Source organism: Chiloscyllium plagiosum, unplaced genomic scaffold (genome assembly GCF_037043375.1).
Source record: "Chiloscyllium plagiosum isolate Xiang-an unplaced genomic scaffold, Cpla_swu_hap1 HiC_scaffold_5, whole genome shotgun sequence".
In the NCBI taxonomy this organism is placed as follows: domain Eukaryota; kingdom Metazoa; phylum Chordata; class Chondrichthyes; order Orectolobiformes; family Hemiscylliidae; genus Chiloscyllium; species Chiloscyllium plagiosum.
The window spans coordinates 129901750-129973838 of record NW_028270143.1 but is presented as its reverse complement, the minus strand read 5'-3'; the positions used below and the strand labels follow the sequence as shown (position 1 = coordinate 129973838).

Sequence of the window (72089 nt, the reverse complement as noted above, 5' to 3'; positions counted from 1 at the left end):
CCCGGGGCCTGATGGTCTACATCCCAGGGTACTGAAGGAGGTGGCTCGAGAAATCGTGGATGCGTTGGTGATTATTTTCCAGAGTTCGATAGATTCGGGATCAGTTCCTGCGGATTGGAGGGTGGCTAATGTTGTACCACTTTTTAAGAAAGGTGGGAGAGAGAAAGCAGGAAATTATAGACCAGTTAGTCTGACCTCAGTGGTGGGAAAGATGCTGGAGTCTATTATAAAGGGTGAAATTAGGACACATCTGGATAGTAGTAACAGGATAGGTCAGAGTCAGCATGGATTTATGAAGGGGAAATCATGCTTGACTAATCTTCTGTAATTTTTTGAGGATGTAACTCTGAAGATGGATGTGGAAGATCCAGTAGATGTAGTGTACCTGGACTTTCAGAAAGTCCCACATAGGAGGTTAGTGAGCAAAATTAGGGCACATGGTATTGGGGGCAAAGTACTAACTTGGATTGAAAGTTGGTTGGCTGATAGGAAACAAAGAGTAGTGATAAACGGCTCCATTTCGGAATCTCAGGTAGTGACCAGTGGAGTACCGCAGGGATCAGTACTGGGACCGCAGCTTTTCACAATATATGTTAATGATATAGAAGATGGTATTAGTAATAACATTAGCAAATTTGCTGATGATACTAAGCTGGGTGGCAGCGTGAAATGTGATGAGGATGTTAGGAGATTACAGGGTGACCTGGACAAGTTAGGTGAGTGGTCAGATGCATGGCAGATGCAGTTTAATGTGGATAAATGTATGGTTATCCACTTTGGTGGCAAGAACAGGAAGGCAGATTACTACCTAAATGGAATCACTTTAGGTAAAGGGGCAGTACAGAAAGATCTGGGTGTTCTTGTACACCAGTCAATGAAGGTAAGCATGCAGGTACAGCAGGTAGTGAATAAGGCTAATAGCATGCTGGCCTTCATAACAAGAGAGATTGAGTATAGAAGCAAAGAGGTTCTTCTGCAGCTGTACAGGGCCCTGGTGAGACCACACCTGGAGTACTGTGTGTAGTTCTGGTCTCCAAATTTGAGGAAAGACATTCTGGTTATTGAGGGAGTGCAGCGTAGGTTCACGAGGTCAATTCCTGGAATGGCGGGATTACCTTACACTGAAAGACTGGAGCGACTGGGCTTGTATACCCTTGAGTTTAGAAGACTGAGAGGGGATCTGATTGAGACATATAAGATTATTAAAGGATTGGACACTCAGGAGGCACAAAACATGTTTTCGCTGATGGGTGAGTGCCGAACCAGAGGACACAGCTTAAAAATACGGGGTAGACCATTTAGGACAGAGATGAGGAGAAACTTCTTCACCCAGAGAGTGGTGGCTGTGTGGAATGCTCTGCCCCAGAGGGCAGTGGAGGCCCAGTCTCTGAATTCATTTAAGGAAGAGTTGGATAGAGGTCTCAAGGATTGTGGAATCAAGGGTTATGGAGATAAGGCAGGAACAGGATACTGATGAAGGATGATCAGCCATGATCATATTGAATGGTGGTGCAGGCTCGAAGGACAGAATGGCCTACTCCTGCACCTATTATCTATTGTCGATTGTCACTAGCCGTCTCGTATCTTTTCTCTGGTTGTATTAGACGACCTGAATAGAGTAATGCTCATGCAACAGAAAGAGAACGACAAAACTGTCAGTGGCATCACAGCACTGGATAAAACCAAAGGTAAAATCAATGATAAAATCAGTGATAAAACCAATGATAAATCCATGCCAATATAACCTCTTAAACAAGTTAAAACCACTCCTCTGTTATTGAGCTTCCTCTCACAGATCGTTTCCAGGGGGAACCACGTGGAGGTTCGACCAACTTTGCAATCGATAAGATACGTAGAAACGATTGCAAAGGTGACTACACAGGCACCGTTGGGAGACCAACCAACCAACCAAATAAACTGTAGTCACATCCCCCCAAGAATCTCACAGGTAGTATCCTTCTCACCAGCAGCCAAGCTACATCTTGGTGCTTGTTGAAAAGTTCTAGCACAAATGACTTTCACAATCTGTTCAGGAAACACACCCAACAGGATCCACCCTCTCCGTTCCCCACAGCGTCTCAAGGATGCAATGTGCTGATCACTTCCTGATGGACTTGTGGTCAAAGGTGTTCTCCTTTACAAATTTTTCCATGAGGGACAGATGATATGGAACGGCCCAACTACTTGGAGCATTCCGCAGTAAGGAGGCCAGGTGGATCCTTTGTAACACTGGGGACAGGTAGAACCTCAGTATGTTTGGTGTTTGCGTACTGAAGGTCTATGCAAAGCTTGAGGCGGTAACACACAAAGGTAGCCATCAGGATGAGGGCAGCATTGGGTAACTCTTCCCCTCCTGATCCAGGGCTTTGTACACAGTGTCCCTGCAGATACAATCTATCTTTGACCTTCAGATGAAGTGGAATATAACTTGGGTGACTGCAGTGGCACAAGCTCAGGGAATAGGCCAGATCTGTACCACATACAGCCAACACCAAGAGTACCTCATACCTGATGATCAGGTTTTTAACCCACAAGGGAGAGGGAGCAATTTGGTAATTTTCTGCCTAATCTTCATAACATGCTTCTCCCAAGTTTATTGTAAATAGTTGTGGCCTTAGGAGAAGAATAAAGTGTAGGGAGAATATTGCTTAATTCATCTATATGCTAATCTTTTGTATTTCATGCACAAAAATACCCAGATACCTTTACGCTGCTCATCCTGGAGTCTCTCCCTTTGAATATCAGTCCGCCTTTTGTTGCTTCTAATCAAAGTTCATAACCTCACACTTTCCTCCATTAAACAATGATAACTCTCAGCCTCCAGCAGCGGCCTCCTGCAGTAGCATCCTGTGGCAGCCTATGGCCGTGGCAGGGCAACCTCCCAGCCTGGCGCAGCAGCTTCCCAGTGTAGTGTGGCAACCTCCCAGCCTGACTCAATGGCGTCCTGGCCTCCCACAGTGGCCTCCTGGTGTTGGTATGGAAGCCTCCTGTACTGGCGCAGTGGCCTCCTCCCAATGTGACGTGGCAACCTCATGGCCTGGCAGAGTGACTTTCCGATGTGGTGTGTCGCCAGCATGGTGTGGAGTCAGGCCTGGTGCAGATTAGAAGCTATGGGTCAGCATGGTCTGCTGTACTGAACTCTTTTCTGTATTGCTGGTCATTAATATAGATACTGAATAATTGAGATCCTAAGATTGATCCTAGTGGCACTCCACTAGTTAGTCCTTTCCAGTTTGAACAATATCCAAAATCCCAACATTCTGGTTTCTGCGTATTAATCAATCCTCAATCCGTCCACATCATCTACTGGTATCCTTTTGTCAACACTGCTTTTTATAGTTTCAAAACAAGACTACTTGTATGTCAAACAGCATAAGCTGCAAGTGATAGACAGACCTAAAAAATACCAAAACCAACAGATCAGATCTAAGCTCTGCAGTCCTGCACATCCAGTCATAAATGGTGTTGGACAGTTAGACAACTCACTGGAAAAAGAAGTGGTTTATGGTACAGTATAAGCAAGATTATAGGCTTGCAACATTCCAGCAATAGTATTGAAGTCTCATGTTCCAGAACTTGCTGCAGTCCTAACCAAGCTTTTCCATTGCAACAAGAACACTGACACCTACCCAGCAATGTGGAAAATTGCCCATTATCTCCTGATAACAAAACAAATCAACAGGACAAATCGAACTTAGCCAGTTACCCACCCATTGATTTACTCTCAATTATCAGTAAAATGATGGAGGGAATCAGCACATTGCTATTTAGCAATACCTACTCAGCAATAACCTCCTCAGTGACACTCAGTTTGAGTTCTTTTCCTTATTCATTCATGGGATGTGGGCCTTGATGGCTGGCCAAGATTTATTGCCCTTCCCTAGTTGCCCTTGGTCGTGAGCTGCCTCTTGAACCACTGCAGTTCATTTGCTGGAGGGATTTCCAGGATTTTGACCCAGCGACAGTGAAGAAAAGGCAACATATTTCCAAGCTAGGATGGCAAATGGCTTTGAGGGGGACTTGAAGGTAGTGGTATTTTCTGTCACTCAGCTCCTGCCTACATTACAGCCTTGGTTCTAACATGGACAAAAGAGCTTAATTCAGGGGTAAGGTAAGAGGGACAGCCCTTGACATCAAGGTTATATTCGATCAAATGTGGCATCGAGGAGCCCCAATAGAAATGGAATCAATGGGTATCGGGAGCAAACTTTCCAATGATTGGAGTTATTCCCAACACAAAATAAGATGGTTGTGGTTGTTGGATTTTAGTCATCACAGCTCCAGGACATCTCTGCAGAATTGCCTCTGGATAGTGTCCTGGGCCTAACCATCTTCAGCTGCTACATCAATCATCTTCCCTCCATCTTAAGGTCAGAAGTGAGAATATTTGCCAATGATTGCACAGTGCTCATTCACAACTCCTCAGATACTGAAGCAGTCCATGTTAAAAATGCAGCAAGACATGGATAATATCCAGGCTTGGATACATTTCCAACAATAGACAATTTAACCATTACTCCTTTACATTCATTTGATTTGATTAATTAGCTAGGTACAGTGAAGAGTTTTGTTTTGCATCCAGTACAGACAGATCATACCATACAAAGCGCATTAGGGTAATAGAATAGAGCTCGGAATGCATTGTAACAGCTGGAGAGAAGGTGCACAAATGGCGAGGTCAGCATTGAATTTGAAATTTAAAGGTGCATTCAGAAGTCTGGTAACAGCGGGGAAGAAGCTGTTCTTGAATCTAATGGTCTGTGTGTTTAAGTGTTTATATTTATAGCTGAGGGAAAAGGTTGGAGGAGATTATATCTGGGGTGGGAGAGGTCTTTGATTATGTTGGCTGCCTTTTCGTGGCAGCGAGAATGGCATTACTATCACTGAATGGTCCAGGACTACATGCCGAGGGAAGCACTAAAGTTTTGAAGCAGCTACCATCAAGGAACCAAGGAACACTGGGCAAGATCACCATCTACGGTTTTTCTGCCAAAGTATAATAAGGGCCCATTCAGTTATAGGACCTTCTATTTGCCTCAACATATGTAAATAGTGTCTTGCATGAGTAGGGATATTATTACCAATTATGAACATTCTGCAGGGTACAGCATGGATCAGCAACTGAACTGGATTGGACTGTTCATATGAATTCTGTGGCTACAAGATCAGTTTGAGGCTAGGAGTCCTGTGATGGGTAACTCAGCTCCTGACTCCCCAAAACCTGACCACCGTCTACAAGGCGCAAATCAGGAATGTGAAACAATATTCTCCACTTGCCTGAATTAGTGCAGATCCAACAACACTCAACAAGCTTGACTTCATTCAAGACAAAGGAGCCCATTTCATTGTCACCAAATTCACAAACACTCATCATCTTCTTAGAAATATATCACCAGTCTTCAGTGTGGCTGAGGCAAATTCCTGGAGCTCCCCTCCTGATTGCATTGTAGGTTTACCTACATCAAATGGGCTGCACCAATTCAAGAAGGCAGCTCTCCACACCTTCTCAAGAGGAATTAGAGTTGGATAGTAAATGCTGATCAATGCTGTGATACCTACATTCCATGAATTTTTTTTTAAAAAACACAGGATTTTCACTAAGGACTGATCAATAAATTATCTTCACCAGAGTACCAGCTAATTAAGTAATTGTTGACACTGTCAGCAATTTTTATGTTTTCTTCAGTATTCCAGTCATGTATTAAGTAATTTAGTGGATGGAGTTTTTAAAAATAGTGATGCTGAAAATGTTTGGACCTGGGGCAATACCTGAGGAACTTCTGCAGTGATGTCCTGGAGCTGAGATGGCTGACCCCCAACAATCACAATAACCTTTCTATTTGCTGGGTATGATCTAATCAATGGAGAGCATTCTTCTGATTCCCAAAGAACTCTAATTTACAGAAAACACTGACCAGGTTTCTGTACTTAATATGGACTGCAATTTATTACAGTTAAATCAATTCTGTCCACAGGCAAGCAAAAATATAAATTATTACCATATAACTCTGTTAGGTGAAAGTCTAAATCCCCGCTCACACATGCAGACAGCGACAGTCCAACAAACAAACGTTGATGCTCTGGAGCGAGGAATACAAAAACAACATTAATTAACAGCTTTAATGTAAAACATCCCAAGGAGCTTCATAGGAAGAATAGCATTCAAAATTGGTCCGAAAGCACCAAAGGGAAATATTACAGGGCGGCACAGTGGCTCAGTGGTTAGCATTGCTACCTCACTGCACCAGGGACCCAGATTCGATTCCAGCCTTGGACGACTGTCCGTGTGGAGTTTGCACATTCTCCCCATGTCTGCGTGGGTTTCCTCCGGGTGCTCCGGTTTCCTCCCACAATCCAAAGATGTGCGTGTCAGGTGAATTGGCCATTCTAAATTGCCCATAGTGTTAGGTGCATTGATCAGAGAGAAATGGGTCTGGGTGAGTTACTCTTCAGAGGGTTGGTGTGGGCTTGGTGGGTCGAAGGGCCTGTGTCCACACTCTAGGGAATCTAATCTAATTAGGTCTGATAATCAAAAACTTGGTTAAAATGTTTTCGGGGTATCTTTAGAGAAGAAGTAGACAGGTTGAAAAGATTATATGAGGAATTCCAGAGCTTAGGATCCAGGAACTGAAGGCACAACAGCCAATAGTGGTACAACAAAAATCGGGAAAGACCCAAAATTAGAGGAATGCAGGGATCTTAAAGGTTTATTGGGATGGAGGAGGTTCCAGAGTTAGGATGAGATTTGAAAGAGAAAAATGGTGAAGAACTTTGTGAGAAATTGGTCCAAAGACATCTGATCCTGTCATTTGAGTTTCTAGATGTTTTGTCTCAAATTACTTGTTTATTACAACCCAAATTGTTATTTCTGGAATAGATCCATCCAATTCATACTTGAATTGTCCAGTATTATCTACGATTACCCTGTTCCATAGATTCTATGAAGCATCATTTCAGCCAATTGGTTTTGAATTTAACCCTACCGCACAACTCACCTTCAAACACAAACTGAGTCCTCTGGTTCTATTGTTGCATTAAAATGGTTTATAAAAGCTTTCTCTTTCTTCTACATTATTTTCCCCTTTACAAATGAAGCTAAACACTTTCCCTTATGACCCTCCTTTCAGTATTCTTTATCATCTTTTGACGGATTATATTACTTAAGTACATTTATGGATTTATTTAGATTGAATTATTCTGTGGATACTAATGGCTGCAAATCTAACACGTTATTGCAAATGTACACCATCAGTGTGAAACATCTTACAGAATTTCCTGCTCATTATTTGCATTAAGAACAAACAACTTGTTGCTTGTCCCCTGTTTACTATGTGGTAGAGTGATTCCTCTGACAGAAGAGATAAGCAATGAGAGAATGGATAAAAGTAGAAAGAATGGAGCAGGAAAACAAAGAAAATGGAGAGGGAGAGAGAGAGAGAGAGAGAGACAAAGCAATGAGTGAAGGGAGACAAAGTTTAAAAGGAGGATTGTATTGATTGCAAGAGATTGTATTTCCTTCTTACTGGATATTCCCTTAGCTCTTCCGTTTTCAGGGCCAAACAGTCCAAAGTTTGAATAGATTGATCTTTTGGCAGACTAGTTAATTTCAAAATTGCCTGTCTCTCACCATTAACTGGCGTTACAGGATATAAAAGACTGTGGGACATTTACACCCTGTGCTGTCCTCTGTCACAATTAAACTGTGTTTTAATGGTCTTCTTGTAACTTTTTCAATTACAAAGGCATACTTATTTTTAATTATCCCTTTGTGATTATGTTCAGTGATCTAATGTGTTAATCTGCACCCTGTGTTACTTGTTGCACCCAAAAGGTTTCCTAACCTCACCTAAAGTTCTGAATACAAGCCAACACCCTTCGGCTTGTGACTGAGATATGATAGTCTTTCCCACATCTGGTAGAACAATGACAGACTTTGATCATTGCCAATACGGTTTTCTATATATATCGGTTTCCAAAACTCTGCCAGAAGATGGGTGAAGCTACAGAACACAGAGTGAATTCAAATCCAACTGAGATTGGTTAAAAGGGTATTTTCTCCCTCAGAGGATATTATAAGAGGATGAAGATACCTAGCACAAACTAGCAAATACAACAATGCAACTATGTGTAAATTATTAGGAAAGACATACAAAACCTAAGAGGAAAGCTTCTGAGTTTGGGATTAAAACGCATAATCAATACAATGTAGGAGAATAATTCTTGCAGAAGCAATTTATTGATTCATACACTCTTACAACACAAGGGGTTAATTATATCTATAATGGTAATGTAAAAGTTCCTTCCAATCAGTTTTAGTTGTAGATTAGATTAAATTACTTACAGTGTGGAAACAGGCCTTTCGGCCCAACAAGTCCACACCGACCCACTGAACTGCAACCCACCCAGACCCATTCCCCTACATTTTACCCCTTCATCTAACACTACGGGCAATTTAGCATGGCCAATTCACCTGACCTGCACATCTTTGGACTGTGGGAGGAAACCGGAGCACCCGAAGGAAACCCACGCAGACACGGGGAGAATGTGCAAACTCCACACAGAGGGTCGCCTGTGTATAAAGGGTGCTGAGGTGGAGGTGCTGAGAGCTTCAAGTTCCTAGGAATAAATATTACCAACAATCTATCCTGAGAGAAAGTGAGGACTGCAGATGCTGGAGAGTCAGAGTCGAAAAGTGTGGGTCTGGAATAGCACAGCAGGTCAGGCAGCATCCAAGTGGCAGGAGAGTCAACATTGTGGGCCTAAGCCCTTCATCAGGAATGAATCGGGCTTATGCCCGAAATGTCGACTCTCCTGCTCCTCGGATGCTGCCTGACTTGCTGTGCTTTTCCAGTGCCACATGTTTCAACTCTAACAACCCATCTTGGCCCACTCACAATGTGCTACAGTCAAGAAAGTACACCAACGTCTCTACTTCCTCAGAAGATTAAGGAAATGCAGCATGTCTACAATGACTCTTACCAATTTTTACAGACGTACCATTGAAGGCATCCTATCTGGATGCATCACAGTTTGATATGGCAACTGCTCTGCCCAAAACTGCAAGAAATGGCAGAGTTGTGAATATAGCCCAAAACAGCCTTTTTTCCATTGATTCCATCTATACTACCCACTGCGTTGGGAAGGCAGCTGATATATTCAAAAAACTCTCACTCCCCGGTTATACTCTCTTCCATCCTCTTCCAATGGGCAGAAGATACAAAAGTTTGGAAACATATACTAACAGATCCAAAAACAGCTTCTTGCCCTCTGTTAACAGACCTTTAAATGGACTTGTCATATATTAGAGTTAATCTTTCTTTGCATCTCTTTTGTAGCTGTGATACTATATTCTGTGTTCTGTTCTATTACTCTGATGTACTTATGTAAGATATGATTTGTCTGCATAGCATGCAAAACAATACTTTTCACTGTATATTGGTACATGTGACAATAATAAATCAAATCAAATCATCCTCTATCACCTCAGTGCATGTCCACCATGTACAAGGCAGAGGTCATGATGGTATACTTTGTACTTGCCTGGATGTGTGCAGCTCCAAATGAACTCAACGTAGCTTGCACTATCCATGCTAAAACAGATTGCTTGGTGCCAACTCATTTATTACCTTCAATATTCACTCCTTCACCGCTGACACAGTGGCAATGTTTAAATATCTTGGATCTATGCAAGGCCTATTTCCAACTACAAGAAGTTTATTAATGAACTTTTACAATATCCTTTAAAATATCTCGACCATGTCTTGTAGTTTCTGTCACAGAATCACTGAATTATTATAATATGGAGGGAAGCCATTCTGTCCATGGTGCCTGCACCTTTGTGTCTGTTTACTTTCCTCTGAGTCAACATTCATACTTAGCCAATCACAATTTGAGCAAAGATCATTTAGTAGGCTCAAATAATCAAATAGAGATGTTGCTGACCAGAGACCTTGGAGTGCAAGTTCGTAGTTCCTTAAAAGTGGCGGCTCAGACAGATAGGATAGTGAAGAAAGCTTTTGGTACGCTTGCCTTTATTGGTTAGTGCAATGACTATCGGAGTTGGGAAGTCATGCTGTGGCTGTACAGGACATTCTTTATGCCAGTTTTGGTATAGTGCATGCAATTCTGGTCTCCTTGCCAAAGGAAGGGTGTTGTGATACTTGAAAGGATTCAGAAAAGATTTACAAGGATGCTACCAGGACTGGAGGGTTTGAGCTACAGGGAGAGGCTGAAAAGGCTGGAGCTATTTTCCCTGAAGCTCGGAGGCTGAGGGGTGACCTTATAGAAGTTTATAAAATCATGAGGGGCACAAATAGGGTAAATAGACAAGGTCATTTCCCTAGGGAAGGGGAATCTAAAACTAGAGTGCATAGATTTAAGGACAGAGAGGAAGGATTTAAAAATGACCTAAGGGGCAACTTTTTCACGCAGAAAGTGGCCCATGTATGGAATGAGCTGCCAGAGGAAATGGTGGAGACTGGTACAATTACAACATTTAAAAGGTACCTGGATGGGTATGTGAATAGGAAGAGTTTCAAGGTATATGGGCCAAGTGCTGGCAAATGGGACTAGATTTTTATAGGTTATCTGGTTGCATTGGATGAATTGGACTGAAGGATCTGTTTCTATGCTGTAAAGCTTTATGACTCTAAGTCTTCTGAATAAAAGCTTATATTTCTTGGCACTTTAAAATAGTATGTCCCAAGCTGCTTCATTGCGGTGCTTTAAGACTTAATTAGTCACCAAGACACAGAAGGTGATATTCAGACAGATGTCCACAACTTTGCTCAAGGAAGTAGGGTTTTAAGTAGCATTTCAAAGGAAGAAAAGAAGACAGAGAGTCAAAGAGGTTTGCAGACAACACTAAGAGGTCGAGATGAGATAGTGGGGAAGGTTGTCAAAGGATACAGTAGGATATAAATCAGTTAGAAAGTTGGGCGGAGAGATGGCAGATGAAGTTTCATCTAGACAAGTGTGAGGTGATGCATTTTTGGAGGTCATTGCAAGAGGAAAGTATGCAGTAAATGGCAGGACCCTTTGGGAGCATTGAGAGATAGTAGAATCTTGAGGTACAAAGCCAAACCTCCTGGAGAGTAACTATACAAATGGATAAGATGGTAAAGAAGGTATACGGCATGCTTTCCTTCATTGATCAGGGCATTGAGTACAAAAGTTGGCAAGTCATTTTGCAGCTGTATAAAACTTTAGTTTAGTCACATTTGGAATATTGTGTGCAGTTCTGGTGATCACACTATAGGAAGGATATGGATGCTTTGGAGAGGGCGCAAAGGAGGTTCATCAGGATTTGAATGTCTTAGCTATAAGGAGAGGTTGGATAAACTTGAATTGCTTTTGCTAGAGCTTCGGAGGCTGAGGAGTGACCTGACAGAAGTATATAAAATTATGAGAGGCGCAAATAGTGTGGATCGCCCAAGTCTTTTTCCCAGGGTGGAAATGTCAAATATCAGGGGGCATAGGTTTAAGGTGTGACAGGGAAAGTTTAAAGATATGCGAGACAATTTATTTTTGGAATGTGCTGACAGTGGAGGCAGAAGCAGATATGATACTAATGTTTGAGACACATTTAGACAGATACACAAAGGGGCAGGGAATAGAAGGATATGGACCATGTGCAGGCAGATGGGATTAGTTTAGAATGGCATTATGGTTGGCAGGTTCTGTTCCTGTACCGTACTGTTCTATATTCCTGCAGCTGAAGGCACGGCTACCCATAGTAGAGCATTTGAAATCCTGGATGAACAACAGATCAGACTGATCTGATAGCTGTGTGATTGCGGAGCTGGAGCAGATTATAGCAATAGAAAAGAACTGTGTCATAGAGTGGTTTGAAACCAAAGTTGAGAATTATAAAATTAAGATGCTGCATGACTGTCAGCCAATGTAAATCAACAAATATAAGGGAGATGAATGAAAATATCTTTGTACTGTGGTACCAGAGTTCTAAGTGATCTTGAGTCTAGCAGGGTGGATTGTGGATGGCCTGGAGTGAATTTCAATAGTTAGGTCTGGGGGTATCAAAGGCATGAATGAGGGTTTCAGTAGCAACTGAACTGAAGCACAGGTCAAGCCAAGTGTTATTCTGAAAGTGGAAATGGACAATCTTAGAGAATGCTCAGTAATTGGTCACCTAAACTTGAGATCAAATATAACACCAATATTGTGAAAACTGTGATTTAGTTTCAGACAGTTGTCAAAGAGAGGACTGGTGTCAGTGGCTAGGGAATCGAGTTTGGATCAGAGACCAAAGACAATGGCTTCAGTCTTCTAATTTTTAATTAATGTGATAAAATATCCCAAGGCACTTCAGAGGAGTGTTAGAAAGCAAAATTTGACACTGTGCTATAAAAGATGATATTAGGGCAGTTGGCCAAATGATTGGTCAAAGGTATGGGTTTAAGAAAAAGTAGGAAAAAGAGGTAAAGTGTCTTAGGCAGGAAATTCTAGAGCTAGCACCTCAGTAATTAGTGTCATAGCCACTAGTAGTGGCAGGGCTGAAATCCTGGATGCTCAAGAGGTCAGAATTAGATGAGGAATACTGCTGAGGGATTTGGAAATGAAAATGATAATTTTAATATTGAAGTGTTGCTTTATTGTGTGTCAGTAAGCACAGAGATTATAAGTGAACAAGATTTGATATGAGTAAAGAAAAGAGCAGCATTTAACTCACCTCAAGCTTATAGAAGGTAACGTGGGAGGCCAGCCAAGAATGGTTGGAATTATCAAGTCCAGAGGCAAAATAGCATGAATGAGGGTTTTAGCAGTCAGTAAAGTCTTATGGGCCATGGGCTGCTGAGTCATTGGAGTGAGACAACTGACAGTGGTTTAACCTGAGGGTGATCATAGTTCAGGCAGTGAGAAAGGTTGAGAAGGTAGGACCTCCATGGCAATCTCAGTCAGTGCAGGAATTAACCAACGCTATTGGCATCACTCTGCATCACAAATCAACAATCCAGTCAACTGAGCCTTCACTGGATCTGAAATGTAAATTCTGCTTTCTGTCCACAGATGCTCCTCCAGTGGTTCCCAGCATCACAGATTCCATCTCCAGCCAATTCCATTCATTCCACATAATATCAAGAAATGGCTGGAGGTCCTGGACACTGCAAAGGCAATGGGCCCTAATAACATTCCAGCAATAGTACTGAAGACATGTTCTCTAGAACTTGCCACTCTCCTAGCCAAGCTCTTCCACTACAGTCACAATACTGGTATCTACCCGACAATGTGGAAAATTGCTCAGGTATGCCCTGTACACAGAATTGAATTGAATTGAATTTATTGTCACATGTACTGAGGCACAGTGAAAAGCTTTGTCTTGTGAGCAATACAGGCAGATCACATACTTAAATAGCATAGATAAGTAAATAATAGGTAAACAGCGGCAAAAACCAAAACACAGGCACAGGTGAATGCTAAGAGTTTGTGAGTCCATTCAGTATTCTAACAACAGTAGGGTAGAAACTGTTTCAAAACCGGCTGGTGCATGTGTTCACGCTTCTGTACCTTCTCCCCGATGGTAGAGGTTGTAGAAAAGCATTACCAGGGTGGAATGAATCTTTGAGAATGCTGGTGGCCTTTCCTTGACTGCGGGCCTTGTGGATGGATTCTATAGATGGGAGGTTGGCCTTTGTGATTGTCCGGGCTAAGTTTACCACTCTCTGGAACTGTCTCCGATCTTAAATGGCAGTTGCCACACATGCAGAGAGAATGCTCTGGATGGCGCACCTATAAAAGTTGGCAAGGGTATTCGCCATCATGTTAAATTTTCTAAACTGCCTGAGGAAGAAGAGACATTGTTGGGCCTTTGTAACCAGTGCATCTACATGAAGAGTCCAAGAAAGCTTGTTGTTAATGACCACTCCCAGGAGTTTGACACTCCACTCATTCCACCTCTGTACTGTTAATGTGTGTGTGTGGGGGGGGGGGGGCATGAGTAACATCCCAGTAAAAGTCAATAATGAGTTCCTTGCTTTTGCCGGCATTGAGAGATAGGTTGTTCTCAGTGCACCATTTTTCCAAGTCTTCCACATCCCATCTGTAGTCTGTTTCGTCATCATCTGAGATTCAAACGACATGATGGCGTCATCAGCAAACTTGTAAATGCCATTAATCTGGTATTTGGTGACACAATCATGGGTATACAGTGAGTACAGTAGGAGGCTAAGTATGCACCCTTGGGGGGCTCCAGCATTGAGCGTTAGTGAGGATGAAAGCAGAACAAATCCAACCCAGCCAATTACCGCCCAATCAGTGTACGCTCCATCATCAGTAAAGAAATGGAAGGGGTCATAAACAGCACCTGCTCAGCAACAACCTGCTCAGTGATGCCCGGTTGGGATTTTGCCAGGGTCACTTAGCTCTTGATCTCATTACAGCCTTGGTTCAAATATGGACAAAAGAGCAGAATGCCAGAGGTGAGGTGAGAGTGACAGCCCTTGACATCAAGGCTGCATTTGACTGAGTATGGCATCAAGGAGCCCTGGCAAAACTGGAATCAATGATTAACAGGGGGCAAACACTCCGCTGGTTAGAGTCATACCTGACACAAAGGAAGATGGTGGTGGTTGTGGATAGTCAGTTATCTCAGCTCCAGGACACCTCTGCAGGAGTCCCTCAGGGTGGTGTCCTAAGCCCAACAATCTTAGCTGCTTCATCAATGACCTTCCCTCTGTCACAAGGTCAGAAGGGGGAATGTTCACCAATGATTGCACGGTGTTCAGCACCATTCCTGACTGCTCAGATACTGAAGCAATCCATGCTCAAATGCAACATGATCTGGACAATATCCAGGCTTGGGCCGACATGGCAAGTAACATTTGTGCCACATAAATGCCAGACAATGACCACTGCAATAAGAGATACTCAAACCAGCACCCTTGATATTCAACGATATTACCATCACTGAATCTTCCACTGTCAACATCTTTGGGGTTACTATTAACCAGAAACTCAACTGGACTCACCACATAAACACAGTGACTACAAGAGCAGGTCAGAAACTAGGGATATTGCAGCAAGTAACTCACCTCATGACACCCCAAAGTCTATCCACCATCTGCAAGCACAAGTCAGGAGTGTAATGGAATACTCCCCACTTGCCTGAATGGGTGCAGCTCCAACAACACTTAAGAAGCTTGACATCATCCAGGTCAAACAACCCGCTTGATTGGCACCACATCTACAAACATTTAATCCCTCCACCACCAGCACTCAGTAGCAGCAGTGTGTACTATCTACAAGATGCACTGCAGAAATTCACCAAAGATCTTTAGACAGCACTTTCCAAACTCACAACCACGTCCATCTAGAAGGACAAGGACAGCAGGTACTTGGGAACACCACCACCTGCAAGTTCCCCTCCAAGCCACTCACAAAGAACATAGGCTATACAGCAGAGAACAGGCCCCTCGGCCCTCGATGTTGCCCCGACTTGTGAACTAATCTAAGTCCATAAACCTACACTATCCCGTCATCATCCATATGCTTATCCAAGGACCGTTTAAATGCCCCTAATGTGGCTGAGTTAACTAAAGTGGCAGGCAGGGCATTCCACACCCTTACCACTCTCTGAGTAAAGATTCTGCCTCTGACATCTGTCATAAACCTATCACCCCTCAATTTGCAGCTATGTCCCCTCATACAAGCAGATGTCACCATCCTAGGAAAAAGACTTTCACTGTCCACCCTATCTAATCCTCTGATCATCTTGTATGTCTCCATTAAATCCCTTCTTAGCCTTCTTCTCTCCAATGATAGCAGACCCAAGTCCCTCAGCCTTTCCACATAAGACCTTCACTCCAGACCAGGCAACAACCTGGTAAATCTCCTCTGCACCTTTTCCAGTGCTTCCACAGCCATCCTGTAATGGGGGTGACCACAACTGCACACAATACTCCAAGTGAGGCCGCACTAGCATTTTATACAGTTGCAGCATGACATCATGGCTCCGAAACTCAATCCCTCTACCAATAAAACCTAACACACTATATGCCTTTTTTAACAGCACTATCAACCTGGGTGGCAACTTTCAGGGATCTATGTACATGGGCATCAAGATCCCTCTGCACATCCACACTACTAAGAATCTTCCCATTGACTCAGTATTCTGCCTTCCTGTTATTCTTCCCAAAGTGAATCACCTCACATTTAGCTGCATTGAACTTCATTTGCCACCTTTCAGTCCAATTCTGCAGTTTTTCCAAGTCTCCCTGTAACATCTGTCTTTATGAAAGAAACAAACTTTGTAGTGAATGAAACCTTTGAAGAGCAGGTGTGCATGCTGGAATGGATAGAGATAGAGGAAGCTGATGTGCTGAAATTTTGGCAAACATTAAGATTGACAAGTCGCCAGGCCCGGACCAGATTTGTCCTCGGCTGCTTTGGGAAATGAGAAATGCAATTGCTTCACCACTTGCGAAGATCTTTGCATCCTCGCTCTCCACTGGAATCGTACATGAGGACTGGAGAGAGGCAAATGTAATTCCTCTCTTCAAGAAAGGAAATAGGGAATCCCCGGCAATTACAGACCAGTAAGTCTCACGTCTGTTGTCTGCAAGGTGTTAGAAAGGATTCTGAGGGATAGGATGTATGACCATCTGGAAGAGCATGGCTTGATTAAATGCAGTCAACACGGCTTTGTGAGGGGCAGGTCATGCCTCACAAACCTTATCGAGTTCTTTGAGGATGTGACTAGAAAGGTTGATGAGGGTCGAGCTATGGATGTGGTGTATATGGACTTCAGCAAGGCATTTGATAAGGTTCCCCATGGTAGGCTCATTCAGAAAGTCAGGAGGAATGGGATACAGGGGAACATAGCTGTCTGGATACAGAATTGGCTGGCCAACAGAAGACAGCGAGTGGTAGTAGAAGGAAAAAATTCTGCCTGGAAGTCTGTGGTGAGTGGTGTTCCACAGGGCTCTGTCCTTGGGCCTCTACTGTTTGTAATTTTTATTAATGACTTGGATGAGGGGATTGAAGAATGGGTCAGCAAGTTTGCAGACGACACAAAGGTTGGAGGTGTCATTGACAGTACAGAGGGCTGTTGTAGGCTGCAGCGGGACATTGACAGGATGCAGAGATGGGCTGAGAGGTGGCAGATGGAGTTCAACCTGGATAAATGCGAAGTGATGCATTTTGGAAGGTCGAATTTGAAAGCTGAGTACAGGATTAAGGGTAGGATTCTTGGCAGTGTGGAGGAACAGAGGGATCTTGGTGTGCAGGTACATAGATCCCTTAAAATGGGCACCCAAGTGGACAGGGTTGTTAAGAAAGCATATGGTGTTTTGGCTTTCATTAACAGGGGGATTGAGTTTAAGAGTCGTGAGATCTTGTTGCAGCTCTATAAAACTTTGATTAGACCGCACTTGGAATACTGCGTCCAGTTCTGGTCGCCCTATTATAGGAAAGATGTGGATGCTTTGGAGAGGGTTCAGAGGAGGTTTACCAGGATGCTGCCTGGACTGGAGGGCTTATCTTATGAAGAGAGGTTGACTGAGCTCAGACCTTTTTCATTGGAGAAAAGGAGGAGGAGAGGGGACCTAATTGAGATATACAAGATAATGAGAGGCATAGGTAGAGTCGATAGCCAGAGACTATTTCCCAGGGAAGAAATGACTAACACGAGGGGTCATAGTTTTAAGCTGATTGGAGGAAAGTATAGAGGGGATGTCCGAGGCAGGTTCTTTACACAGAGAGTTGTGAGAGCATGGAATGTGTTGCCAGCAGCAGTTGTGGAAGCAAGGTCATTGGGGACATTTAAGAGTCTACCGGACATGCATATGGCCACAGAAATTTGAGGGTGCATACATGAGGATCAGTGGTCGGCACAACATCGTGGGCTGAAGGGCCTGTTCTGTGCTTCCAAACTGTCTGCCAATCCACCAACTTTAGTGTCATCTGCAAACTTACTAACCCATTTACCTATGCCTGCGTCCAAATTGTTTATAGAAATGACAAACAACAATAGTCCCAAAACAGACCCTTGTGGCACCACACTAGTGACCAGACTCCAGGCTGAATATTTTCCATCAAGCACCACTCATTGCCTTCTTACAGAAAGCCAGTTTCTAATCCAAACTGCTAAATCACCTCCAATCCCATGCCTCCGCATTTTCTCCAATAGCCTACCATGTGGAATCTTATCAAAGGCTTTGCTGAAGTCCATGCACACCACGTCAACTGCCATACCCTCATCCACATGCTTGGTCACCTTCTCAAAAAACTCAATGAGGTTTGTGAGACAATGACCTGCTCTTGACGAAACTATGTTGACTATTTCCAATCAAATTGTTGCTTGCTAGATGATTGTAAATCCTATCTCTTATAATCCTTTCCAAAACTTTTCCTACAACAGACATAAGGGTCACTGGCCTATAATTACCTGGGTCATCTCTACTGCCCTTCTTGAACATGGGCACAACATTTGCAATCCTCCAGTGCTCGGATACTAAACCTGTAGACAATGGCGGTTCAAAGATCATGGCCAAAGTCTCCGCCATCTCCTCCCTAGCTTCCCAGAAAATTCTCAGAAGACTCCCATCCAGCCCAGGAAACTTACCTACCTTCACACTTTCTAGAATTGATAACACCTCTTCCTTACTAACCTCAATCCTTTCAAGTCTAATAGCCAGGATCTCAGTCTTCTCCTCTACAATATTCTCCTTTTCCTGAGTGAAAACAGATGAGAAATATTCGTTTAGCACCTCTCCGATCTCCACAGGCTCCATACACAACTTCCCACTTCTGTCTTTCACAGGCTCTATTCCTACCGTTGAGGAAGTTAAAATGTCAAGGGGGGAGGGTCAGTTCCATGCTTTGCTTCTCTTCCAGGGCACTTTGGGAACTTTCTGGTTAAAAATCTCACTACCAAAAAAAAACTTACTGCAACAGCAACTGAAAGCCTGTACTCTTTCAAACCACACATGTGGATTCCCCCATTCCAAGTAAGCCTAGACAAAACCTTTGTCCTTTCCAGCCAGGACTACTAGCCTTGGGCCCAACCCAGCTAGCTGCCTCCCTCTCCCATTGTCTCACTTCCCCTCCATATTAGCATAGGTATGTAAATTCCCCCCCCCCCCCCCCCGTTACCTCATCTCCATATTAGCATAGGAGAAAGTGAGGTCTGCAGATGCTGGAGATCAGAGCTGAAAATGTGTTGCTGGAACAGCGCAGCAGGTCAGGCCGCATCCAGGGAACAGGAGAATCGATGTTTCGGGCATAAGCCCGAAGAAGGGCTTATGCCCGAAACGTCGATTCTCCTATTCCGTGGATGCTGCCTGACCTGCTGCGCTGTTCCAGCAACACATTTTCAGCTCCATATTAGCATAGGTATGTGAGTTCCCCATTTGTGGCAGGCAAAACCTTTCTGCTTTACTTCCTTTCCATTAACACATAATCATGGAAGATATGATAATCGGTTTCTATTGTCCATTCACACATTATTACAGGACATCGACATTCATCAGGTTTTGTAAAATTATAATTGCCTGCTTTAACTTATGTGATGTCAATCATCCGTGTGACTAATAAGTCTTTGTTCAATTCCTATAAAATATACTGTCTCTGGGTGTAAGTAAGAGATTCGTGAAGAAGAGCTGCTACAAGTAGGAACTCGGCCACTTTAGTGATGCTTTGAATCTCTTGCTGGCTATCCGATAATAAAGCTACTGTTGTTGAACAGAAACTTGTGTCGTCCAGATTTGTCGAAAAAAGCAGACATCAACACCCTTGTCATCCTTCTTTTCCTCACATACCTATAGAAAGCTTTAGGGTTTTCCTTTATTCTACCTCCTAAAGACTGCTAATGTCCCTTCCTTGCTCTTCTTAACTCTCTCTTTAAATCCTTCCTAGCTAATTTGTAACTCTCCATCGCCTCATCTGAACTATCTTGTCTCAACATTACATAAGCCTCCCTCTTTTGCTTAACAAGAGATATAATTTCTTTAGTAAACCACAGTTCCCTTATCTTATCACTTCCTTCCTGCCTGACAGGGACCTATCTATCAAAGACACGCAGTATCTGTTCCTTAAACCAGCTCCACATTTTGATTGTCCTCATGCCCTGCATTTTGCTGCCCTATTCTATGCCTCCGAAGTCTTGCCTAATCGCATTATAATTGCCCTTCCCCCATCTATAACACATGATCTGGTACATTACCAAATACCAGATCTAGTGTGGCTTCCCCTCTTGTCAGCCCTTTGACATACTGTGCCAGGAAACCCTCCTGCACACATTGGACAAAAACTGATCCATCCAGCATAATAGTTGTAGCATTTTCAATCAATGTTGGGGAGGTTAAAGTCCCCCATAATGACCACCCTGTTATTTTCACTTCTGCCCAGAACCAATATACCAATCCTTTCCTCTAATCTATGGACCTTTGCGGAGGCCTATAAAAAAACTCCCAGCAGTGTGACCTCTCCTCTCCTGTTTCTAACCTCAACCCATACCACCTCAGTGGACAAGTCCTCGTCAAAATTTCTTTCAGCCACCATTATACTGTCTTTGACTAATAAAGCCACATTCCTCCTCTTTTACCACCTTCCCTGATCTTAATGAAAGATCTAAACCCTGGAACCTGCAACATCCATTCCTGACCTTGCTCTATCCACGTCTTAGAAATGGCCACAACATTGAAGTCCCAGGTAACTATCCATGCTGCAAGCTCACCTACCTTATTCCAGATACTCCTGGCTTGGAAATATATTGCCGTTCCTTCACAGTCATTGGGTCAAAACTGGACTGCAGCGATTCAAGAAGGCAGCTCACCACCACCTTCTTAAGGGCAAATAGGGACGGGTATCAATGCTGGCTAGCCAGCGATGCCCAAGTCCCACAAATTAATTTTTAAAAACAGCCAAATTTGCTACGTTTTTCCAGCACTCTGCGTTTTTTTCTGATCTCCAGTATCCACTTTTTAAAAAAAAACTAGACTAATTCCTAGAATGGGAGAAAGTGAGGACTGCAGATGCTGGAGATCCGAGTCAAGAAACGTGGTGCTGGAAAAGCACAGCAGGTCAGGCAGCATCCGAGGAGCAGGAGAGTCGACGTCTCGGGTATAAGTCCTTCATCAGGAATGGGTTTGATGAAGGACTTTTGCTCAAAACGTCAACTCTCCTACTCCTTGGATGCTGCCTTACCTGCTGTGCTTTTCCAGCGCCATACTTCTCAATTAATTCCTAGAATGAGTCATTTGCCTTATGGGGAAAGGCTAGACAATATAGGCTTTGTATCCTCTGGAGTTTAGAATGGTCAAAGTTGACTTAATTGAAACATACAAGATCCTGAGAGGAATTGATCAGGCCAATGTGAAAAAAAAAGAGGTCATCCATGTAGAATCAAAATAAGAATTCTTTTTCTGTCAGAGGGTTGAGAGGCTTTGGAATTCCTTTCCTCAAAAGGCAGTGAATGTAGCACCTTTTAAGGTAGAGGTAGATACCAACGTGATGGAAGATTATCATGAGTGTGCGCGGATATAGAGTTGATGCTAAAATCATTTTATTCAATAGCATTGCAGGCTTGAAGGGTCATGCTCGTTCCTTGTTTGAATGAATAGCTTCAACATCTCTTCCATTTACGCAATGTTTAAGGTCAGTACTACCAAGCAATTATCTTAGGATAGGAATGGAACCAGGAAAGAGCAGGTCCTCTTGTCCCATGTTGGAAGATAATGGAGATTTATTGGAGGAGGATGATTTTTGTTAACAATGTTAAAGGCTGCAGAGAGGCTGGGAATGACTAGAAAATACAGTTTATCACAGTAACATCACTAAAGATTTCACACACGTCTTAAAACAGCAACTTTTTTCCCCAAAGTATGTGGACATATGGACATGCATACAGAGGAAATATAGCACATAAAGATGCAGGAGGTAAAATGTTCAAGGACTTGAGAGAGGAAAGGGAAAGTGGAGAGGAATTTCTAAGAAGGTTGGTGACCCCTTCCTTGAGGAAGAGGGGGACAATATCTTAAGAGGACGAATTGCTAAAACTACTAGACAACATTGGAATCAAGTGTGAAGATTAAGTGATCAGTACTTAATAGAAAGAAGGTAGAGAGCAGAAGGTGAGTTTAAATGACAAAATGAGCCCAAAAATAACAAAGGTGAATGAAATAGAAATGAGAGAAAAGTGACCATAGTTCTATTAATTTTAAGGAGTTATGGAGAAGGACAAAACTGGTCCAAGGTTTAAGTTTTAAATTGGGGCATGGTGAAATTTGATGGAATTAGTCAGGAGCTTGCAGGGATTGATTGGAGTAGTTTGTTTGTAAGCAAAGGGACCTCCGTCAAGTGGGAGGCCTTTAAAAGTGTGGCAGCTAATGTTCAAGGTCTTGATGTTCCTGTGAGGGTGAAGGGCAAGGCTGGCACGACTATGGATGACAAGAGATATTGAGGCTTTGACCAGAAAGGAGAAGACTTGGCTCAGGTACAGGCAGCTGGGATCAAGGGAATCCCAGGAGGTATAAAAGGGATACAGGAATTTACTGAAGAAGGAACAGAGGGACCTTGGCGTTCAGGTGCACGGTTCCCTGAAAGTGGAGTCACAGGCAGACAGAACAGTAGAGAAGGCTTTTGGTACAATGGCCTTCATCAGTCAGGGTATTGAGTAAAGAAGTTGGGAAGTTATGTTGCAGTTGTACAGAATGTTGGCGAGGCTGCAACTTGGAGTATTGTGTTCAGTTTTGGTCACCTTGCTATTGGAAATACGTTATTAAACTGGAAAGAGTGCATAAGAAATTACAAAGAGGTTGCCAGGACTCAAAGGATTGAGTTATAGGGAGAAGTTGGACAAGCTAGTACTTTTTCGTTTAGAGTGTAAGAGACTGAGGGGGTGTCTTATAAAAGTGTATGAGATCATGAGAAGCATGAATAGGATGAATTCACTCAGTCTTTTTCCCAGGGTTGGAGAATTAAGGATTGGAGGGCATCAGTTAGAGGGGAAACAATAAAAGGGAACCTGAGGGGAAACTTTTTAACACAGAGGGTGCTACGAGCTGCCAGCGGAAGTGGTTGAGATGAGTACAGTAACAATATTTAAAAGGTGTTTGGACAAATACATGGATAGGAAAAGTTTAGTAGAATATGGACCAAGGGCAGGGAAATGGGTTTAGTGAGGATGGACATTTTGGTCGGTGTGGACCAGTTTGGGCCAAAGGACCTGCCTCTGTGCTGTCAGACTCGAAAAGTACTATTTTAAGACTAGGACAGGGTCTAATGGAAGGAAGAGATGTGACAGTAACAGCTGATCAGATTATATTAACCTTCGTTGCAAAGAATTTTTCACACCTATCGTTGAAAATGAAGCTGGAGGTTTGGAGAGGAGTTTAAGAAGATGGTTTGCAGTATGAAACCAAGCTATGGAATTTCTCCATTCCAGGATGAATCTGGAATAGAAAAGAGTTTTAGCAAATGAAGGATCTGACTGCTTTGTCATCCAGGGTAAAACAGAATAATCTAGGGAGCCTGATCTTCATTTTCCCAGTATCAAAATTAAACATTTAGGTGTCAGCTATGGGTAGCTCTCCTCTGAATTATGAGATTGTGGATTCAGGTTCCAGCCCAGAGGCCTGTACCTGTGCACTAAGGCATGAAGTGCAATGTCAATGTGCTTTTTTTTTCATCGGAGATTAAACCAAGGCAGATTCTAACCTCTTAGAGGGATGTAAAAAAAAAATCCATGGCACTATAAATGGAGTTCAGGTGATTTCTCTCTGATGTGATGACCAATAAAGTCATAGAGTTCCTTGGAGAAGGAGCACGCGGTGTCCACCAACACCCTGGAGTTGTTCAGGGAGAGGTGGGCGCCGCAGGGAGTGGAGTGTATTATTTCTCCCTCCAATTCTATTTTGATTTAGTCCCTACCCTCCACTTCACTGTTTTGATCACGCAGCAAAAAAAAAAATAAAGTCATAGAGTCATACAGCACAGTAACAGACCCTTTGGCTCACTAATAAAGTGTTTTAAGATACCTGATCCTCAAAAGGTGCTTGAGAATTGCAATTCCTTCTTGTTTGCCAAAGATGTTCAGAGAGAAATTATAAATTGGTAGCAATTCTCTCCCTTTGAGTTAATTTCCCATTACAGATTTTGAGGTTAAATGATAGATGGTTGGTGCATGTGATTGCACTGTATTGGAATTCAGTGCTCTTGATCACCATTGACTGTTGCTTTTCTACATTTGTATACTTTCATTGGTGAGAAAGTGAGGTCTGCAGATGCTGGAGATCAGAGCTGGAAATGTGTTGCTGGAAAAGCGCAGCAGGTCAGGCAGCATCCAGGGAACAGGAGAATCGACGTTTCGGGCATAAGCCTGAAGAAGGGCTTATGCCCGAAACGTCGATTCTCCTGTTCCCTGGATGCTGCCTGACCTGCTGCGCTTTTCCAGCAACACATTTCCAGCTACTTTCATTGGTGGTCTTTGAAATGTTCTGGAATCTACAGCGTTGAATGGAAAGGAGCAAAATACTTTGTAATACCAAAGAAGGGGGAAGTTTTTTAATGGATCAAACACAAAACATCAATTTAAATTGAACCACAGTAAACATTCCAAATGCAAAGAGTGTTATTTACTCTTGACAGATACTTTATTGTGTAATATTTTGTATGCCAAGCCAGTTTGAAATAAAATCTGTCAAGTCTTTAATTAAAATCACTAAAAAATAGCAGAGGATGAGTCATTAAATATTTCTTAATACACTAATGGCAAGAGTTGGGATAAAGGCAACAGAAGGGAATAAATCAGAGACCAAGGTAGAGAAAAATACAGTTTATCTCATTTAATTTTACATTTTAAAATTATGCAGCATCATACTCTGAGCAGAATACCTTCCATTTTTGCTCAAAGAGAATGGTCCCTCAAAGGTCCTTCCACTGATTCTATCCCTGCCTAGGCATACAATCTTTCATTTAATTTTACTTCCCTTCCATAGAAACAGAAGAACTAGCATTCTACGAATTGAACAAAGCAACCAATTCAAACCTTTTTTTGATAAATTAAAATTCCCAAGAACAATGCATCACTTTGGTTGCCACCCTTTTCTGAATATATGGACATGATGGGAAGAAATGATTGCATCTCTGGGGCTCTTGCTGACCTCCATTCTCACCTCTGAAATTATGACATAATACTGGGAGAAATCGCTCCGACCTCAGTAAATTCTAATGTTACCTAGGGATGGCAAATACTTGAGACAGATGCTTTGACTGACATCTGCACCGTAATCTCCCCATGGTACGAATAAATAGGTTGTAGGTCCTCCTTAATCTCCAGTCTATTGCTACCTTTTTATTTTATTTTGCCCTCCAACTGTCTGTAGGTGTCAATTACAGAAAGCACTTGGTGTTGCATGGGTCACCAGATTGAAACAGGTTGTAGATGCTGACCAGGGGGAACATGGTGAGCGCCCCCAACATAGAGCCCAGTTGCACCACTGCTCCACACCAGACGAGGGCACTGTGACCTTCATCACGCAGAATGATACCAATCATCACCTTCACGTATGACAGCGTTCCAACAAATAGGATCCATGACATGACCTGATGGGGAGAGAAAAAGTGATGCCAGTTGGACTTTCAGCTTAATATGATGTCAGCTGTGGCTCAGTGCAATCCCAAAGCAGAAGACTCCACATTCAAGCCCCACTCTACAGGTCAAGCATATAATCCAGGCCAAAACTCCCAGTATATTGATGGGGTTTTACACTTGCAAAATTGCCATTGCTCAGACCAGGTGTTAAACTGCCTTCCTAAGTGCTCTCATGATGACAAAACCTTGCAATTTTACAGCACCTTTAACATCTCAAAGCACTGCAAAAAGAGGGTAACCTCAGAATCAGATAGAATGGTTACAGCACAGGAGGAAGCCATTCAGCCCATTGTCTCTGTGCTGGCTTTCTGAAGAAAACAAAAAAATCAGAGCCATACCCCCACCTTCTTTACATAGCATTGTATTTTTATTTCCAGGTACCAATCTAATTCCTTGAGAGCCTCAAATGCCCCATTTTCAGGCAGTACCTTCAATCCAAACACTTGCTGCATATAAAAGTTTCTACACATGTCACTGTTGCTTTTTCACACCTTAGACCTTACCCTGCCAATTCTCAAATTCTTCAGTCAATTGGAAGTATCTCCCTATCTATACTGTCTAGGTTCCTCCTGATTTTGAAAACCTCTATTAAATCTGCTCCAAATCTTCTCTTCTCCTTGGAAAACAATCCCAACTTCCTCAATCTTTCTATGCAAGGTCCTCATTCCTGGAATGATTATGTGAGTCTTTCTACACTCTCTCCAATACCTTCACATCTTTACTGAAGTATGGCATTGCAGAACTGAACGTTACACTTCAGCAAAAGCTTCTCTTTCATACAAACTTAACATCACTTCCTTGCTCATGCACTCCATGCCCCTATTTTAAAAAAGCCTAGGATACTGTATGCTTAATTAACTTCTCTCTCACCTTCAGTGATTTATACTGATATACACTCAAGGCCTTCTGCTCCTGCACCCCCTGTAGAATCCCACCGGGTATTTTGTGTCATCTCTCTGCCCTTATCCCACCAAATTAATCACTTCACAAGCCTAAAGCAAAACTAAGTTTGACACCAAATCATGCAAGATGATATTAGGACATGTGATTAAAGTAGTAGGCTTTAAGGAGCATGATCCAAATGAAGACACTATGTGAAGAAGAGCAGATAAATTCTTGACATCTAAGACAATATTCATCTTCCAACACACTGACCAGTCAAATAACCTGGCTATTGTAGAAAAAAAATTCATTGTAACTTCTAGCTGTCTGCAAATTGGTTGTTTCTTGTGTTATAACCACCTAAAGTTAATTTTTGTATCATCCTCAAAACAGTTTAATCATGTTTATAATCAGTTCTAAACCATCAATGTTTACTTAGTGAACCTAGTACTGAACCCAGCAGAACCCTACTGAAGACAACGACTCAGTCACAAAACTCATTGAACATTATCCTTTGCTCTCTGCCAATGAGCCAATTTTGGATCCACCAGCCATTTTCCCATTAATGTCACGGAGCTCCACATTTCTTATCAGTCTGCCATGTGAGACCTTGTCAAAAGCCTTTCTAAAATCTATGTGGATTACAGCAAGCATCACAAAAATTGTTACCTCCTCAAAGTTTTGAATCAAGATACGACCTTTGCTTAAAAAACCAATGGCGACCTGTGTCTAATTAATCTAAGGCTTTCCAAATTGTACATTTCTATCTGGACTGAGTTCAACCCAAACCACCCACTTGGAAATATAAGTAACATAGAATAGCAGGGACAGGGGCTAACAGGAGTGTTGCTGGATTCTGGGTTTCAAGTACAATCTGAAGATCAAGGATACATCAAGTACTTGTGCAACTCCTGTGAATCTGATCCAAGTTGAGCTGTATAGATTGGAAATTCAGAAGAGAGATGCAAGGTGAGGAAAGTAGGAAGTTTCCTGGTGTGGCTCATATTTATTTCCATTGCTTCTAGTTTCCTCTACTATTTTTAACACTATTGCTTACCTCTCTCCTCGGTCCCTCTCTATCATTATGCCTCCTTTCAATTTTGTCTGACCCAGGTATGCTATGCTCCACAATTCCTACCCCAATGGTATAGTATTCCATGACATTCCTACACTCTTGCTGCTGTCCCAGATACAGCCAATTTCTGGATACTGTTCTGGATACTGTTCCTTCTGAGACTTTTTGGGAACTCCCAAAAGGCTCATTGAGGTACTCACAATAGTGGCCAGACTGGATGCAACTGCAATTCCGACCCTTCTGCTGAACCTCACACCCAGCTGGCCTACTAACAGTTAATCTCACCAATGTCACCAAGTTAATCTTCCCAAACTGCTAACCTTTTGAACTCTGCTACAAATCAGTTATCACTGCCACTGTCTACATCGCAATCCAAGATCTCCATTAATTTGTGCACATGGTCTTTACTTCAACATCATAGCCAGAGCAGAAACCTGTTTGAGGGATGATGATACCTTCCCACTAACTGAAGCTTTCCGCCTGGCTACGAGTTCCAGCAACCAGACTATCACAATAATGGTGGGGTTATCATCACCAAAACGTCTCTTAGATCAGTAGGCTTTGCATCGTCAGGAAGGAGAGATCAAATTAGGAGTGAGACACAGCCTGAGTGACTACAGAGGAACTCGATTATGCAAAGAACACGGGCAGGGCGTATTTCATTCAGTTAATCGAATTCCGGATAATCGAATGCCGGATAACATAGTTTAGCCAAGCATCGGGACATTGTGATCTTGCTGGATAATCTGATAATCGAAGTTCCTGTATATATACACTTTGGGGATTTTGGTGACAGCGTGGGAATTTGGTGCAGAGGGATAGAGGTGGTTTCTGCTGGCTTTTACAGTTTAAGTTTAAACAGGATCAGTTAAAGCCCAGGACTGGGGACTCAGCACAAAAGGAGGAGTGAAATCACAGGAAAACAGTCATTTCATTGGTTGGTGATAACTGCTAATCTGACTAGTATAGGTAATTTCATGTTCAGAGTTAAATAGGACAAATATTAACAGAGTTATAGACAAAATAAAAAGACCAGTAGGAAATTTTTTTTAAAAATTAGTTATATAAAGTAGAGTTGCAGGGTAAGGCCAGTATTGTACCTGCATGATGTGGGAGCTGTTGAACCCCATTGTGGTTCCTCGTGACCACATCTGCAGCAAGTGCAGACCTCTTGAGGAACTCCAGCTCACAGTTGATGAGCTGGAGTTAGAGCTTCGAACATTGCAACACGTCATGGTCTGGGAGAATTACCTGGGTGCTGTGTTTCGGGAGGTAGGCACACTGCCTAAATTAACCACCTCGAATTCAGTGGTCAGGGTCAGGAGGGTGTGAGCACGAGCGAGGCAGGTAGAGGGATACCGACAGAGCGTCAGTCCATGAATATGTATGACAGGTTTTAGATTCTTGCTCCCTGTATGGATGACAGCAGGAGCTGTAGAGAGGATGAGGAAACTAATCATAGCACCATAGTACTGTGGACCATTCAAGAGGAGAGAGAATAACGAAATATAGCTGTAATCGGGAATGAACCATGAGCTAACTGGCAGAGGTTCAACAGATAAAAGAGTTAGTGCTTTGCTCAAAGATTGGTGTGAGAGAAATGGGTTCGGATTTATGGGACACTGGCATCAGTATTGGGAAAGGACCGAGCTGTTCCAATGGGACAGAGTCCACCTGGTGGGACCAGTATCCTGGTGAATATGGGGAGAAGGCAGGAGAATGAGGTTGAGAAACATATCAGCCGTGATCAAATGGTAGAGCAGACTCAATGGGCTGAATGGCCTCATTCTGCTCCTGTATCTTCTGGTCTTATAGATCTGTCCCTATTTTGACTCCTCTACTTCCTCTCATTAATAATAAAGTATTTCTCTCCAAGACATTGTCACTCTTTTCTTCCCTCAGTTTCCACACCGAATGACCTCCTGTGCTCGATGATTTCTTGCACAGCTGCATTCCTTTAGGTATCTAATCACGGTCAGAGTCATTCCTGCAATGGCTGCTGTTCTGACCCTTGAGCAGAAGGTGCAGGAAGAAACATGGTATGGTCATTGCCATTATTGTACCCCATTGGTGGGAACTTTGCTTAGCCAGTGTCAGAGGGTCTTGAGAGCAGGGAGAGTGGCCATATCAAAACACAAGCTTTTACCATCAAGCAGCAAACATCAAGATGAACTTAACAATAAACATCAAGAAGAGTTGAAAAGTGTGGCACTGGAAAAGCACAGCAGATCAGGCAGCATCCGAGGAGCAGAAGGATCGACGTTTCGGGCAGAAGCCCTTCATCAGAATGCCTATACCCAAAACCTCAATCCTCCTGCTCCTTGGATGCTGCCTGACCTGCTGTGCTTTTCCAGTGCTACACTTTTCAATTCTGATCTCCAGCATCTGCAGTCCTCACTTTCTCCAAACTCAGGAAGAGGTACCAAGAAGTAGTTCAGTGATCCTTGGGTCTTGCCTACTTTAGGTCACTGAACTCAAAATGTTAATTCTATTTCTCTCTCCACAGATGCTGCCTGACCTGCTGAGCTTCTCCAACAATTCCTGTTATTATTTCAGATTTCCAGCATCCGCAATTCTTTGTTTTATTATAATAAGAAGTCACATCACTGGATTGAGGCAATATGGAATGTTCAGAAATTATTAATTGGCATGAATGGCAACTGAAGTATTAATGGAGTTTAAATGGAGCAAAGCAAAGAAGTATTTATTTTCAGTCAAAATGCAAAACTTCAGAGCCCCGAGAGCTGAGGAATACCATGTAGAAACTTAAAGCCAAGCGCAAAATGGAGCTGAAAGGTTTTCAAATTAAGCAAGACTGGTGAAGTCTGAAATACAAAGACTGCCAAAGTAAATATTAGGAGTCACATGGCACCATCACACCTCAGAGACTGCAAATGAGCTTTCTTGAGGAAAACAAATGTTGGTAGTGGTGTGACAAGGTAAATGTCGAGATTCCAAAGTGACTGCCCTTCTATAAAAGGAATGCCATTTGTTGTTCAGTGCTTTGGAACACCGTGTGGTGGGGGAAGGGTGCTATAGAAATGCTGGATGTGTTTTGAGGCTGATTTCAGGAGTTTCAGAACTTCAAACGTAATGTAAAACATAACTCACTATGAGGATACTGCCGGCCCGTGTCTGAACCAGCCAGGGACATGGGCTGAGGACTGCCATAACCATGATATAGGATCCCATTGCAGTACCTGTTAGTGTCAGAAATCCCATCAATCGCAGCGATCTGGAATGGAAAATGCAAAACAATAACATCACCCAGTGAGACAGAGATGGCATTCTAAGAGAGGCGTTGGCCTTGTGATATTTTTAATAGGCTATTCATCCAGAAAACCTGCCATAGAGTCGTAGAAATGTACAGCACGGAAACAGACCCTTCGGTCCAACTCATCCATACTGACCAGATATTCCAACCTAATCCCATTTGCCAGCACTTGGCCCATATCCCTCTAAACCCATCCAAATACCTTTTAAATGTTGCAATTATACCAGCCTCCACCACTTCCTTTGGCAACTCATTCCATACATGGACAATTCTATGTGAAAATGTTGCCCCCAAGGTCCCTTTTAGATCTTTCCCCTCTCAACCTAAATCTATGCCCTCTAGTTCTGGACTCCCCCACCGCAGGGAAAAGACTTTGTCTATTTATTCTGTCCATGCCCCTCATGACTTTATAAACCTCTATCTATAAGGCCACCCCTCAGTCTCCGACGCTCCAGGGAAAACAGTCCCAGCCTATTCAGCCTTTCCCTATAGCTCAAATCCTCCAACCCCAGCAACATGGGGAATGTGAGGACTGCAAATGCTGGAGATCAGAGTTGAAAAGTGTGGTGCTGGAAAAGCACAGCCAGTCAGGCAGTATCCAAGGAGCAGAAGAGTTAATGTTTTGAGCATGAGCTGTTCTTCAGGATTCATTCGAGTGCATGTGACAATAAAGGCTATTCTATTCATTGGTCATACCCCAGCTGGACTAAGTGCATTCAGCCTAGGCACTACTACTCAGGCAGCATCTAAGATTCAACGTTTCGAACGTGAGCTCTTCAACAACGTTAGTTCATGGTCAAACATTGACTCTCCTACTCCTCGGATGCTGCCTGACCAGCTGTGCTTTTCCAGTACCACACTTTTCAACTCAAATCCTGTCAAGGCAAATGGTGAAATTTAAATCAATTTCTTTAAAATCTGGAATTAAGAGTCTAATGAAACTGTTGTGGATTGTTTGAAAAACCTTTCTGGTTCACTAATGTCTTTTAGGGAAGGAAGCTGCTGTCCTTATCTGGTCTGGCCTACATGTGACTCCAGACCCAAGGCAATATGGCTGACTCTTAAAACATCCTCTGGGCAATTACAGATGGGCAATAAATGCTGGCCAAGCCAGCATCACCCACATCCTGGGAAAACTGGATGGCAGCCCATTGTATGCCAATCTGTACTGGGCCAGTTAGCTCCAAGATCCTACTCTGCTGAGGATATGCAGGTCCTGGGCCTCCTCCACCGCCGCTCCCTCACCACCCAATGCCTCGAGGAAGAACACCTCATCTTCCACCTCGGAACACTTCAACCCCAGGGCATCAATGTGGACTTCACCAGTTTCCTCATTTCCCCTCCCCCCACCTTACCTCAGTTCCAACCTTCCAGCTCAGCACTGTCCTCATGACCTGTCCTACCTGCCAATCTCCCTTCCCACCTATCCGCTCTACCCTCCCCTCTGACCTATCATCTCCATCCCCACCCCCATTCACCTATTGTACTCTTTACTACCTTCTCCCCAGCCCCACCCCACCCCCATTTATCTCTCCACCCTGGAGGCTCCCTGCCTCTATTCCTGATGAAGGGCTTTTGCCTGAAACATTGATTTTCCTATTCCTCGGATGCTGCCTGACTTGCTGTGCTTTTCCAGCACCACCTGATCTAAACTCTAAGATTTATCTGTCCTTTCTGTCAGGAGCAATCTTGACATGCCACTTCCTACATTTTGGGGCTTCCAAATGTTTTGCAGAGAACAGTTTTGTCTAGAACAACCTATTTTCACTGAATGAGTCCAAGGACTCTGGAGTCAGCTGAACTATTCTCCAGCCCACCCAATCTTTAGGCTGGAGAGAGGAAACAAAGCAGAAGGAATGGGGGTATTCAGTGATACAGAGATATACAGTCATATGGTGGAATAGAGCGAGCACGCACCGAGTACTGCATCAGAGTGGAGCAAGCCAGCCAATTCCCGGAGTGAGTCCTGGATGGAGGCCCGCATGTGGAGGCAGTGTGGCCTCATACTCTAGGGCCAGCAAGCACAGACGAAGACTTAAGTATTTACCGTCACTTTTATTAACGTTTGGGACAACTGTTCCATGCTACTCGACTTTTTAAAAATGCTGTAATTATACTTATAAGTATCTGTACCTAAGTACCCAGTAGCTAAGATGGCACTGAAAGTTGACATTATGAACCTTTCATTTGAGTGCACGTGACAATAAGGGCTATTCTATTCCTTGGTAAGACCCCAGCTGGACGAATTGCATTCAGCTCATGCACTACAACTCTGGTAGTTTTGGAATGGATGCAGGGCAAATTCTTTTTAAAAAAGATATATTTGGTCATGCCTGGGCATCACTGGCTGTGTTGCACATTAGGGTGATAATAAGGGTTCAAAAACTAAATCAGGAGAACAGGTTGAGGGGTGATATGATGAAAGTAGTTAAAATGTTTAGGATTCAACAAAGTCAACATTGAGGAATTATTTCTTCTGATCAGGAAATCTCAAAGAAGTCAAGAACACGGAGAAGATGCCACAATCAGATCAACTCATGAGTAGAATCAAGAAGCCAAATTATTTAGCCCTGCTCCTCATCATACATTCACTTGTTCATATGGAAACGTAACAAAAAAAAGGCACTCTGATTTGGTTCCAGATCATTTTATTTCTATACCCGACTATTGGCTAGTTTGATGTTGAACCTCAGCCCTTTTCTGAAGAGTGGTGACCCCCAGGTTAAACTACCATCAGTCATTTCCCTCTGTAATGACAGGGCACTTCCATTCCTATGGTCTGGCAGGACTATGGTGACTTTACCTTTACTGACTAAAGCCTACTATCATATGTCTGCACATACCAGCTCCATGGATGTAGGCAAACAAAGTCATATGTGATGTCAAAATGACCTGCAGTGCCACTTTACTACCACAAGATGGAGACCATGAGCTTTGATTCTTTACAGAGCCTGGTTACTGCCCCCACATGGAGGAGGAATAGTATTGTCATATAGACAAAGTCAGAAGTCACGCGTCACCAGGTTATAGCCCAATAGGTTTATTTGAAATCACAAGCTTTTGGAGTATAGCCCCTTTGTCAGGTGACCCACCTTAACCCTATACACCAAAAGCTTGTGATTTCAAATAATTTGTTGGACTATAACATGGCATCGTGAGACTTCTGACTTTGTCCACCCCAGTCCAACACCAACATCTTCACATATTATCATAGTGGGCAATATATAACCAAACCTGTATTAGCACAGCAATGTTAATACAACAGCTATATGAAAGAATGGTTCAGGTAAGTCCCCAAGATGAGGCAGGGGAAGGGATGGGAGGGAGCTATGATTAAGAATTTTAAATCGGTGAAAATATTGCTTTTTTATATCAGTGGGTTTCAGGGCCAGCGAATGTTCCTCAGGATTTCTCATTAACATTTTTAAAACAGGCATTTGCAGTGCAATTAAGAGCCTGACTTAAATACAACAGTTGCCAATTATGTTGGCTAAGCTTGAGATCTTGCAGTGAAAGGCAATTCCAACAGCTGGCTCTACAAGTGAAATGCCTTTTACTGTACTCAGCAGGAGTGACCAGATGTGAACAGCCCATGGGTTTAAAACAAAATATTCCTCTCCTCAATTCTTGTTCTTCAGTCACCATAGAAGATGGTTCTTATAACATTCTGAATTAATAATTAATTAATTAATGTCTGAATAGTCAATATGATCTTTTGCTTTGACAACATGAGAAGGGTCAGTGATGGGTTTTTCAGATCATTTCTTTCTTTTGGGTCTGAAATTTCTTTTCTGGAATTTTTATGCCTGCCCCAAATGACTTCATGGGTTCATACAGGGTGGCAGCGGGGATAGGAGGGGAAGGAAGTGTTAGGGAAAGAGTGTCTGTCAGCAGGTTGATTCTATGACTAGGCATTTTCTGAGTCACACAGCATGGAAACAGATCCTTTGGTCCAACTCACCAATGCTGACCAGATCTCCTATAAAAATTTAGTCTCATCTGTCAGCATTTGGCCCACATCCCTGTAAGTTTTTCCAATTCATGTATATCTACACTCCAGTGGAAAAAGTCCCAACCTATCCAAGCTTTCTTTATAACTTAAACCTTCCACACCTGACGACATCCTAGTAAATCTCTTCTGAGTCCTCTCTAGTTTAATAATATCCTTCCTATAGCAAGCTACTCCTGGTGTCGTGGTGGTGAAACCGTATCAATGGACCACACGGGGCTTTCCTGCCCATCAGCTTTGAACATTTGCAGCACAGATATCATGCACTAAAATGGGATTTTGGGAAATTGATCAATAAATCTGGTCCTTTGTGAGCTGACAACAGGAACAGCCACAAAATAATGCCATAAGACTCAGCGGTTGGAGTCTGCCTGGTCAAGGTGTGACTCTGTACCTACAAACAGTGTTGGACTCTTAACCAGGAATTGGTGTAGCTTGTATTTCAATACAGGTGTTAACAGGAACAACAGCTTACCGGTTTGTGTAGAACATGGCAATGAAACAGGCCAGTGGATTGGCCATGGCACCAAGGGCAGCGGACAAGTGATAGGCCAAATTCCCATATGGTAGGCATGAGTAAGACTGGACAGAAGGAAGGACAGCATTGGTCAGTGCATTTACCCATCCTAGGATTAGGAAGATCAGGACCATCTCTGAGCGGGAGTACTTCCCAGTCCCAAAAATGGCTTTCACCCTGGCTTCATGTTGACTGTCTGAAGGACTGATCATGGGTCTCTGTTCTGTCACCTCTATTTTGTTCAATTCTGCCCCTCCGTTGGCAGCCTCTGTCTGTTTAACATATTTACTGGTTGTTCGCTGTTGACGGGACTGTGGGAGGTAGTTGAGAAGAATAAATGCCACCAAGCATAGCGCCATCACACCGCTGAGGAAAAAGAAGAAAATCTCTGGCGGGAAGTTGGCTGGCTGGTATCGAGCTACAATACTGTAATTGTTGCTGCCATCACCAGTCAAGTTTGATGACACGTTGCCAGTTGTGCTTTTGGTGGTGTTGACACAACTAACAACTCCGACACCTTGGCCTAATGCGACAAGGCCCGGGACCAGCCCACTGAGGCCCTCTCCGATGAAATAACTGGTCAGGTACTTGGGCTGCAGGCGGGTCATGAAGGGCAGGAAGGTCACTGAAGATGTACAGTCCACCAACGAGAGGAAAAACGCCAAGACCAGGAGTGCCGTGCTGTGCACTGCACCAGCCAATATGCTGGTCACTTTCCAGAAGAAAGGCAATAGAAAGGAAGCTGCAATGCCTAAGCAGACAATGGCATAGATCACAGCAGACTCATTCAGCTTTCTGGGTGAAAACCTGTGCATCAATGTGACAAACAAAGGCCCCACATTAGCAAACTGGATGATGATGGTGAGGTACGATGGGAGGTACCAGCCCTCGGGTATTTCTGGCACAATAAGAGGTAGTTCTACCCAGAGGCCGTTGATCGCTATCCAGGACCCCATTCCAAAGACAGCAGCCAATATATGGACAATCGATGCCATGGTAATGGCTGGATTCATCGATTACTCAAAAGATCTCCAACAGTGTCCACTCAGTTGCCAAAGCTCTCCTTCAAAAACAAAAGAGAAACAAAGTCAGTAAAACATCGAGTTGCTGAGGAGTTCCAACAGTAAACAAATGAAAATTGGACTATTTACGATTGCGAGCTCTAAGAATTTTCTATTCTGGGTGTCCAGTAACAACAAGCATTCCCTGGGTCAGGCAGAACACAAGCAAACAGGGAGACAGGTTCCTTCCACTCTGTTACAAAAAAATGTTTTAACTCTTTTTTTTCCCCCCAATCCTACCCACCCCAGAACAACTGCAGAGACTGCCCCTGTTTTCTGAGTTTAACAATGGTTTAAAAATTGCAGGACGCTTCGTGATGAGTTCACGTACTATTACTCTAAAAGAAATAATAATTTGTTAAATGAAAGAGATGTGCTGTGAGTTCTGAACCTCTACAAATTGCTGAACCATTCATACTGTTAGCTTTGACAAAAAGAAAAATATTACCATTATAGGGCTGGTAGATCACACCAAAGTTCCCAATGATAATGAGGTTTATAGTCCCTAGCACAAAACTCAACCTTTGAGATGCAGAGAGGGAAAATAAACACTCCAGCTCCAGCTGGTGGCAACTCTTTCCCAATTGAGTGCACACAGATTAAACCAGAAAATATGACCCATCACAGAGCCCCTACCTACCTCCCTCCCTCCAGTAGGGGGTCACTTGATAACAATAAAACCAGGATTCTTCTATTCTGTCCAAGATGCGGAGGTCGACAACAATATTATGCCTGAAATCACACAACCTCTGCAGAGACCAGGCGTTGAAGTCATGAACTTATAACAACTGAGACAGATAGATAAGAAATGCAAAATAGGAGCCACAGTAGAATGTTGAGGTCCTCTACATTGACATGCATCACAACTGATGTTTGACTTTGACTCCACACTTTCCCATCCGATTCCCATATCCTTGGATTTCCTTAGAATCAAAGAAATCTATTTATCTCAACCTTGAGTACACTCGATGACCAAGCATCCACAAGCCTCTGGAGAATCTGCAAAGATTCACAATTCTCTGAGAACATAGATTTCCCTTCATCTTCGTTTTAAATGACTAACTCCTTACTTGGAGATTGTGACCCCAAGTCTTTGACTCTTCAATCAGGGGAAACAGACCCTGATGAACAATCTATGAATGTTATGGAGCTCAATGAGACCAACTCTCAGTTACAAATCTCCAGAGAATAGAAGCTTATTTAAATTCATTCTCTCATTACGGGACACCTATCTTCCCAAGAATCAATGCAGTGAGCCCTGGCCGCACTCCTTCCTTAATGAGAAGACCTGCCATCCCCTTCCCAAGATGCATTATCTGAACAAAATGCTACATCGCAGAAACATACAAAATCTCTACTGAGATGACAAACTAGGACATAATGAAATGGGGACATTACAACAGTTTATAATGCATAGGCATGCAATAATGCACGCTCATGGGCAAATCAGTGGCACTGACACAGGCAAAGCTGCAATTAATTAATAGAATTTATAGGGATTTGGCCGACTTTTCATTCCCTCTACATTTACTCCCCCCCACATAACACTAACCCTTAAACATTGGTCAGGTTGAAAAAAAAATCTCTTCTTCCCTACATGAACAGTGTTGGCTGATTTTAGCTCTGTCACTTAAACAAAAGAATTACTACAGTTTCACTAAAAACACAATTTCTACATCTCGAATAAATATATAACAATCTTTAGTTTTATTTCTTTATCACTACTTATTGTGCCATTACCTTCCTTATCATTCCTCTCTATTTAAATTTTAAATGCTAAAAGACTTTTCAATCTTCTCAAATACTCTATTTGTCCCTATCAATTTTTGAAGCTTTATATTTCCATTAATCTGCCTCTCCTTTACATTTCTAATGATCAAATCATAGAATTTTATAAAAGAGATGTTTGGTTCATCAAGCTGACTCTGAAACAGTAATTGATGAAACGCGTTGCCTCTTTCTCCCTACAGCTCTTCAAATACTCCTTTATAAATTCCCCTTTCAATTTTCTTTTACTGTCCATTCAGGCAGTGTCATCCAGACTATGACAATGCACTGTTTCAATAAAACATTCTCCTCACCTTCCTCCAGGTTCTTTTGCAAATTATCGTAAAAAAGGAGCAGGTTGTGTTACTTCTCAAACACACCACCCTCCCACCCCGTCAAGTTCAACAGCTCCCAGAGAGAAAGAATCACCCTTACCTCACCTAACTCCTTGTCGATTACAACCTTTCTCCAAGCCACAGACTCGAGTCAGATATTAAGTAGACAGAAGATGCAGCGAGAGAGAGGCATCACCACTGCACAACAGCTTATTCCCTGAACCAGGGAAAGCTAGCCTCCCCTATGCCCTCCAACAACCAAGGCCAAACCAGATGTACTTAATGTACCAGCAACAAGGGTAATCAGTTGTTTCAAGGATACGTATCTTTAGTAACACTCATAACATGCTGATACAAATATAACAAACTTTGTGATATGTTGATCAAAAAAATCCTTGAAAACTGCAGCATGTGCAGGTTCAGGAGACTGGGTGAAAGGAATATGTTCTCCACTGTCCCTGCGTCTTGTATAATCATTTATCTACTTACCCAGGAAAGCAAAAAAGGTCATTGTTTCTGCCAGACGAGGTATGAATCACAGTGGGTGAATGAATATCTGATTTATCCTTTTCATCTGTATCAATAAACCTCATTTAGTTCTGCTGTCCTTCATGTTATGTACCTTTGTGGATTATCATTGAATGAGGGCCCAGACCATTATTCAACTTCTCTGCTTTTCCTGCCAAAGGGCATAACCTCTCATTTTCCCATATTATATTCTAGTAAGTTTTTTTGCCCATTCACTTAACCAATTTATATCCTTCCACATTTGTGTCATGTTCACTACATTCCTACCCACCTGCTTTTGTGACATCCACAAACTTGGCTGTGGTATATTCACTTCCCTCATTCAAGTCAGCAACATATATTATAAATGATTGTGGCCCCAGCATTGATCTCTGGAGCAATCCACTGACAGATTTACCATCCTGAACACAACCCTTTATTCCAACTCTGTCTTCTATTGATTACTAGTCCTCTACGGTAATACATTGCCAGGACCATGAGCTCTTACTGCATTAAGTAGTCTAACATGCGGTACCTTATCAAATGCCTCCTAGAAACTCTAATATAGTACATTTACTGGTTCCCCATTACCTATCTTGCAATGATAGATCCTCTAAGAATTCAATTAAATTTGTCAGGCTTCCCCTTCATGAAGCCATGCTGACTCTGCTACTGCATCCTTTACAATAGACTACCATTTTCCCAGTACCAGATGTTAAGATTACTACTGAACTTTGCTATATTGTATATTTATTTCTTTCAGTCCAATTCTTAACTTCCTTAGTTAACTATGGTTAACTAAGCTTAGCTCCTTCCTAGAATCCTTCTTCCGTCTTGGAAGAAGAGTGGAAGCCTTTACCCTAAATCCAACCTTGTTCCTTTCTGTTCCCATAAACCTTAGCCTCAACCATCAACCCTTTGTCAATGAATATCTGTTGCCTTCCAATTTCTCAGGCACCTACTCTTTTAGACTTTATAACTCACCATTTTCCTACTTTCGAAAACTCTATCACACCTCCAACTTTTTCCAGCTCTGATGAAAGATATTCACTTTTATTCTCTCTCCAAACCTGCCGTTTGACCTGTTTTGATTCATTAACTTCCTTACTCAATCTGGGTGATGAGTGATTCCAATTCACACCAACCTTTAACTGATCTAGATTTCTCTCGATTTACCAGGGAACCAGGAGTGAGCCACATCCAAGAATGATTCCTTTTTAAAATTGTCCACCCCCATCGTTTTCCTGAGCAGCAGGAAAATCGATTGATGCATCTCTCAGTCAATACAGATGTCTCTGAATCCCCCTCCTTCCAGTATACAATCTATAATATACTCATGTTTAACAAATGTTTACATGTACAACAATTAGGAATGTAAGAACATCGGAGCAGGAGTCCATGCATCAAGCCTTCCTCATCATTCTATACAATAACAGTAATAGTACAATTATTACAGTACAATCAATAATATAATCAATCAATCTCTTAAGGTCCTTTCCCACACTATCCCCATATTCCTTAATGACACTAGTATTTATAAATCTCTTTCTATTATAAATATGCTCAAAGACTGAGCTTTCACAGTCCGAAGGTAGCGATTCCCAAACATACACAACCCTTTGAAAGTTTGAGCTGACATTTTGTTACACTGCATTTTGACTAGAAACGGGACACTTTTTTTACGATTAAGAAAACGTTACCTTGTCTTATATTAATGTATCATTTGATTGCGTTTCCAAACCCTCCTGTTTGGTTTCAATCCCTGAATCAGGGCTGAAATAACCCTGTGATATTAACCTACCCACCTCTCCCTCCCGGTTGGTGGTTGGACAGCGGGAACGCCAGTCACTATCCAGCCCCTTTACATCTCTCCTGCTCAGAAATGACAGGAGAGCAGCTTCCTTAGATCAGGAATGAACGGAACAGATACAAAGTCGTTCTTTTGTAGCAAGTCGTGTACTGAATCTTCCCAAAAAGGGGGTGCAGCCACAACACTTAGGAACCAGCCCCCACTCCCTCATTTTCACTTCCTATTTCTTCTCAATCGGGAATGTCCTCTGACACACTTCGAGCTAATTTATTTTTAGAAAACAAACACGTTTAAAACATTAAATTATATGTTAAATTATTCTAACACGACCCGACACAGACCGCGCCCGCTCCACTCTCCCTCTGGTACAACCACATTCTCTCCAGTTCAAATCAAACAAGGAATTAGATACAGCGATGTTCAGATTAAGGTCTTAGCCCAGTTTCAGGGTGATATTGTGACGGACCAGGAAGCTTTAGAAACGGCTTCGCTCCGGGTCATTGTAACCATGGGGACGGTTCTTTAAACACGTTCCCCCCCCCCCCCCCCAGTCCGGACTCCACAAAATATTCAGTGTAAGACGACATAATGGAGGCTGAAGGAAAACCACTCACAGTGCGTCAATCCCATCCACATGGTATGAAGAGGAAGCGTTTGCAATGAATGAAGAATTGTCCTGCCCACTTCCCCAACAAGGCAGCGGGCGATGACTCAGCATTCTTGCTGGCTTCAAGTGACAGCAGAGACACAGCGCCGTGTATTCTTCCCGGTACACAAAGCGTTAAGGGGAGAAACAGTTTTCAATTAGGAAACAAGAGACAGGATGGCCCATATTTCGTCAATCTATTGTTTTTTTAAAAAAACCCTCAGTTCCATTGCGACATTCAAGTGCATCTGCAATGACGCAAGCTCCAACTATTTTTTTTAAAATTCATTCACAGGATGTGGGCATCACTGGCTGGGCCAGCGTTTATTGCCCAGAGGACAATGCAGAGTCAACCACATTGCGGTGGTTTTGGAGTCACAAAGAGTCCAGAGCAGGTCAGGATAGCAGTTTCCTTCCCTAAAGGGCATTAGTGAACCAGATGGGGTTTTCCAACAATGTTTTCATGATCACCATTTGACTCTTAATTCCAGATTTTATTTCATTGAATTCAAGTTTCCCATCTGCCACAGTGTCGAACCTGGGTCCCCAGACTGCGTTTCTGGATTAATAGTCTGGCGATAGTACCACTAGGCCATCCCTTCCCCACGACTGCTTTGTCTTTAATTGAAACAAAATGGCCATATCTTGTAAAATATCAGCTTCTGGATTCTAATTTTACCTTTAAACTGTTGTGGACACATCCTTGCTGGAAAAAAAAAACAAAAAAAAGGAACACAAGGCTCCATAAGGGGATAATAGTCACTGCATCATTTTATTGGGGTTGGATAGTGATTGCGTTTCCACTGCCACTGAACTCGAAACGTTAGCTCTAACTTTCTCTCTCTGCACATATTGCCAGACCTGCTGAGTTTCTCCAGTCTTTCTGTTTTTGTTTGTTTATCTTTTGGTTACTTCTTCCTTGCAGATCTGAGACTGTAACATAAAAACTTAGCATCATAAGTCACTTAACTCCTGTGGATCTTAACACTGACTTTCTTGAAATTTTCCTCCTTGCTTCACGCCTGCCACTTTACCACAGTGTATTTGTTTTCAGCTGTCAGGGCTACCGATGCGAGTCAGCTGTGATCTCACCACATGCTTAATCCTTCCTTTTCCAATTCCCTTTATTACCAAATAGTTCAATAATTTTTTTCGGCTGAGTTGCTTGCATAGCTCCCTGGAAATTAATCTTGATTTCCTAGATTTGGCACACCCTTGGGAGGTAGGCAGCAACTAACATTTCCCGTAATGAGTGCAGAGGCCAGTCATTCTGAATCTGTCGTACCAGGAAATGATTTCATAAGATTGTGAAACTTGGAGCAAGTTAAAACAAGGACTGCAGATGCTGGAAACCAGAGTCTAGATTAGAGTGGTGCTGGAAAAGCAGAGCATCTGAGAAGCAGGAAAATCGACGTTTCGGGCAAAAGTCCTTCAGAAGTAGGCCGTACAGCCCAGCCATTCAATGGGACCGTGGTTGACTGGATAATCTTCTACTTTCCTTATCTTTTCCCATAACCCTTGATTCCCTTACAGATTAAACATCTGTTTATCTCAACCCTTTAAATGTACTTCACAACACAGCCTCAGCAACCCTGTGTGGTAAAGAATTCCACAGATTCACCACCCACAGGATTAAAAGAAACTTCTTCATCTCTATTAAACAGGAACCCCCTACTCTAACATCACACCGCCTGACCCTAGACTCTCACAAGGGGAAACAACCTCTCTGCATCTACCCTGTCAACCCCAGAAAGAAGTTTATCTTTCAATATGATCACATCATTCTTCTAAGCTACATGGGAGCATGGATAGGGTCAATAGCCAAGGTGTTTTCTCAAGGGTATGGAGTTTAAGGTGAGAGAGGAAAGATTTAAAAGGGAGCAAAGGGGAAACTTATCCAGGCAGGAAAGTGGTGCGTGTATGAAATGACTTACCAGAGGAAATGATGGAGACTGGTACAATTGCAACATTTAAAATGCATCTGGATGGATACATGAATGGGAAGTATTTAACTGAAACAAAATGGCCATATCTTGTAAAATATAATGAATGGGAAGTGTTTAGAACATATGGGCCAAATGCTGGCAAATGGGCCTATATTAATTTCCGATATCTGGCCCAGACAAATTGCACCAAAATGTCTGTTTCTGTACTATACATCTCTATGACCCTAATATGTATAGGACCAACCTACAGGTCTTGTTGTAAATCCCTCCATACCCCAGGATCAATTTAATGAAACTCTTCTGGACTGTCTCCTTAGATAAGGCAACCAAAACTGTTCACAGTATTTCTAGTTGTGGTTTGTTTTGTGACTTGCATAGTTTTAGCAAAACCTCCCGATTGTATTTATTAATATTAATTAAATTCCCTGAGCACTCAGTGAAGCTACTTGTCCTAATTCTCTTTGCAAAATCCTATGGAATTGTGGAAAATTTGCATACCTTTCCCATATTAGGCAGTTTACAGGTCACATGGTGGGATAATATTGCTCAGCCTGAAAGCTCAGTAATCTCAACAAGTATTGAATATATCAGAAAATTCTACAACAAAAAGGAAAAAAAAACCTAAACAAATATTCCCTTGTTATTAAAGACCCCCACCGATAGCTCACTTTAGAGCAGGATTGTAATGTGGTGGTAATGTTCCTGAATACATCATCCACAGAATCTGGCAAATACTCTGAGGGCGAGAGTTCAAATTCGACCATGAGGCAGTAGAATTTTAAAAGTTACACATAATTCGGGATTTAAACCTACTGTGTTGGCAATCGTGAAATCATTATCAATTGTCTCTTCTTTTTAAAAGCTTGATTCACTAATGTTCTCCTGGGAACTCTTGAACATGGAATTTCGAAACTGCCTGGCTAATCTATTCGTGGTTAACAAATCATAAGACATCTTGTGCTTGAGTACAAAAACCCGGAATTTATTCTGAACCTTTCCAAAGCTCTGATTGGACCACAACTACAGAATCAAGCCCAATCCTGGCTGTCACACTTCATGAAATTCACTTTATGTGTTCTTAATATAGAGCAGATTTATCAGAATGGTTCCGGGGATAAGGGACCAGTTAGGTTGGAAAATAGAGGCAGTCATCTCCTTGTTTCAAGGCTGAAGAACTATGGTTCAGCTGCATTTAGAATACTGCGGACAGTTCTGGTCGCCACATTCCCAAAAGCATGTGGATGCTTTGGAGAGGGTGTGGAGGAGGTTCACCAGGATGTTGCCTGGTATGGAGAGAGGTTGAATAGGTTAGGATTATTTTCATTAGAAAGGTGGAGATTAAGAGGCGATCTGATTGAGGTCTACAAAATCATGAGAGGTATAGACAGGGTGGAAAGCAAGAAGCTTTTTCCCAAAGCGCGGAACTCAATTACTAGGGCTCATGAGTTCAAAGTGAGAGGGGAAAGGTTTAGGGGAGATATGCATGGAAAGTTCTTCATGCAGAGGGTCGTGGTGGCCTGGAATGCGTTACCAGCAGAGACGGTAGGGGCGGGAACGATAGCATCAATTAAGATGTATCTAGACAGATACATTAATGGGCAGGGAGCAAAGGGATACAGATCCTTAGAAAATAGGTGGCAGGTTTAGATAGAAGATATGGATTGGTGAAGGCTTGGAGGGCCTGTTCCTGTGCTGCAATGATCTTTGTTCTTTTTGTTCTCTTTAAGGGAAATCTGATAGATGTACAAAATGATGGGCAGTACTGGTAAGGTAGATTTTTAAAAAAAGCTGTTCCCATTAGCTCATGTATATTTAGCATATTGGGCAAGAGGTGAGGAGAAACGTTTTTTAAAAACACATCAAGCAGTTAAGACTTGGAATTCACCCTCTACAAGGTGGAAATGGAGGTAATCAATAATTTTAAATGGAAATTAAATAATTTGTCATTTTCAATGCAAGGGGCTTAACAGGGATGGCAGATGTACTCAGGTCATGGTTAGGAACATGAGACTGGGATATTATAGCAATTACAGAAACATGGCTCAGGGATGAGCAGGACTGGCAGCTTAATGTTCCAGGATACAAATGCTACAGTATGGATAGAAAGGGAGGCAAGAGAGGAGGGGGGAGTGGCGTTTTTGATAAGAGATAGCCATTACAGCTGTGCTGAGGGAGGATATTCCTGGAAATACATCCAGGGACGTTATTTGGGTGGAACTGAGAAATAAGAAAGGGATGATCACCTTATTGGGATTGTATTATAGACCCCCTAATAGTCAGAGGGAAATTGAGAAATAAACTCGTAAGGAGATCTCAGTTATCTGTAAGAACAATAGGGTGATTATGGTCGGGGATTTTAACTTTCCAAACATAGACTGGGACTACCATAGTGTTAAGGGTTTAGATGGAGAGGAATTTGTTAAGTGTGTACAAGAAAATTTTCTGATACAGTATGTGGATGTACCTACCTCACAGGTGCAAAACTTGACCTACTCTTGCGAAATAAGGCAGAGCAAGTGACTGAGGTGTCAGTGGGGAGCAACTTGGGGCCAGCGACCATAATTCTATTCGTTTTAAAATAGTGATGGAAAAGGATAGACCAGATCTAAAAGTTGAAGTTCTAAATTGGAGAAAGGCCAATTTTGACGGTATTAGGCAAGAACTTTCGAATGCTGATTGGGGGCAGATGTTCGCAGGTAAAGAGATGACTGGAAAATGGGAAGTCTTCAGAAATGAGATAACGAGAATCCAGAGAAAGTATATTCCTGTCAGGGTGAAAAAGGGTGGTAGGTATAGGGAATGTTGGATGAGTAAAGAAATTGACGGTTTGGTTAAGAAAAAGAAGAAAGCATATGTAAGGTATAGACAAGATAGATCAAGTGAAAACTTAGAGTATAAAGGCAGTAGGAGTATACTTAAGAGGGAAATCAGGAGGGCAAAAAGGGGGCATGAGGTAGCTTTGGTAAATTGAGTTAAGGACAATCCAAAGGGTTTTTACAAATACGTTAAGGACAAAAGGGTAACAAGGGAGAGAATAGGGCCCCTCAAAGATCAGCAAGACGGCCTTTGTGTGGAGTTACAGAAAATGGGGGAGATACTAAATGAGTATTTTGCATCAGTATTTACAGTGGAAAAGGATATGGAAAATATAGACTGTAGGGAAATAGATAAAAACAATGACTGCAGATGCTGGAAACCAGATTCTGGATTAGTGGTGCTGGAAGAGAAGCAGTTCAGGCAGCATCCGAGGAGCAGAAAAATTGACGTTTCGGGCAAAAGCCCTTCATCAGGAATGAAGGCAGAGAGCCTGAAGGGTGGAGAGATAAGCTAGAGGAGGGTGGGGGTGGGGAGAAAGTAGCATAGAGTACAATAGGTGAGTGGAGGAGGGGATGAAGATGATAGGTGAGGGAGGAGGGTGGAATGGATAGGTGGAAAAGAAGATAGGCAGGTAGGACGAGTCATCGGGACAGTGCTGAGCTGGAAGTTTGGAACGAGGGTGAGTTGGGGGAAGGGGAAATGAGGAAACTGTTGAAGTCCACATTGATGCCCTGGGGTTGAAGTGTTCCAAGGCGGAAGATGAGGCGTTCTTCCTCCAGGCGTCTGGTGGTGAGGGAGTGGCTGTGAAGGAGGCCCAGGACCTCCATGTCCTCGGCAGAGTGGGAGGGGGAGTTGAAATGTTGGGCCACAGGGCGGTGTAGTTGATTCCTGATGAAGGGCTTTTGCCCGAAACGTCGATTTTACTGTTCCTCAGATGCTGCCTGAACTGCTGTGCTCTTCCAGCACCACTAATCCAGAATGTAGGGAAATAGATGGTGACACCTTGCAAAATGTTCAAATTACAGAGGAGGACGTGCTGGATGTCTTGAAATGCATAAAGGTGGATAAATCCCCAGAACCTGATCAGGTGTACCCGAGAACTCTATGGGAAGCTAGAGAAGTGGTTGCTGGGCCTCTTGCTGAGATATTTGTATTATTGATAGTCACAAGTGAGGTGCCGGAAGACTGGGGGTTGGCAAACGTGGTGCCACTGTTTAAGAAAAATGGTAAGGACAAGCCAGGGAACTATAGACCAGTGAGCCTGACCTCGGGGGTGGGCAAGTTGTTGGAGGGAATCCTGAGGGACAGGATGTATATGCATTTGGAAAGGCAAGGACTGATTAGGGATAGTCAACATGGCTTTGTGCATGGGAAGTCACGTCTCTCAAACTTGATTGAGTTTTTTGAGGAAGTAACAAAGAGGATTAATGAGGGCAGGGCGGCAGATGTGATCTATGTGGATTTCAGTAAGACGTTCGACAAGGTTCCCCATGGGAGATTAATTAGCAAGGTTAGATCTCACGGAATACAGGGAGAACTAACCATTTGGATACAGAACTGGCTCAAAGGTAGAAGACAGAGGGTGGTGGTGGAGGATAGTTTTTCAGACTGAAGGCTTGTGACCAGTGGAGTACCACAAGGATCGGTGCTGGGTCCTCTACTTTTTGTCACTTACATAAATGATTTGGATGTGAGCATAATAGGTACAGTTAGTAAGTTTGCAGATGATACCAAAATTGGAGGTGTAGTGGACAGCAAAGAGGGTTACCTCAGATTACAACAGGATCTTGTCCAGATTGGGTAATGGGCAGAGAAGTGGCAGATGGAGTTTAATTCAGATAAATGCAAGGTGCTGCATTTTGGGTAAGCAAATCTTAGCAGGATGTATACACTTAATTGTAAGGTCCTAGGGAGTGTTGCTGAACAAAGAGACCTTGCAGTGCAGGTTCATAGCTCCTTGAAAGTGGAGTTGCAGGTAGATAGGATAGTGAAGGTGGCGTTTGGTATGCTTTCCTTTATTGGTCAGAGTATTGAGTACAGGAGTTGGGAGGTCATGTTGTGGCTGTACAGGACATTGGTTAGGCCACTGTTGGAATATTGCATGCAATTCTGGTCTCCTTCCTATCGGAAAGATGCTGTGAAACTTGAAAGGGTTCAGAAAAGATTTACAAGGATGTTGCCAGGGTTGGAGGATTTGAGCTATAGGGAGAGGCTGAACAGGCTGTGGCTGTTTTCCCTGGAGCGTTGGAGGCTGAGGGGTGACCTTATAGAGGTTTACGAAATTATGAGGGGCATGGATAGGGTAAATAGGCAAAGTCTTTTCCCTGGGGTCAGGGAGTCCAGAACGAGGGGGCAGAGGTTTAGGGTGAGAGGGGAAAGATATAAAAGAGACCTGAGGGGCAACGTTTTCACACACAGGGTGGTACGTGTATGGAATGAGCTGCCAGAGGAAGTGGTGGAGACTGGTACAATTGCACCATTTAAGAGGCATTTGGATGGGATATATGCTGGAAATGTGTTGCTGGAAAAGCGGAGCAGGTCAGGCAGCATCCAGGGAACAGGAGAATCGACGTTTCGGGCATAAGCCCTTCTTCAGGAATATATATGGATATATGAACAGGAAGGGTTTGGAGGGATATGGAGAGGTCTAGGAAGGGGATGGAGGAGTCTGAGACGGTCCAGGTGAATTTGAGGTCGGGGTGGAAGGTGTTGGTAAAGTGGATGAACTGTTCAACCTCCTCGTGGGAGCACGAGGCCCTTTCCATTTCTATCTCAGGCGACCGAATCAACACAGACATTTACTATAAACCGACTGACTCCCACAGCTACCTAGACTACACCTCCTCCCACCCTGCCCCCTGTAAAAATGCCATCCCATATTCCCAATTCCTTCGTCTCCGCCGCATCTGCTCCCAGGAGGACCAGTTCCAATACCGTACAACCCAGATGGCCTCCTTCTTCGAAGACCGCAATTTCCCCCCAGACGTGATCGACGATGCCCTCCACCGCATCTCCTCCATTTCCTGCTCCTCCGCCCTTGAGCCCCGCCCCTCCAACCGCGACCAGGACAGAACCCCACTGGTCCTCACCTACTACCCCACCAACCTCATTATACAGCGTATCTTCCGCCGTCATTTCCGCCACCTCCAAATGGACCCCACCACCAGGGATATATTTCCCTCCCCTCCCCTAAAAGCGTTCCGAAAAGACCACTCCCTCCATGACTCCCTCGTCAGGTCCACCCCCCTCACCAACCCAACCTCCACTCCCGGCACCTTCCCCTGTTACCGCAAGAAATGCAAAACTTGCGCCCACACCTCCCCCCTTACTTTCCTCCAAGGCCCCAAGGGATCCTTCTATATCCGCCACAAATTCACCTGCACCTCTACACACATCATTTATTGCATCCGCTGCACCCGATGTGGCCTCCTCTATATTGGGGAGACAGGCCGCCTACTTGCGGAACGTTTCAGAGAACACCTCTGGGACACCCGGACCAACTAACCCAACCACCCCGTGGCTCAACACTTCAACTCCCCCTCCCACTCCACCAAGGACATGCAGATTCTTGAACTCCTCCATCGCCAGACCATAGCAACACGACGGTTTGAGGAAGAGCGCCTCATCTTCCGCCTAGGAACCCTCCAACCACAGGGGATGAACTCCGATTTCTCCATTTTCCTCATTTCCTCTCCCCCCCCCCTCCCCCCCCCCCCCATGTCCCAGTCAAATCCCTCGAACTCAGCACCGCCTTCCTAACCTGCAATCTTCTTCCTGACCTCTCCGCCCCACCCCCACTCCGGCCTATCACCCTCACCTTGACCTCCTTCCACCTATCGCATTTCTAACGCCCCTCCCCCAAGTCCCTCCTCCTTAACTTTTATCTTAGCCTGCTGGACACACTTTCCTCATTCCTGAAGAAGGGCTTATGCCCGAAACGTCGATTCTCCTGCTCCTTGGATGCTGCCTGACCTGCTGCGCTTTTTCAGCAACACATTTTCAGCTGTGTTGTAATGAGTCTATTCTATGTAGAACGTTACATTGAACAAGCACCACACAGAGTTGCAGATTGATCTGTATTGTCTTGTCTACTTTGTTGCTTAATCATTTAATCTCTTTATTAGAGATTTTTGTATTCTAAGAACATTCTTTAATGGAGAACTCAATGTAAAGAAAAACACCTAACTACACTTAACAAGAAGTATCAAGCAGTATTTGACACAAGAAATCAGTGCATTCATCAAAAGATTTTAAAAAAAGGAATCAGTGAAACACTGTCAGAATGCCAGAAAGCTCTGTACATTGTTAGTATTGTGATACTGAGAGCTCTGCAGCAACACTGACTGACTGGATTCCTACTTGAGGATCTTATCCAGTCGCTGTTCATTAAGGAAACCTAAAAGCTCAAGTATTTGGAGCATAAGACAATAAGTCTTATGAACCATGTAATTAAAATTGTTTTAATCACCACTTTGAGAAGAAATGATTTGGAGATGCCGGTGTTGGACTGGGGTGTACAAAGTTAAAAATCACACAACACCAGGTTATAGTCCAACAGGTTTAATTGGAAGCACACTAGCTTTTGGAGCGCCGCTCCTTCACAACCACCTAATGAAGGAGCATCGCTCCGAAAGCTAGTGTGCTTCCAATTAAACCTGTTGGACTATAACCTGGTGTTGTGTGATTTTTAACTTTGAGAAGAAATGACTAGCCTGTCATTTAGGCCAGTCAAGAAAGGAACAAAAGTTTGCATCTATAATGAGTTGATTTTGAAAGATGTGGTTGTATCTGAATGGTTCATTACTGTAAGAAGGCATTTGACAGAGCCTAACAGAAAATAATGGAGTACCTCTACAAACTAGAAATGGACATTAATTATAAAAGGATATAAAATATAAAAGGAATCTATGCTGGCATCAATGATAGAATTTTACAATGGCCTGTCAGACAGCTAGGTAATCAAAAGAGGAGAGCAGAGATATGCTATTGCCCAAACCCGTTCAACATGTTCACTAAAATCACCTTCAGAGGCGTGGAAGATCTACTAGTTGATAACATTGACAACTTTGAGATACACAGGTGATAACAGAGTGAAGAGGCAGTACAGGAAATCACAAATAAAAGGAAGGCAAGGAATGTGAATGATGCATTAAGAAAGAATGTGAAGACAAATAAGCAGTGGTAATAAGCAGAGAATTAGCTCGCCGAGTTCTGGGTTATCATACAGATGTTTTGTTACCGTGCTGGATAACATCATCAGTGCGAGTTCCATGAAACACTATTGTTCTGTGCTGCTGGGTTTTTATGTAGTCTGGTCTGTTGGGTTGAACAGAGAACGAACCCTGGAAGTGAAAATTAAAGTAAACCAACAAGTCCCGGAATGAGTGGAAAGGTTCACATGCCTTGGACAGATTAAAGGGACACATGGTGGGAGGTGTGATTGTGAAATCCATTGGAGAATTGAAACAGCCATGACCACTTTATTGGAATAAAGGTGGTGTTAACATTAAAGAAACTGAACTGAATCTTGCAAAGACTGCTGAGGTGCAACACATTGCCATCCATGTTATATGTCTCTGTGACATGGACAACCAAACAGAGAATGAGATGAATGTATTTGAGATACAGACATACAAGAGAATGTTCTATAAATCCTGCAAAGTTCCACAGATGGACAGAATAAAGAAAAAGTGGTGGAAATGCCTGGAGAGAAGAAATTAGTGTGTTAAATAAAAAAAAGTACTATTTTGGTCACATCATTTGAGCAAATGGCAAGCAGAGATAATTATTGCAAGAAAAGATTAACAGAAAATGGAGGGAGAAGCAGAGGAGAAAATTAAGTTGAATATATTCAACTACACGTACCTGTCTAGATGGAACGTGTAAAAGTATGGGAAAGGCAGAAGTGGAGATTCATGGCCGTCAACCTTTTGTGAAGATGGTGGCGCCAGTGCACGAATGAACATTCCCTTCTGGTCCACCTCACTGTATACCAGTGAGCAACTTATTCAACTCAGTGAGACCCTCTGCAATTTAATGGAATTTAAGTGCGTCAGTGGAGCATGTGGGAAGAATGAAGGTTTTTATTTATACAGAGTGTGGGCGTTTTTATTTATTCACAGAATGTAACCCAAGGTTATCTTTGGAGGACAGATCTAACAGACTGGGCCTGTTTCCACAGGGGTTTAAAAGTGTATGAGGTGATTGAACAATCTTAACAAGTGGACATGTAATGCATGTTTTCTGGGCCAACATTTATTCCCCTTCCCCAAGTGCTGTTGACAAAGTGGTGCGCTGCCTTCTTGAAACACTGCAGTCCTTAGATGTGGCAACAGCCACAATGCTGCTGGGAGGCAGGTCCAGGGTTGTAACCCAGCAACACTGAAGGACTGGCAATATATTTCAAGTCAGGATGGGGCATGTGGAGGTGGTGGTATTCCCATGTATCTGTTCTCCATTGCTGGAGGTGGTAGTGGCTACAGGCTTGGAAGATGCTGTCTTGGGGAATTTCAGCAGTTGTAGATGGTACACAGTGCAGTCACTTTGCATTGGCAAGGATAGGAGTGAACAGAAATTAACATATAAAGGCGTTTAGGTGTTGTAATGCACAAATCACAAAAAGTCAGTATTTTGGCACAACACATAATTAAGATGGCTAATGGGATGCTATCCTTTGTGACGAGAAATGTTGACCGTAAAAGTAGGGAGTCTGCCTTGATATACAGGGCACTGGTGAAAACACATCTCAAATACTGAGTGTATTTTGGTCTCCTCATTTAAGGAAGGATAGAAATGTGTTGAAGGCTGTTCAGAGGTTTACTGATTGATTTCTGGAATCCTAGGGTTATCTTAGGAAGATAGGTTTAACTGACTGGGCTGGTTTCCACAGGAGTTTAAGAGTGTATGGGGTGACGACTGAATGGTCTTGACAAGTAGACATGGAGTGCAGGTTTCCTGTCGTGGATGAGTTCACCCTTTTAGGATAGACATTGGGTGATTTTGTTTCTTTGAGGGCTGTGTGATTTTGCAATGCTTTTGCTTCCGAAGGTGATGCAAGTGGAGTCATTGCTTGCTTTAAGAGAGAGGTTTGTAAAATCCCAACAGTGTGGAAACAGGCCCTTTGACCCAACAAGTCCACACCGACCCTCCGAAGAGGAGTAACCTACCCAGACCCATTGTCCTACCCTATATTTATCCCTCACTAATGCACCTAATCTACACATCCCTGAACACTATGGGTAATGGACCGAGGTTTGCTCACTGAGTAAACCTACATCCAGAACCTTGACTTGAGCTACAAATCTCCTCAAACTCACTCACGGGTAATTTAGCATGGCCAACTCACTTAATCTGCAAATCTTTGGATTGTGAGTGGAAACCCACACAAACACAGGGAGAACATGCAAACTCCACACAGACAGTCACCTGAGGCTGGAATCAAACCCAGCTCCCTGGCATTGTGAGGCAGCAGTGCTAACCACTGAGCCACCGTGCTGCCCTAAAACTCTCGCTGAGAATGGTGAAATATATTTTTGCATTCAAAGTAAATTCTCATGACCATGTTGCAACATTGTTGGCTTGGCCAACTCTCTGTAGAGCATTCATAGAATCCCAACAGTGGGGAAATAGCCCAAGGGAGAGAAATACCTGTTAGACAGGGGCCTCAAGGGTGGTGTGGGAATGTGGAATCATCATCCAAAATCTTATCCAATGGCCAACGTGGGCTCTTCCTTTGCATGTTCACACAAATTTAGCAGATAGGGTACCAACAGTTGGCTTCATCCTTATTGGTTATAAGACCATAAGAAGTAGGAATGAGTAGGCTGTTCAGCCCTTGAGCTAGCTGTGCCATTCAGTAGGACCATGGCTGACTCTAACATTCCTCCCATTCACATTCCTGCATTTCCCTGAATTTCAGGCAAGTGGCCTCAGAGGTGGTGAACTGGCATTGGGAGACAGGAGGTCAGTTACTCACTGCTAAAGTCCCAAGCCTCTGACCTTCTCGTCATCAAAGTATTGTTATTGCTAGTCCAGTCCATTTTCTTGTCTATAATCATGTCATAGATGTTGCGAATGGAGAATTCAGTGATTGTTATGACATTGAATGTGAAGGGGAGATTTAAAGGTAAGGAGCAGAAGGTTTAGAAGAGATGCAAGGGGGGAGAAAAATGTTTTCACCCAGAAGAAATCTGGAACTCATTGCCTCTGAGGGTTGCAGAGACAGAAACCTCTGTAACAATTAAGCAGCTTTCTTAAAATGTGTATTTGATGCCAGGCATACAAGGCTATGGGCCAAGTGCTGGAAAGTGTGATTACTGTAGATGGTTGTGTTTGACCAGTGTTGATGCGATGGGCCAAAGGGCCTTTTTGTGTAGGTCTTTATGATTGCTGTATTTGTGATGGTCATTGCCTGACACTTGTGTTTTGCAAATGTTAAAAATCACTTATCAAGTCTGGACCTTGTCTTATTCCATCAGAAGATGTTTTGCTTAAGTGGCTGAGTGGTTATAAATGGGAACAGTGAAATTCATCATTCTGAGCATGTGATGGAAGTAAAATTCCATCCTTAACCAACTTTTTGATCACTTGTCTTCATGTCTTTTGTTGACTGTTAAAGTTTAAAACAGCAATTATGTGTCACCATGTTATAACAAAGGCTTTTTAAATGCAAATTCTTGCTAGTGTGCAAGAGATCAATCCAGGACAGATCACACACTTATGCAAAGAAGAATTGGAGAAAAGGTCACAAACATGTTTGAACAAGCCAAGTCTGGCTCTGAAATCCATGCTGACTGCCACTGTCTGGTGATTTGATAAGACTCGAGCTGGTTATCAAATTGGAAGTTTGTTGCTACAACATGTGAATTAGAAAGACGGTTCCAAATTCAGAGATTCTGTTTAAAAAAGCTAATGGTATTAAGTATGCAAATCAAAGCTGTGGAAACACTACAGAGAGTCCACTCTCATCTGGACTCTGGTTTCCAGCATCCGCAGTCCTTGTTTTACCAGGTTACAGTAATAGGCTATTTAGATGGAACAGCAGATTTGAAGGGCCAGATGGCTTACTCCTGCTCCCATTGTCTGTGTTTCTACTCCCAGGTTGTACAGTTTTACAGACATAGAAGGCCAACAGGGAAGAATGTTAGGAGAGAGTTATACAGAATAGAAACAGATCCTTCTGTTCAACTCATCCAGATATCTTAAACTGGTCTAATCCCATTAGCATGTTTTTGGCCCATATCCCTCTAAACCCTTCTCATCCACATACCCATCCAGATGCTTTTCAGATGTTGTAATCGTACCTACCTCAACCGCCTAATTCCATACATGCCACCAGCCTGAGGTGAAAAAAGCTGCCCCTCATGTCCATGTTAAATCTTTTTTGTCACCTTAAACCTACATCCTCTAGTTTTGGATTCCCTGCTATTCACCCTATCCATGCTCCTTATGATTTTTATAAGCTTCTATAAAAAGGTCACCACTCAGCTTCCAAGGCTCCAGGGAAAAAGAGAGAATCCCAGCCTATTCAGCCTCTCCGTACACACTCCGTTCGGCTATAATGTGGTAGTTCCATTTTCGTGCAATCCAGTGTTATGAAAATTGCATAATAGCAGTACCTTTTAAGGGGGCCAGAATCATGCTATAGCCAATACATGAAGTTTGTACTATAGAAAGTGTCCCCTCTGAAGACCTCCTTGTGGGCCTGGCCAAACTGGCCATAAACAGATCCAGGCAGCAGGCTGTGGAGTGGGACGTTAGGGCCGACTGCCTGCCCCTCTTCTGCGGTTACGTTAGAGCCCAGGTGTCTCTGGAGAAAGAGCACGTGATCTCCACTAACACCCTTGCTGTTCAGGGAGAGGTGGGTGCTGCAGGGAGTGGAGTGATTTATTTTCCCATCCATTCTATTTTGATTTAATCCCTCCCCTCCCCTTCACTGTTTGATCACACAGCATTGCCCTTTGATGTCAAGGATACTGCTGGTCACTGGCCACTTGGGTGTTTCTTTTCTTACTGGTGGTGGAAACTGAATAAAGATTTGTGCACCTTGTGTCTTTCACTGTGTGTCTCACACCTGCACACACACACCATGGGTGCAGGGGAATAAATAAGATAGATAATAAGGACAGGCTATGGTTCTGATCACTCAGCTGGATCAGTGTGGCATGAAGGGAAGAAAAGAAAAAGAAAAAAATGTCTCCAATTCAATAGTGTTATGGTGAATTCACATCAACAAAATGCACATCATTAGCAGAATGACCTGTAGTTAAACCCTCCAATCCAAAAAAAACCAAACAAAATAACAATTTAATGAACTCAATGAAAAGAAATCTAATCACATTTATAACTCTTGAGAGATGAAGAGGGCGTGCACGAGTTCAGTGCACAATGAGTAATAGAGTGTGACTCTAAGATAGTGATATTTTGGGTCTGTAGCTTTAAATTTGTAGAAAATGAAGATAAGCCAGGAGCTTGTGTTGTGTTAACTCATTTTCTGTTCAGATAGGCACACTACAACCTAGAGCTCAGTGGAATTTCTCATCTTCAGAAGCCGACTGCAGTGTCCGTTGTCTTTCTTACATCCTTTCTCTCCCTGCAACCCAAGTCCCACCATCGTCTTGTTTACTCTCAGGAGAAGGGACTACTTCTCTCGCCACTCCCCACTCATTTTATTCTTCTTTCACCACTACTGCATGGTCATTCAGTGATTAGCACTGCTGTCTCAGTGCTATGGAGCCATGTTTGATTCCAGCCTTGGGTGACTGGCTCTGTTGAGTTTGCACATTCTCAGTGTCTGCAGGGGTTACCTCCCACAATCCAAAGATGTGCAGGCAAGGTGGATTGGCAGTGTGAAATTGTTCAGGGCTGTGTTGGCTAAGTGGATTAGCTATGGAAAATGCAGGGTTACAGGGGTAGGGTAGGATGATTACTATGGGTGGGACACATTCAGAGGGTTAATCTGGACTTAAGGACCTGCTTCCACACTTGTAGGGATTCAATGATTTACACCAAAAAGCCCTTTGTCTGGGCCTCTACAGCATCTGTTCCCTCTATTGCCCCTCCACTTGTTAGAAAAGGGTTAAAAAAGTCACTAACATCTTTCAGTCTTGAAGCATCATATTGAGTTAACGTTTCAAATCCAGTCTCTTGCTAGAGGCTGTCAGACCTGCAACCGTTGTGTTTGTGAAAATAAACATGAGCGATTAGACTCACATCAAAAAGAGTGCTCAAATTGTTTCACTAAAGGAGAATAATAATCCTAGTCTTCAAATTTACTCAGTCTCAAAGGCAATGAAAATTAAAATACCATGGATACTGGAAGTCTGAAAGAAGCTCAGAGAAGGTAGGATAAGCAGAGAGAGGGACTCAGCAGATACCTTTCAGAACCAAGAACCCGGTCATTTTAGCAATCAGCTAGAGGTACGAAGTGTTCAAACACTCAATGGACATACCAAAGCCAAAAAAGGGACTCCAGTTGAGAAATAAATATATTTATTTTTTAAAAAATGGTCCATACTCCCCTCAGGAAGAGAAAATGAGGAACATGAAGACTTTAAGTTATTGTTTCTTTCTTTCCCCAATCCTATAAACCATCCCTTTATTCACCTGACAATACTAACTCAAAGTACTGTTGCTCCCAGGTTTCTGAAGAAATTAATGGACCGTGGAGTGCATAACAGGATTTTGCAATTTGCTCTCATCAAGTTACATATGGAAATGGAAGAGGGGGTTTGAAAGGTGAAGCCAGAGGCAATAGCAGCAACCCCTGCCCTGGGCAAATGAAGCCCAGCTGAGGAGCTGCTAACGTAAGGGATATCAAGGCTTCAACACTGACATTTTTATACTGCAACATTCTCTTGAGAAACCTTACTTTGTCCCAGTTTCTTTGAAAGAAAAAAACTAGCAGCATAAACAGCTAACTGTTTATCAAGATAACTTCACTTTTTTTTAAAAATTGCATCGCAAAGAACAAAAAGTAGTGATAATAATCTCTAGGTTTGTATTTAAAATACTGATGGGCTCCTTTCCATGGGCAATTGAGAGAGCCAGTATTCCCTAGTCCCTGCTACCTCAATATGGAGTCAGTCAATCTCAGGTCTTCCATCTTTAAATGGTGATTAACCCACAGGTGGATTGGAGAAAATAATTTTTAAAAAAGTGCCGAAGAAGGATAAAAAGGTGGAGAGCTGGGAGATGAAACTTTGAACAGGTGAAATATGGAACAGGTGACAGAAATCCAGGCCCAATTGCGAAAAGATGGAGCACCTTCCAATAAGATTTAAACCCTCTGATTATCCATTGTCAAGCACAATGGATTCAAGGCTTCTTTGCATAGGTAAATAGTCTTTGCTGTGATTTGGAGGCTTCCTTTGGGTTCAGTCTGATGAGATGTCCCTCTGCCAGTCACTGGCCACAGATATCCACACATGCCTGCCCTGATGTGAAGAGCTGGTAGACACTAACCAATGGGAACATGACTAAGGCACCGATCAGTGAGCCGATCTGAATGGATGCTCCGCACCAGACCAGGGCCAGGTGACCCGCCTCATGGAGGATGCTGCCAATCACCACTTTCACATAGGAAAACAAGCCAGTAAAGAGCATCCATGCACTCACCTGGAGAAGAACCACAAAGATGGCAAATCAGACAGTGCCACAGCCACACACCAATTAGACCAACCCACAACAACATGCCCCAAATCTGATCCTCTTAGTACACTGACCAATATGAATCCCTCAGCTAAAATCACAAACTAGCCACTTCTCATTGTGCAGCTTAGCCACTACACTTCCTGGGGGTATATTTTGAAAGCATTTCACTGGCTGTAAAGCCGATTGGAATGTCAGAGGGATGACCAGTGTTATGGTTAGACCGGTATATCTCAGATCAAGAATACGCTTTTCCTTGCAGAGGGACCTAGGGACGATAAAGAGTAATAAAGCTAGTAGCAAATTAAAAAAAAGGAGAAATTTCCAAAAGTTTCTCTTTTTATATTTTTCATGCATTGTCAGCATTACTGACATGGCCAGTATTTGTTCCCCATTCTCAACTGCCCTTGTGACAAAGTGGCTTGCTGGATCATTTCAGAGGGTGGTTATGATTCAACCATATTGCTGTGGGACTGGGGTTATGTGCAGGCCAGATTGGGCAAAGATGGTAAATGTCCTTCCCTCCAGGAAAGGAGGGTTTTGATGACAATCCAGTTACAGTCATCGTCACCATCACAGAGACCAGTTGCACATTCCAGGTTCATAAACTGAATAAAAAACAAAACGCCCAAGTGGTGGAATTTGAACCCATGCCCTGGATCATGATCCTGAACCTTTGGACTGTATATCCAGTGACATTACCACCACAGCATCATTATTCCACAATAATTAGATGTTCTGGAGGCAGATCACTGCACTGGAGACAAATTGTTTCGCTCCATAAATACTGCCAGACTGAAGTTTCTCCTGCACTTTGTTCCAGATCTCCATAAACCAACCTTTGTTTTATTTTAATTAAATAGATGTGTTTAATTGCGCTTTCCCTCAAAGTGTCTCAATAAAATAGTATATTGTTTAGGTTAGTCAAGGAGGGATGGAGGTTTGAGAAATATAGATGGAGCCCAGTTGCCTATTTTATGCAGCAAAACACTGCCATGCATCTCCATGGATCCTGCTAGTGGTTTACACAATAGCCTGAACGGGATCCCAGAGCGTAGTCTTTTTTCTTTGCTATACTCACCACTAAAACAACACCCATTGAGCTCCCCAGCAACAGGGGGCATGGACTGAGTGCCGCCAATGTCAAAATGTAGACTCCACACAGTAATCCTAGAAATGCCAGGACACCAAGTCCAATACTGGACCTGCACACAATTAAACAGCACAGAATAGATTAAACATGATATTCTGCTGTAGCATTGACATTAGTGATAAAGGAAAAAAGGGGGTCACGGGAGTAAGGGTCAAAGAGATAGATGAGCAAAGGAAAGACAAGATAAGGGAATGGTTTCTGAGCTGCAGAGGGTTAAATTTAACAATGGTAAACTGGAGAATGCTGCCAATATTTATCAGGAGGAAACAGGAATAACTGAAGTTAAGAGGGTAGCTAAGGCAGCATATATGATGCTTGGCTTTATCAGTTGTGACAGAGGTTATAACTTCCCTCCTCTTATGTGGGAGCTGTACAGAAAACTCTGGCTCGGCTACTTATGGAGTACTGTGTGCAATTCTGGTCCCCACACTATAGTAAGGATAGGATTGCACTGGAAGAGTGCAGAGGTGTTTCACTAGGGTGCTGTCTGGGATGGAGCAGTTAGCTATGAAGAGAGGCTGGATAAGCTCAGATTGTTTTTTTGGAGCAGGGAAAGTGGAGGTGGGGCCAAGGGGAAACCTGAAAGAAATGTAAAAAGATTATTGGGACATGGATAGGGTGGACAAAGAGCAGCTGTTCCTGTTGGGAAAAGGGTCAATAACAAAAGGAACAATTTTAAAATAAGAGGCAGAAGGTTTATCATACAATTTTATGTACAGAACGTGGGCATTCAACCCATCATGTTTGTACTGGCTCCCAAAACAGCTACCCATCTAGGCCCATTCTCCAGCTCTCTGTAGCCCTCTAAATTAATATCTTTCAAAGTATGTATAGCTGTCTTCTGAAACCTCCTCTTACGGAATCCACTTCTACCACTCTCCCAGGTAGTGCATTCCAAATCCTAACTACTGAGTAAAGTTTCTCCTTATTTCACCCCTAGCTCTTGCTGACAATCTTGAAATAATTACCCCTAGTTACTGACAAGCCAACTAGTAGAAACAGAAAATCGTTTTTACCCTGTCAAATTATTCATGATTCTGAGCACCTCAATAAAGGTCACCTCTTAATCTCCTTTACTCAAAGGAGAATAAGCCCAATCTCTCCAATCTTTTCTCCTCATTCCAGATTTAATTCTAGTAAATCTCCTTTCTAAAAAGCTCTCTCCAGGGCTTTAACATCCTTACTGAAATACAGGTGCCCAGAACTGAACTCAACACTCCAAATAGGAGTTAGAGAGGATTGGAGGAAGACATTTTCACCTAGTGGGTGCCAGGGGTCTGGAATGCACTGACTGGGAGGGTGGTTGAAGTAGGAAATCTCAACCTTAAAAAGTACTTGGATAAGCACTTGAAATGTCATTATAACATTCAAGACTACATTTAGAGTGCTGGAAAGTGGAATTAATTCAGGTTTAGTGTAGCTTTGCTAGTACAGTCACGATGACTCAAAGCACCTCTTCCATACTGTATAATTTTGCAATGAGAATGTGGAGAGACTGGAGGAGGCGGCGGCTGTTCTTTCCTGGTCAAATAACAGAAGTGATTGAAGAGATTTTTCAGAATCATGAATAGCTGTGATAGGGGGAATTCCATGAAACTTGATAATGGAGGTAAAAACACTTAAGGAAAACACCAGATCATCATAATGACAATAAAATATAGCATGTTGTGATTTAGAAAGCACTACCTGAAGTTCTGTAGGAAGCAGATATAATAGTAATTTTAAAAAATAGAAAAAAGTGATCTCACCTTGAGTGCACAAACATGGCAATGAAGCAGGCCAACGGATTGGCGAGATTCCCAAGCACCACTGCCAGGTGGAAGGTGGTGCTCCCATAGGGCAGGCAGGAGTACGTCTGGATTGATGGCAGCACCCCATTGGTCAGAGCATTGGAGACAGCCAGCAAGATAAGCAGGTAGACGTTACGGGTAGTGCAGAATGGAGCTGGGATTTTGGGGGTTGGCTTACTCTCCGTAGTCAGTTGGCACGATTCCTTGCCGTCGTGCGTCGTGTGCTGCTTGCTGTTGCTTTTTCGGGCCAGTCCAGCAAAGGACAAGAGGGAGATAGACATTAGCCCCACTAAAAGCCAGAAAAAGGTACTAGCTGTGAAGTTCTCCTCAAGGTAGTGTGGTTGAAGAGATTGGGAGCCATTGGCAGCAGAGCTGTTGCGACATTCCAGCTGGCCAACACCCTGCACTAGGGCTGCCACACATGGGAAGAAAGCACTGAAGCCCTGGCCTACAAAGAAGGTCTTGATGTACTTAGATGATAGGCGGAACATGAAGGGCAGGAAAGTGACATTGGAGGTGCAGCAGACAAAGGCTAGAGCAAAAGCCAGGGTCAAGAAGGCAACACTGTGCCGCTCCCCGCCAATCAGCACAATCCGATCCCAGGTGAGCGCTAAGGCAACAGAGGAAATCACACCGAGTGCTTGGATGGAGTATATAAGACAACGTTCGTTCAGCAGGCCTGGGGAGAACCGGTGAGCAAGGGTGACCAATAGGGGGCCAACATTTGAAAAGGCAATCAGTACTGTCAAATAGGCTGGCAGATTCCACGCTAGGGAACAGAAAGAAATACAAAAAGGTGAGTCATAAAGACAAACAAAGAGAAACAGGCCCTTCTGCCCAACACATCTATGTTAACCAACAAACCCCAAACTACACTAATCCCATTTACCTACGCTTGGCCCATATCCTACTGTGCCCTATTCATCTCGATGCTTCTTAAAATGTACGAGTATCCACCTCCACACCCTTTTAGCAAGATTTCCCACATTTCTACCATCCCACGTGAAATTTTTTTCCTCAGATCTCATCTAAATCACTTGGTCTTCACCTTATACTTGTGCCCTCTGATCTTAGATACATCTTCAATGGGAAAGAGATTCTCATGATCTACAAGGTGAATGTCTGTCAATTTTGTATACCTCAGCTTCCCCCCTCAGCCTCCTCTGTTCCAGAGAAAACAAACCCAGTCTGTCGAGGCTCTCCTCAAAAGACTCTTCATCCCAGGCAATAAAGAACAGTACAGCACCCTCATGCTCATATCTCACTACATCAAATGGGTCCATGCACAGATCACCCCTTTGGTCACTTATGGGCCCCTCTCAATCTGGTAATACTCATTCTTAATATACTTACAAAATGCCTTGGGGTTTCTTAATCTTCTCCAATATATTGTGGCACCTCTTTACCTTCATAATTTCTCTTTAAGAAAAACAAAGAACTTCTCTGTACTTTAAGGGTCTCACCTATTTTTAAATAGGCTGTATTTAATATGACATCTGCTTCCTTTTGTTTGTAAAAGAAACTCTTGGCATCTAGGGTTCCCTGGACTTGCTGCTGTTGCTGGTAAGAGTTCAGACCCAGCATGTTCCTCTTAGCATACTACTTTCAAAAGACTCCTGCTTTCAAAACATAGCCTTACCTGCAAACAGCTGCTCCTAGTCTGTATTTGTCAGATCCTGTCTAATGACATTGAAATTGGCACTCCCCAGTTTAGAGGATTAACTTCAGCACTATCATTATCCCTTTCCATAAGGAGTTATAGTCACCATTCCCAAAATGCCCACCCACTGACACTTGACCAGCTTCATTCCTGAGCACTGCTAGAGTAGGGCTATTTACATACTAGCACAAAGTTCTCCTGGATGCATTAATCTCCTGGACCCAGTCTAATTCTTTCACACTAAAAAAGGTGCTCCCAGTTAATGTTGGCAAAGTTCAATTCCCCTCCAACTACAACCCTGCAAGATTACACAGATATGAGGCAGTACAGAACAGGCCCTTTAGCCCATTGTCTTTCTACTGATCATGATGCAACTTTCAACTAATCCCATTTGCCTGCACTTGGTCCATGTCCTTCTATGTGTCTGTCTAAATGCCTCTTAAGCATTACTATCATATCTGCTTCTACCACCTCCCTAGTAGCATATTCCAGACACTTAGCACCCTCTCCAAATAAAATTGGCCTTGCAAATCTGCTTTAAAAACGTTTCTCCTCACCATAAACCTATACCCCCTAGTGGTGACTAGAACTGCACACATTGCTCCAAACGTGGCCTAACTACAGGGGAACCTTAATTATCTGAATATCGGATTATCCAGCAAGATCCCAAGGTTCCAGTGCTCGGCTAAACTATATTACCTGGCATTTGAGGCAACAGAGGAGATCACACAGAGTGCTTGGATGGAGTATATAAGACAACGTTCGTTCAGCAGGCCTGGGGAGAACCAGTGAGCAAGGGTGACCAATAAGGGGCCAACATTTGAAAAGGCAATCAGTACTGTCAAATAGGCTGGCAGATTCCACGCCAAGTCCTTTGGATAATTGAGGTTCCTCTGTATAGTTTTATATACAAATTTTTATACTTAATGCCCTGACCAATGAAGGCAAGTATGCTGCAGGCATCCTTTAACACCTTATTCCACTAGTGTTGCCACTTTCAGGGAGCTATAGACTTACATCCAGGATCCCACTGTACATCAATGCTCCTAAGGGTCTTGCCATTAACTATATGTTTTCCTCTTACATTTGACCTTCCAAAATGCATCACCTCACTTGTCCAAATTAAACTCCAAGTGTCATTTCTCTGCCCAACTTTCCAGCTAAGCCATATCCTGCTGTATCCTTTCACAGCCTTCCCCACTTTCCGTAACTCCACCCATTTTCATGTTGACAGCAAACTTACGAATCAGACCGCTTCCAAATTTCACCTATTAGCAATAATTGTTAAAAAGAAACCCAAAGCACAGTCACCCCATAACCATTTTTGTTCCACAAGGAACCATTACCCTAGGATCAGTTCAGGTCTTTTTCTTTCCATTTAGATCTTGAGAGTTGCTGCACTGTGCCACCGTGGGCGGCACGGTGTCTGCGTGGGTTTCCTCCGGGTGCTCCGGTTTCCTCCCACAATTCAAAGATGTGCAGGTCAGGTGAATTGGCCATGCTAAATTGTCCGTAGTGTTAGGTAAGGGGTAAATGTAGGGGTATGGGTAGGTTGCGCTTCGGCGGGTCGGTGTGGACTTGTTGGGCCGAAGGGCCTGTTTCCACACTGTAAAGTAATATAAGATGACAGCTGCACAAGAACTCAGGCATGACAGGTAAAATGGTCTCTTTCAGTGCTGTGCAATTTAGAGATAGATGGAACTGGACTAACATTAGTAGAGGTAGTCATAGAGGTCGACAGCCCACAATGTATGCTAATCAAGAATTATAATCCCATTTTCCAGCATTTGGAATATAGCCTCACATGCCTTGCCATTGAAGAAGGATTTAGATGGGCACTTGCAATGTTAGAAGGATTTCTGCCTTTACCACTGACAGACCGTGAGGTTCAGATTCCCACCACTCGGTGAAAATTATTTGCTCACATACCCTCTAAAACCTTCTGCCCCTTAAATCCATGCCCTGGTCATTAATCACCTCACCAGGGGGAAACAAAAAGCTTCTTCCTCTCTATGCCCCTCAATTTTATACATCTCAACCATGTCCCCTCTGCTCTAAGGGAAAACAACTACAGACTATTCAGTTTCTCTAGCCAAGGCAACATCCTGGTAAATGTCCTCTGCACCCTTTCCAATGCAATCATATCCCTAGATTACAGAAGAGTAGACTGTTCTAGCTGAGGCCTAACCAATACTTTACACAGGTCCAGCCTAACCTCCCTGCCTCATCTAATAAAGGCAAGTATCCAAATGCCTTCTTAACCACCTTATCTCCTGTCTTGGTACCTTGAGACTCACGTACATACATATCCCAGGTACCTCTGATTCTTGGTTCTTCCTAGGGTCCTACTGTTTATCATATTTCTTTCCTTCCCAGCCCATCTATACCCTCCTGTAATCTAAAGCCATCCTCAATATTTATCATGTGAACTTACTGATCAGATACAAGAAGGGGTTAACCCAGCCGGAATAATAAACAGTATCTGGACAGTCCACTAAACAACATTTTGGTCTTTCCACTCTACAAAATGCACAAAGAAAATGTCATATGGTCAGAGATGGGAAGCTGTGCTGATTACATAATTAATCATTAACTCATTTAACATGGCTCCAATACAGAAAGACAAGAACATGGAGAATCTCCTCCAGTTTGATCACTTGACCAGACATTGCTGGGATGGCAGGAGGATGGAGGAGATTATCAGAGATTGAGCAAGTTGGTTAGGACTTTATTCACAAATTTAGAGAATGAAGGGAGGATCTCACAGAAGCGTAGGGAATTCTAACAGGGCCACACAGGAAGAAAGTTACCAATGGGAACGGAGGGTGAGAAAGAGTCCAGAACTAGGAGTCATGGTTTAAGGATGGGGTGAACTTCTATATTAAAAAATGACAAGAGGAGAAATGTCTTCATTCTATGTTAAGCCTCTGGAATTCACTACCACAGAGAGTGGGTAAGGCCAAAACAACATTGTGTTTGGGGAGGGGAGGGAAGGGAAGGTAAGGATTCATTGATCAATCATATTATGTTGAGTGGCAGAGCAGACTCCACCAGTCAAATGGACCCATGCCCATGTTTTTATGTTTAAAACAAATTTCTATAGCACCTTTAACTCCGAGCACTAAAAGCATTTCACAGCCTGGTGTAAGTGCTGCCACAGTAGGAAGCACTTCTGGCAATTCAGATCAACTTAGTGATAGGAGTCAGAGGGTAGTGATAAAAGCTGTTTGAGAGACTGCAGCCCATTGTGCAGTGTCGTACCACAGATGCTTGGTCCCTTATTGTTTGTGATATTCATATTAGATTAGAATGCTGGAAAGGGGGCGGGGAAGTGATAAATGAGTTTGCTAATGACTCAAAAGCTTGGCCCAGTGACTGACAGTGTGGAGGAAGATATAAATAGATTGGTCAGATCAGTGGCAGATGGAATTTAACCCTGATAAGTGTGAGGAGTTGCACTTTAAGAGAAAAAAACAAGACAAGGGAGTACTCAATGACTGACAAGACATTAGGGGAGCAAGGGGAAATTTTGGGGTCCTTGTCCACAGATCACTGAAGATGGCAGGGCAGATTAGTAAAAGTGTATAATGAGACAATTCTGTGCCTTTAAAGTGAGTCCTGTCCTGTCTCTCTTGCACAGGGGTTGTGTCATGTGGTACAGAAGAGGGTCTCCTCCTGGCAGGCAGTTTGTAAATAGCTTGGGTTTCTCCCTGGGTGTTTGTTCAAAATAAGAAGAAAACAAAAAGTGGGTGGGGTCAGGTTCACACAGACGCAGAGGACTTTGGTTTTGCTTTGTTGGTTTCCTTGTTAGGTAGCTGCTGGAATGCATAGCGAGACTTCACAGAATCATTACAGTGTGGAAGCAGGCCATTCAGTCCATCAAGTCCACACCACCCCTCCAAAGAGCATCCCACCCAGACTCACCCCCCGACCTTGTTTCTGTCACTCTCCATTTCGTGGCCAGTCCACTTAGCCTCCACATCCCTGGATACTACAGACAATTTGGCACTGCCAATCTATCTAACCTGCACATCATCTCTCTGTTGCTAGATTGAAGACGGAGACAGATTTCTTCATAGGAATCTGCATCCCTTAGAGGGCTAGACAGCAAAATGGGAAGCTCTTCAACTGCAAGTACATGTGGATGACTGTGCTCTTATGCACACATCTACACTACCCAGGCAGAGAGTAACTCTGTTTAAAAAGGGAGGTAGTGGCCTAAGGTATTTCTGCTAAAGTATTAATTCAGAGAGACCCAGATAATGTTCTGAGGACCCTGGTTTGAATCTCACCATGGCAGATGGTGGAATTTGAATTCAATAAAATAAAATTTGGAATTAAAGAGTCAAATGGTGATCATGAAATCCTTGTCAATTATCAGAAAACCCCATCTGGTTCACTAATGGCCTTTAGGGAAGAAAACAGTCATCCTTACCTGGTCTGGCCTATGTGTGACTCCAGACCCACAGTGATGTGGCTGACTCTGCATTGCCCTGTGGACACCTAGGGATGGGCAATAAGTGCTGACCTGGCTAACAACACCCACATCAAGAATGAATTTTTTTAAAAAAAGTTGGAGATCGCATCATTGCAGAAACACTTGAATGTCACAAATGAATGGAGCTCCCCCCAACTCCAGGGACTGACCCAAAGTGGGCTGGCCACAGCCAGTGTAAAAGAAAGGAAAATGGCTGGACAGTTAATCCCAAGACCCAGATAATATTCTGGGAACCCAGGTTCATATCCCAAAGCAAATCAGTGGAATTATGAATTCAATACAAATCTGAAATTAAAGGGTTTAAGAACAACCACAAAGCCATTAAGGTTTGTCAGAAAATCACATCTGGTTCACTAACGTCCCTTAGGGAAAAAATCTTCTGTTCTTACTTAGTCTGGACTGCTTGTGACTCCAGGCCTACAGCTCTCAATTGAGCTCTGGGATAAGCAATAAGTGCTGGTCGAGCCAGCTACACACACACACACACACGAATAAAAACAAACTTAGGCATCCAGGAAAATCAATCCAGAAACTTCTAAATCTAAATACCCAAAACCACCAGAAGGGATGTCATGAAGAAAAGTATTTGGTCGCCCTCACCTTCAGGGAGAATCTGTGTTATGACTGGAAGCTCAACCCATAAAGAGTTCACTGCAACCCAAGACCCCATTCCAAACATGGCCACCAGCAGGTGGGTGAAGAGAGTGTTTCTGAATTCTCGTGTCGGCATCGTGTGATGAGGAGTTCCAATTCCTTGAAAAGCAGCAGAGAGAAGTGTCACTCAACATAACCAAGGTAGGTATTAACTTAGGAATTGGGTTTGGTCACAACTCTCATCATCACTATCCCATTTCCCCTTTCCCACCCATCCACACCAACACCCTCCCACATTTGAAACAATTTAAAGTCAATTACACTTGATTAATGTACATTAAAAGTGAGAACTTCACCCTCCAGTGGATGCTGGATGCACTGCACCCATTGCATAGACAGACAAATTCAAATCACAGGAATGCTAGGGGATGCATTTCATCCTTGGTGCAGTGTTGGTTGCGAAGGATTGGTCTACACGGTCTACTCCTCATAATTTTGTACATTTCAATCAAAAGTGATGACTACAGACACTGGAAATCAGTCTAGATTAGAGTGGTGCCAGAAAAGCACAGCAGGTCATGCAGCATCCGAGGAGCAGAGAAAAAAGAAATAAGTCAATGTTTCTGGCAAAAGCCCTTCATCAGGAATGAAGGATGAAGGGCTTTTGCCCAAAATGTCAATTTTCTTGCTCCACAGATGTTGCCTGACCTGCTGTGTTTTTCCAGCACCGCTCTAATCTAGCCCATGTCCCCTCTCATTCCCTTTTGCTCCAAGGAAGGATCAACCCCAGTCTGTCCAATCTCTTCAGAACAAACTCTCCAGCCTAGGCAGTGTCCCAGTAAACCTCCTTTGGGTCCTCACTAATGCAATCACATCCTTCCTATAATGTGGAATCTACAACCATATGCGATATTCTCTGTGGTCAAAGTTTGGGTGAAGATTTGTAGCTCGGGTGCTCGTTGTTGTGGTTCTGTTCGCCGAGCTGGGAATTTGTGTTGCAGACGTTTTGTCCCCTGTCGAGGTGACATCCTCAGTGCTTGGGAGCCTCCTGTGAAGCGCTTCTGTGGTGTTTCCTCTGGCATTTATATTGGCCTGTCCCTGCCGCTTCCGGTAGTCAGTTTCAGCTGTCCGCTGTAGTGGCCAGTATATGATGGCATTCATCCACAAACTCCACCAACAAACACATCGACCTGGACCCAATATACCGGCCACTACAGCGGACAGCTGAAACTGACAACCAGAAGCGGCAGGGACAGGCCACTATAAATGCCGGAGGAAACATCAAAGAAGTGCTTCACAGGAGGCTCCCAAGCACTGAGGATGTCACCTAGACAGGGGACGAAACGTTTGCAACAAAAATTTCCAGCTCGGCGAACAGAACCACAACATATTCTCTGTGGCCTAACTAATCAGTTCCAGCATAACTTCTCTGTTAAACTCGATGCCTCAGCTAATAAAGGCAAGCGTTCCACTTACATTTTCTAGCTCAATATGAAGATTGAGATCCCTCATGACTAATCACTTTTTGATATGCTCTCATTATTTTATTGTTTGTACACCACAATACCATGTTGTGAATGATAATACTCCCACAGGAGATTTCTTGCCTTTATATCTACCCCAACTATTATTTCCACATCTTGGTTTCCTGAACTTATTCTTCTCTATTGTGCTACGATTACAGACAAACAGATCCACCCTCCACTATAGCCTTTACAAATAAAAAAAACTGGATAGTTTTTTAAACCAGTAAGTCTGAGAGCTTTAAAGAACAGAAGGCTATTCAGCTACGTTCTAACACTAATCTCCCATTCAGTTAAAAAATAACAAATCCCTAATCAATATTAACATGGTTTTGTAAACCTTGCCGAACAAAAGATCAATAGCTGGTCATCGTCCCAAACAGTTCTCTCCCCACTTCAGTTACTTAGCCTGCAAACATACACTCAACATTTTCTACTGTCACTTCAGATTTCCAGTATCCACATTATTTCACTTACATTTAAAAAAATAAACTTTTGACATTGTCAATTGACCTCCAATTTTAATGGCTTCGGGTGGAAGCTCCAAATTCCTACTATCTTTTACAGGAAGAAATTCTTCCGAGCAGCTCTGAGTACGTGGTTAAGTCCCCGGTATTAATGACCTTGTCAAAGAAAGGCAACAACCAATTTATTTTACCACTAAAGGTGCACATTTAGCAAGGAGCCAGCTATTTAGAACTAAGAAGCCAACTTTGACAGTACTTATACCTGGTATGCTGTACTTTTCGTGGTCAGTGCTGAATAACTCAATGCAACTAGTGCTTTACCCAAAATTATTTTCCCATTCAACAACTCCTCGCCGACAGAAAAAAAGGACAAACCTGAGATCATTTAAATAGACCCTATTACCCACACTCATCTAGACGCCACAATAAGAAGTATGCGGATTGGCCTTGTTTTACTTATACCATCCAATCGAGGTGCATATTGTCTTAAAGGGGCACCCTCTTCAAGGGATGATCCAATATTTTGTCGACAAAATGCAAACTTCCAGCGAAACTTTTCAGTCTCCAAAAAGAAGACAGAAACATGTCAATGCCCCTGGCCTTCACTCACTCGGTAACTCGGGAGATATGCAGGAATCAATCCCAAACAAAAAAGATGACAAAAGAGATGCAGAAATCCAAGCGTGAAAGGCTTAGCGAATTTCACAAGAGGAAATGTCACATTACGAAACACATAACAGCGGTTAGCAATCTGCAGAAAAAAAAGAACAGAATGAACAATACACAGCCAGCTAGTCTGGGAATCTGCTCTGTGGCACGTACTGCAAGTGGGAACTTGGATAAGTACGCTCAGGGCATCCCACTACGCTCTCATGTCCAACATCACTTGTGTTACATCATCATGGTTCAAGACTCTTCCAGAGGCTATGATCCACAATCTAAGTGTTAAACTGTCACAGACAGAGAGTAAAGAAGCAATACTACAGGAATTTTTTTTTTATTTCAAAAATATACTTTATTCATATATATTTAATCTATACAATTGGACATGTCATCATTCTGTAAACATTCCATTTCTTTGCATTTCGAAACAGGGTAATCATTCGTATTCACAGGTTGGTGCGATTACATTGAGCTGAGACGCCAGCGGAGCCCAAATGACTGCGTGGGCCCCCTGTTCTTTAGGCAGGCAGATGTTACACGGTGGTCTTTCCCCACCGCGCCTTGGCGGCAGCTGCCCCAAGCTTCAGCGCGTCCCTCAACACGTAGTCCTGGACCTTGGAATGTGCCAGTCTGCAACACTCAGTCGGGGTCAACTCCTTCAGCTGGAAGATCAACAGGTTTCGGACCACCCAGAGAGCGTCCTTCACCGAGTTGATGATCCTCCAGGCACAGTTGATGTTCGTCTCGGTGTGCGTCCCGTGGGAACAGGCCGTAGAGCACGGAGTCCCGCGTCACGGTGCTGGTCAGGACGAACCTCACCAGACACCACTGCATTCCTCTC

General features: G+C 43.1%; 2 protein-coding genes across 8 annotated transcripts; both read right to left on the bottom strand.

The window, feature by feature from the left end:
• Positions 1-24503: 24503 nt before the first annotated feature.
• slc52a3-2a (solute carrier family 52 member 3-2a) lies at positions 24504-52247 on the bottom strand. Of its 4 annotated transcripts, none has more exons than XM_043690921.2 (4): positions 52118-52247; positions 35322-36426; positions 30675-30798; positions 24504-25557 (listed from the first exon to the last, which is right to left on the bottom strand). In XM_043690921.2, the coding sequence occupies exons 2-4, from the start codon at positions 36374-36376 to the stop codon at positions 25345-25347; spliced, it is 1392 nt and encodes a 463-aa protein (XP_043546856.1). In that variant the 5' UTR covers positions 36377-36426; positions 52118-52247; the 3' UTR covers positions 24504-25344. The 4 variants fall into 4 exon arrangements, with proteins under 4 accessions (XP_043546856.1, XP_043546854.1, XP_043546855.1 ...); XM_043690919.2 differs by lacking the exon at positions 52118-52247 and adding an exon at positions 41458-41645; XM_043690920.2 differs by lacking the exon at positions 52118-52247 and adding an exon at positions 40734-41292.
• A 5478-nt stretch (positions 52248-57725) lies between these two features.
• slc52a2 (solute carrier family 52 member 2) lies at positions 57726-71306 on the bottom strand. 4 transcript variants are annotated; one of them, XM_087987650.1, is made up of 5 exons: positions 71196-71306; positions 68602-68754; positions 61802-62612; positions 59982-60105; positions 57726-58867 (listed from the first exon to the last, which is right to left on the bottom strand). In XM_087987650.1, exons 2-5 carry the CDS (start codon positions 68729-68731, stop codon positions 58655-58657), a joined length of 1278 nt encoding a protein of 425 aa, XP_087843776.1. In that variant the 5' UTR covers positions 68732-68754; positions 71196-71306; the 3' UTR covers positions 57726-58654. The 4 variants fall into 4 exon arrangements, with proteins under 4 accessions (XP_087843776.1, XP_043546858.2, XP_043546859.2 ...); XM_043690923.2 differs by lacking the exon at positions 71196-71306 and adding an exon at positions 70961-71175; XM_043690924.2 differs by lacking the exon at positions 71196-71306 and adding an exon at positions 70848-70980.
• Positions 71307-72089: the final 783 nt, after the last annotated feature.

Bases quoted from the DNA above. Each gene is read 5' to 3' on its own strand.
- slc52a3-2a (XM_043690921.2), bottom strand. From the start codon at position 36,376: ATGAATCCAGCCATTACCATGGCATCGATTGTCCATATATTGGCTGCT. The intron at 30,799-35,321 runs GTAAGCTGTTGT...TTTCCATTCCAG, and splicing joins GCCATGTTCTACACAAACCG to ATCGCTGCGATTGATGGGAT. The intron at 25,558-30,674 runs GTGAGTTATGTT...TCTCCCCATCAG, and splicing joins GGGCCGGCAGTATCCTCATA to GTCATGTCATGGATCCTATT.
- slc52a2 (XM_087987649.1), bottom strand. From the start codon at position 69,623: ATGTCACCTCGACAGGGGACAAAACGTCTGCAACACAAATTCCCAGCT. The intron at 68,755-69,496 runs GTTGTAGATTCC...CTGCTTTTCAAG, and splicing joins CACAGAGAATATCGCATATG to GAATTGGAACTCCTCATCAC. The intron at 60,106-61,801 runs GTGAGATCACTT...AATTGTGTGCAG, and splicing joins GCCATGTTTGTGCACTCAAG to GTCCAGTATTGGACTTGGTG.